We start from the raw sequence: 72,089 nt of genomic DNA, 5'->3' as shown, positions 1-72,089 counted from the left end.
TCGTGCTCTCTCACCGTCTTGCCGCTTCACCGTCTTGCCGCTTTCACCTATGCAACATCTCACGCATCAGACCATTCCTCTCCACTGACGCGACCAAAATTCTCATTCACTCTCTTGTCATCTCCCGCCTTGACTACTGCAACATCCTTCTCTCTGGGCTACCTCTCACCCGCCTCGCACCTCTCCAATCCATTCTTAACGCTGCTGTTAGGCTCATCTTCCTCTCCCGCCGCTCTACCTCCGCCTCCCCCCTCTGTCTATCTCTTCACTGGCTCCCCATTCCTTTCCGAGTTTGTCTTTAAACTCCTCACCACCACTTACAAGGCTCTCCTCCACCGCTCCTTACCTCTCTTCACTGATCTCTATCCACACTCCCTCCCGTCCTCTTCGCTCCATCGCTGACCGCCGACTGACCTCTCACCTAATCACCTCCTCCCACTCCCGTGTCCAAGACTTCTCTCGCGCTGCCCCCCACCTCCCGCAACTCATCAGGCTTTCTAATTCCCTTACCTCCTTCAAGCGCTCCCTCAAAACCCACTTTTTTCGACTAGCCTATCCCTCCTCCTAACCTCTTTTGAGCCTCCTATCCTGCCTCCGTTCCTACTTATCCTATTGTTTTTCGTTCGTCCACCCACCTATTTTTAGTATGTTCACTCTTATGCGTAGGGTCCTTCTTCCTCACGTACTCACCCTACCTCTTTACCTCACCTGTGCTCCTGTCCTGTTCTTCCCTTCCTCTACTTCATCTTCAGTCTCCTCGACAATTTTGACACCTACTTCTGAACTGATGCTGATTTTAGTTCTACCAGCTATACCCCTATTTATACTGTATTTTTCAACACACCCTGTATGTTACCTTGTAATTTTTTTTTTGTTTGCTATGTACGGCGCTGCGGCCACTTTGCGGCGCCTTATAAATAAACGTACTACTACATGTTTGCCTATCTCAGCTAAATACTGTATACAGCAGTATTCTGCACTTAGTCGTTACAAGCCATCATTCTGCTCTGCTTGCCCCCTGCATGCCAGCATTCTCCTCTACACGCCCTTTGTGTAAACTCACACATGCCATCAGACTGCACATCAGGGGCTGACAGGCAACTTTTATCCTGGGGGTCAAGTGCAGAGGACCAACCCATAAGCATAGATGCGCGCAGCCCATTTTCTTAGGGGGTGCACCATTGTAGAGGCATAACCATCACTGCCAAATGGGCGTGTCCATTACAGTCTACTGGGCATGTCTATCAATACCTATTGGGCATCAATGCAAACCAAATAGAAGGTGACTTATTTATGTATATACATTTCAGAATGAGTCATTCCCCCCTCCCCCACACTAGAAGCAGGGACAGTGCGCGCCGTAGGTGCACTGCAAAGATTTACACTGTAATGTCCATTACACATACTGCCACATACTGTAATGCCCATTACACATAATGCCACACACAGTAATGCCAATTACGCATAATGCCACACACCACAATGCCCACCACACATAATTCCCATTCCACATAATACTATACACCGCAATGCCCATTACACTTTATGCCAGGTCTTAAAAATTTTTTGTAAAATATGAACAACAGGGACAGTGTGTGCCAAAGGCGTGCCCTGTAATTTACATGTCATAATGCTCATTACATGTTATGCCATACAACATGCACTGTTTACCCCCGGCACCCCCCTGTGCACACGCCTTTGCCCATAAGTAACAGCAAATCCTTATTATTATACTGTACTTATGTGAAGCCACAAGGGATCCGCAGTGCTTAGTTACAGAGTACAAATATGAATAAGCAAAACAGGAAACAGTGACTTACACTCAGGGCCGCCAAGAGAAATCCTGGGCCCCGGTACAAGAACTTCCTGGGGCCCCCATGGACGGAGCTCCCCGCACACTCTGCGGACCCGTTGTTACGCCACTGCTTCCAAGGTGGATACAGGGACAAAAATTTACACTGTAATGTCTATTACACATGTCACACACCCATTACATATTATACCACATGCCATAATGCTAATTACACGTTATGCCACACACCGTAATGATCATTGCATATTAGGGGGTTAACATGCTCATTGCCATGGGATTAACCTGCTCTGCCAGAGGTTAACATTCTCTGCCAGGGGTTAACATGCGCTTTGCCATGGGATTAACATGCTCTGCCAGGGGTTAACATGCTCTGCCAGGGGTTAACATTCTCTGCCAGGGAATATTATGCTCTTTGCCATGGGATTAACCTGCTCTGCCAGGGGTTACATGCTCTTTGCAAATGATTTACACATACCCTCCAACATGGCCCATTCCATTAGGTACAAAATGCTCTGTTCCTGGACTTCTCTGCTGGTGGCAGTTGCAGAGGTGGGGCTGCAACACAGTCCAAAATTCTAAAAGGGGAGCCACATATACTGCCACCCCAAACATCACTGTCCTGGACTCACTGGCAGTTGATGTGACCTCCCTCTTTGAAATTTTTACTGTGCTGGAGTCCAACCTCTGTAACTGCCACTGGCAGGGAAGTCCAGGAATAGAGTATTTTGAACCTAATGGAATTGTGCATGCTATTAACACAGCATGCACATTAATTCACAAGGTGGGATTTCACTATAGTGGAGGGGCTTTCACCTGATTAAATCATACTGTATATTTAAGACATACAAATATAGACATATAAATATAGTGTTCACTCTAGGATTTTTTAGGGTAGGGTGCTGCCCACCAAGATCCGCTCTCATACACTCGCAGCTGCAGCGGCAGAGGCGCTGGGGAACACCGGAGGGCTGAGAGGGGCAGGCCATTCAGCGCAGCAGGCAGCAGGAAGAGCTGCAGATAACAAAGTCCTGTCAGCGATGTGGTGGGTTCTGGAAAGGCGCATATTACAGCACAAAGTAAGGGCATATCACCTGAAGGTGTATATCACCTGAAGAAATTGCCGTAATAAAGGCAATGAAACGTTGTCACAAGATGCTGCATTAAGTGATTTTTTTTGGACAAGCTGCTAGGAGTGCCGCTCCTCCCCCATCTATTGTACAATTTTTATGCACCCAGCACAGCAGCTTCAAAACAGAGAGAGCCAGACCCCCCTCCCCTAACAAAGATATATATATATATATATATATATATATATATATATATATATATATATATATATATATATATATATATATATATATATATATATATATATATATATATATATATATATATATATATATATATACATACATACATACATACAGTCTGTATTGTCTGGCACTCTGAAGATGAGGTATACTGCCTGGTTGCCTTCCTAAGAAATATATATATATATATATATATATATATATATATATATATATATATATATATATATATATATATATATATATATATATATATATATATATACACACACACATACACACACACACACATATAGATTCTGATTCTCCGGCACTCTGGACCCCTCCCTGGGCAACTTGCTGGGGTGCCTTCCTCTGGGAGAACTAGTCCCTTACAGATAGCGGGCTGGTGAGGCGGCACTCACAGACTGCACATTAGGACTTGAAACGGTGTAACAATATATATATATATATATAGTCCAAACCGACTGCACACAAGGGTTATCCACAAATAAACTGCTCCTTTTCACGCCATCATAGCAGCTATGATGCGTGAAAAGGAGCAGTTTATTTGTGGATAACCCTTGTGTGCAGTCGGTTTGGACATTGTATATCCAGGACACGCTGGGATGATATGCAACGGGTGCAAGCTGTGGATGCAAGCTTAGAGTGCCGGTTAACTGTCTTCTAAATATATACATATATATATATATATATATATATATATATATATATATATATATATATATATATATATATATATATATATATATATATATATATATATATATATATATATATATATATATATATAAATATATTTTATATATGTGTGTTTGTGTACATAAAATATTAATATTATATAGTCATTTATTTATGCAAATAAATCATAGCTACTAAGCCAGCCCAGGCAGAGGAGACAAATGCACTTACAATTGGCAGTTTATAGTGAGCTCAGCTGTAAGCTCCTTCGGGCCGGCTCCACTGTGACTGCACCTTCGCCTTCCTCCTGGTGCACGACTCCGGAGTCCCACCACAACAAGCAGGCTGCAGCATCCGGTCACACGCACAGGAGACCTGCAAGATGATGTAATCATCATCTTGCCAGAGTCTCTACACGGAAGCTCCGCAGCGGTGGAGCGCCGCGTCTGTACACTGACTGCACGCACTTACAATGAAGTGAAGTGACAGTCAGCAAACAGTAAGCACCCGCTCCCCTCTCCTGCTTCGATCTACTGCCGCCCGCGCTCCCTCTACACAGAATCGCGCTGTGCAGCGGCAGCCATTGCTAAAATAACAAAAAAAATAAAAGTGGTTTTTTTTGTGTGTCCTCGGACCCGGGCCCCCTGATAGGCCCGGGCCCAGGTAAAATGTACCCGCCCCCCTCCCCTCTCGGCGGCCCTGCTTACACTTCAAGACAGTATAGGACAAGTACAGGGTACATAAACATAGTTGTATCAGCCAACGATATTGCAATAAGTACTAAAGTGGCAGAAAACTTCAGGGTTTGGTGCCGTTTTAGTTTCAGCAGCAAAAAAAAATAAAAAAATAATATACTAAACATACACAAACCTCTATTTTTTTTGTAACTGTTTATCTCTGATATTCTCACTCTTATTTTCTTTTTCCTTTACTAAAGGATTGTTCTTTCCATGTGCTCTTCCCCTACTTATTTTCTTCTCCACTTCCTTTCACATTTAGTATGGGCCTAATGACAGGTGCTACCATGTAACCTTGACACTCCAGCTGTTGTTGAACTACACATCCAAGCATGTCCTGCATCAGTTTTAGCATGGCCAAATAGTAAATCTTTAGCAGGGCATGCTGGGATGTGTAGTTCAACAACAGCTGAAGTGTCAAGGTTAGCCATCACTGATGTAGGCTACCAGGAGTGGGCAATAATAATAAACTGCCCTCCAATTGCTGTTGAACTTCATATTCCAGCATGCACTGATAGAAAAACTGTGGCAAAGCATGCTGGGATTTTTAGTCCCAACACTTGGAGGGCCACTTATTTTGTAATTTTTTTAAAAATAATTATGGGAGCCTCCTATTAAGAGAGAGGGTTCCATTTATACCACCACTTCTCATTTATTGATTAATTTTTGTTAAGGGATTAATTAACCCCTTCCGTGCTATTCCCGAGAATTTTCCGGGCTATGCCTTAGTGACAAGCCCGGAAAATGCTCGGGAATGCCAGTGGCTAGAGCCGGGCAGCGCTGCTGAGCTGATTGCTGAACTCAGCTTCAGTGCTACCCGGCTCCGTCTGCTTAGCGGGGCGTCCCCTTCCCCTCCAGTCTCCCCACCCCATGGCTGTGTGACAGTTCATGACAGACGTCACGCCAGTTGCCGGGGGCAGGGCCGGGCAGTAGCTGATACACAGTTCAGCGGCACTGCCCGGACCTGGGCCCTTATTCTGATCGGTGCGGATATTCCCGAATTCTTACGGTGCGGGCCGCACGCCACGCTGTGCGGCGGCGTGCGTGCATCGCCTGTAGAAACGCCCACGTGTCCTCCGCATTCGGACGGACTCACTCTTTAAGAACAGGGCGTGTGTACGGACGACATACAAACCGTGCGTGTGCGGTGGAAACGTACAGATTCTTGCACGGTCTTCCCGCACAAGCACGGTCTTACCGCGTCAGAACGTACGGGAAGCTGTCCGTACGCCCCGATGCGGAGTATTTACGCACAATCCAACACTTTTGTACTGAGTACACACAGCAATCACATGACCCACTTAGGCTATTAGGCAACCTCCTGAAAAAGGGATTGTTAGCAATTTCAATCAATTAAATGCTCATCTATACTGACCCACATTCCTACTACATTCATGACACACATTAACCCTTACAGCATGTGACCCTAACATACATCTAGATACACTATGTACATTTTGCTTATTTTAAACATTTTAAACAAGTTACACATATACTTTAGCATGTTAGAAAAAAACACTGACAACTTTCAACTTTAAAGAACGATTTATTAATTACAGAACGGTAAAAAAAAAAAAATCAAATTTCCCCATCAATTATTTCGTCCATTAGGACCAACATTTCCCTCATCAGGCCTCTGACTCTAAGGAGGGCCCCACGGCGACCCTCCTCTGCTTGGGCAGGCTCATCTGTGGAGGAAATTCAAAATGAAAAATGACTAATGATATTCATGCATACATTTAACATAGTCAAACCTACATTTTAAACATGCATTCTGAGAGGTGTGTGTGTGTATGTATGTATGTATGTATGTATGTATGTATATGTATATATATATATATATATATATATATATATATATATATATATATATATATATATATATATATATATATACACACATATCTACCTATATATATGAGACATACACCTATACATACATGCATACATACTACATGGAAAGCCTGATTTTGGCCCTCTACCCTTTACTCTGTAGAACACCTCACAGTCATACTGCTCCTTCTCAATCCAAACCCACTCATGACTAAGCTCTGAGAAGCATGCCACGCGCTGCACCAATCACAATTCTGCAAACAAAGTTCAGTGTCGGTTATATGATGGAGCCTGGCAGGGGAGTTACACAACTCTCCGGAATGCTCAGTACATTTGTGCAATCAAGCATGGCTTGGCTGCTGATGGTCTGCTCCAGAAATCATTGTCAGAATGCCAGTTAGGGGAAGCTGCAGCACTAACCCACTCCCATGCTCAAAAGCATTACTAAGACCAAATACACACACAATTATGATGAAAAACATACATGCAGACCGCAGGGGGTGGTTAGCTAGAGGAGGGCCCAGGGGCACTCACCACTTGTTACTCTAGTCTAAGCCACGCCTGGCCATACTCCATTTATGCCATACTAAATCTAGTTTACAAAGATCATTCACCAGTAAACTCTACTCACCTATATGAGCCTACAGATTGTATGCAACCAGCAGGGACATGTAACCCTTACATGAGCAAGTCATCACTTTCTTCCTGGATACAGATTAACTACACAGGTTCAGTGGCACTTCAATTCGACCTGAAAGCCATCCGCACAACCTGTGTCATTAATATGTGTCCAGGATGAAAGGGATGGTTTGGGCACCCTATCTAACCCCAAAGTGTGTCTGTTGCTACCCAATTTGTTGTTTGCCTTTATAGTATTTTCAAACACATTTGAATCAACAGTGCTACATATCAAATAGTGGATGACAAAAGGAATAACGAATCTTTATGTATACATACCACTTTCGGCCGCCTGCTCCACCTCACAGGCCTCCTCATCCTCCCCCTCTTCCTGGGCCTCCTTGGCCGGCACGACCTCCTCCTCGGCTACCACCTCTGCCTCCACTGGCCACTCAGCCTCCTCCACTCCATCACTTTCCTCTGCCACCCCCTCTTCATTCTCTTCCTCCTCGCCCATCGCTGGCTCCGCCTCCTCCTGGGTCTGGGGCGCCTCTGCCTCCTCCTGGGCCTGGCCCGCCTCTGCCTCCTCCCGGGCCTGCCTTGCTCGTGCACGTGCTGTGTTTAGGAAAAATCAAAAAAGTGCCAATTAGTGGTAATTTGTATTAAGCCTTATCAACCTATAAATGCAAAGGTTAGAGGTACTGATACTTGTACATGCAAACAGCTCCTCAGTGGCCTTTACAAAACACAGCCTGTAACATGGCAGGTATGCTGTGACATTTGGGCCATTGTAAGCATCACAAGCATTAATCCTCCCCAATAACATATTTTATGACCATTACAGGGTGTCAATCAGGAAGTAGCACTAATATATTGTATGCCATGTTTAACTCATGATCAGGCTGCTGACCTTAGTGGATTAAATAATGTCAGGTAAGCAATCATGTACAAATCCACATTTACTGTTGAAATACTCACATCTAGCAATGCTGGCCCTTATGGTTTGAAGCCTCTCTGGCTCCCTGCGCCGGAGGTCGGACCACCGCCGCTCAAGCTGAGCGATGGCCCGCCGCACATGGGTGCGGGCGTATATCCGCCGGCGGGCCACCGCATAGGCAGAGCGTTTCTGCCTATTCGTTATGAATGGGCCCGCACGACCCAGCCTGGTCTCCATAACGGAGACCAGTGTCCTCAGCTCGGCTGCAGAAAAGGGTGCTGCTCTGCCATAAGCCGCCATCTTAGCAATGGCACAAATCAAACAATCATATGCTGTCATTGGTTGATCAGAGTGATATTTGGTATTAACTTTATTGTTCATTTGTACACTTAACAGCGTGTATGCGCCCGAACAGACAGCTAACCCATTGCATCGCACACCCATCCTAAACAGTGTAAAATAAGATGGAAACACATTATATCTAATCTATAACATTCACCAAACATGGGTCTAAGCAACTGGTGAAATAGTGTGCATCTCTAGACACTTACACCTTGTGAGGTTATCAAACTGACCGTAAGACTGTAATTATGATATTTTATTAGGTGTAGTAAGTAATGTACTATTTTAGTCCGTCTGTACCCTCTTATTCTCCATAGATGTTTCTATCCCCCAAATCTGTGTGTATTTCCAGATCAGATCGCTCTTGCCCAAATATGGTCTGACAGGAAATACCCAGGAAAGAATTCACCAAAAGGTTATGTCCAATTACCATACTTTTGTTCCTGCTATCACAGGAGGGTGGTAGCTGAGGGACAATCTTCACAGGGGGTGATCCAATTCCCCTGCTATCAACAGGAAATGTTCACAGGGGGTAATCAGGACATAATGTAATCAGACTGTGTTTTGTATCTTGTGTTGACACTGCTCTGCATATCTCTGGCCCCTTCCAGACTTTCTGGGGCCTGACCCAGCAGGGGGGGGGCAGCAGCAGTACCTGGGAGGGGGGATAAACCTGACTTGAATCCACCAATAGAGATTGAGTGCAAGCCCACTGATGGTATGGAGACGCGTGGGAATTTAGAAGTTTTTAAAATGACTGGCACACAAGCCAGAGAGAGATTTTGATGGACTGTCCTGGACTAAGAGGTTATGCTCTGTCTAGGTATTGTGTGGACTTATCTGCTATCACTGCTGTGTGGAGGAGTGATAGTTTTGTGCTTTGGAACTGCTGCTACAAGGTATCGTGTGGACTTATCTGCTATCACTGCTGTGTGGAGGAGTGATAGTTTTGTGCTTTGGAACGGCTGCTACAAGGACTGCCATTTTTGGACTGCTACCCGATAACGTTTATATGCTACATTTGCCTCTTGTTCCTGTCTTTATCTACATGTGTGTGCTGTGATAAAAATAAACCATATTTTGGTTTCATCTGCTCGGTGTCTGAGTGATTGAGGAACCCCGTATCTTCACATTTGGTGGCAGCGACAGTGGGAGCATTCAGACACCAACCATCGAGCACAGAAAGCACAGAGGACAGAGAATCAGACCATATGTAAGGAAACGGAAAATGCAATAAGGTGAAGTTCTGCAAGTGAGCAGGTGTCATTCCTGTGGAAAGGGAAAATGTTTCCAAGGAAAGAAAATCGATGCCTCAAGACCCCTGTAGCAGAGGAGCTCAGGGATGGAGGTTCTTCAGTGTATCGGCAGGCTGGGAAGCTGGATCTGTTATTTATTGTCAGAAAAATGCAGTATATCTGGGAGTACTGGGAAGAAGCTCAGCAGATGATCAGCGGGTGGAGAGTATCCAGCATACAGGACAAGTTGTGTTACCTGGGGGATGCATTCCTGCACTGTAAAGGTGAGGCCACCTCGTGGAATCTGCTGGGGGAGCCAGAGTTTGTAGAATTTACAGAGGAAGTGATTGCTACAGTTACCCAGATGCTACAAAGAGGACAATATTCTGAGGCTGAAGGACAAGTCCAGAATAAATTGATGCCCCAGATAGAACCAGAGGAAAGGTCTAGAAGGGGGCTACTGCAATCTGGGCAGACAACCGAGGGGTCTGCCACAGAATTAATGGTTACCGCAAGAGAAGGGTCGTTGTCAGGGGGGCCCCTAACTGCCCTTGAAGAAATGAGTATGGAGGAGCTAATAGCAGAAGGTCAGCTGCGAGGTATACCCATCAAATCCTGCACTCGCGGGGAAATCCTTCAGCAGATCCTTCACGATAAGGGAGATCCTACAAATGCATTTGCTGATTATCGGGCATGGATCCTCCATTTCGGTGCACAGTTGAGTGTGTGGGAACAATTGCAGTGTCTGGAGGAGTGCTTCGTGGTGGCAGAGGAAGAGGCGATTGATCGCAGGCTCCTGGATACCCCAGCGTGGCAAGATCAGTGTCGCAGGGGGCGTGATGAAAGGCACCGCCTGCAACAGCTTCTCCCACAGCCTAGGGGAGAAGCTGCTCAGTGTTCTATACAGGGGAAGGTTATCCCCAAAATGAAGGAAGTGGGGCCTGTGAGCCAGGCACCCCGGGAGGAGCTGCACTACTGCTTCCCTTTTGCTGAGGTGGGAGATGCAGAATTTTTAACCTGCTGCCAGGGGATCTATGAGGACTGCGTCCAGGAGGAGATCACAGTGGTTAGAGGAGTATCCGACAACATCCAGGCCACAAGCATACCAGTCGCAGATGATGTCGTGCTTCAGGCTGCCCAGCATATTCAGCTGGGGAAGGTGGTTATCCTGGAGACTGAGGACTGCGCAGAGGAAGCGGCAGGTGAGACCCAGGCTTTTGAGGGGGTAGGACTGGCCTTGGACCAGCCTGCCCTGCAGCCACCAGCGGAATTGTTCCTGATGGAGGGTCCCTTCTCAGCCCTGGGCATTGAGACCAAATGCTGTACTGAAATTTGCCATGCCCCTAGTTTGGGTTTGAGGGAGGAAGGACTTGACAGAGTGGCGGAAGTGCCAGGGCCAGGGCTCCGATATTGGGCTGCCGTTTGGCAGATGTTCCTTGGGCAAGAGGGGGAGGTGGAAACTGCTCCCTGCCCCCTTGGGCCAGAGACAAAAGTATTAGCACACCCTATAGGTGTGCCCGGTGTGAAAGTTTACGATGTTGCAGAGAGGGGGTACCCAGCATTTGAGGACGGGGGATTGCTAACTCACTTGTTAGTTAACATGCATAACTTATATTGTGATATTGCCCTTGCTGATTCTGCAAACCAGCCGCCTCTTCCAAGATGGGTTTGGTATGATGTCACTCTGTGGGACTCAGGTGGTCCATCCAAACCTCAGACTCTCTGCTCTGCATCCCACTACAGGTTGTTATTGGTTCCAGAACAACTTGGTACAAGAACTAAAATAGTAGGGGAAGGAATGTGAGGTTATCAAACTGACCGTAAGACTGTAATTATGATATTTTATTAGGTGTAGTAAGTAATGTACTATTTTAGTCCGTCTGTACCCTCTTATTCTCCATAGATGTTTCTATCCCCCAAATCTGTGTGTATTTCCAGATCAGATCGCTCTTGCCCAAATATGGTCTGACAGGAAATACCCAGGAAAGAATTCACCAAAAGGTTATGTCCAATTACCATACTTTTGTTCTTCCTGCTATCACAGGAGGGTGGTAGCTGAGGGACAATCTTCACAGGGGGTGATCCAATTCCCCTGCTATCAACAGGAAATGTTAACAGGGGGTAATCAGGACATAATGTAATCAGACTGTGTTTTGTATCTTGTGTTGACACTGCTCTGCATATCTCTGGCCCCTTCCAGACTTTCTGGGGCCTGACCCAGCAGGGGATGGGGCAGCAGCAGTACCTGGGAGGGGGGATAAACCTGACTTGAATCCACCAATAGAGATTGAGTGCAAGCCCACTGATGGTATGGAGACGCGTGGGAATTTAGAAGTTTTTAAAATGACTGGCACACAAGCCAGAGACAGATTTTGATGGACTGTCCTGGACTAAGAGGTTATGCTCTGTCTAGGTATCGTGTGGACTTATCTGCTATCACTGCTGTGTGGAGGAGTGATAGTTTTGTGCTTTGGAACGGCTGCTACAAGGACTGCCATTTTTGGACTGCTACCCGATAATGTTTATATGCTACATTTGCCTCTTGTTCCTGTCTTTATCTACATGTGTGTGCTGTGATAAAAATAAACCATATTTTGGTTTCATCTGCTCGGTGTCTGAGTGATTGAGGAACCCCGTATCTTCACACACCTAACTCCACATGCTGCCATGTGTACACTTACCTTCTACTGGCCCCTACTACAGAGGTGGAATGAAAAGTAGCTAGCATCTAACCTGAATGTGGAGTGCTTTCACATGTGATTTGGATGCTAGCACCGATTACTTGTGGCTAAGTGGTGGACTGGATTGACATATGGAATGAGTAGTGTCAGTTGTACTACATAGCAAACAAGTGCACAGTACAGAAGTACATTCAAATATACATTGCATGTCTGACCTCAGTTGTATTTGGTCATTGGTGTTGGAATCTGCATTTAGCAAATAAATCAGACTTACTGAGTTTGCCATGTTTTTGGGAAATATTTTTCAACACCAAGGTGCGGGACGTATGCGCCGCACGGTTGACGCTGGCGTACGGGACGCGGCCGTACGGAACGCAGGTTGCAGCTGATTAACGCCAATTACAGAAATAGTATTTAAAGTTGTCCTAGAAAGGCAAACAGTTGTTGCAAACATACCAGGCTCAGAGTCAGAGGAAGACCAGGTGGTGCAGAATCTCTTGGCACGCATGGAGGCCAACACCACCTATGTCCCCCTCAACCCAGAGGACCCAGATGGCCAATCAACATCAGGCCAATCAGCAGCTGGGCCATCCTCAGCTTCAGCAGAATCATTGGGAACACAGCAGGTGGCTTCCCAACAGAGTAGCCAGCCCAGCACTTCAGGTACAGCAACCGGTGGCCGTGGCCGTGGCAGTGCCCGTGCCCGCAGTGGGGCAACACGGGAACCAACAACACGAAACATGGCATATGAACCGCGGGAGCTTGACATCCTGGTGACCCGGGCACGTGATTTAATTGAGTGTCCAGCGGTGAAGTTGACACACACAAGGAGATGGAAGATCTGGGAGGAGATAACGGCGGAGATTAATGCAGTGGCTCCACAAGTTCGTCAGACGGAGCATGTTAAGAAGAGGCAAGTACATGTGTGTAACATTAGAGTAGTACAAGTCCAGTAATGTTTACATTCAATATTAGATGGAGTTGGGCAATGGGTGTTCACGTTGCTTGGAGGCACAGACATGTTGGCCATGACATTGAATTGATAGTTATTGGAGGGTGACTGTTTTTGTATCTTCTAAGGGTTGGTATGAAAAATGAATATAATGTAAGTTTGGTGTCAGTAGGCACATGTTGTATTATGTTTCAGATTGCAATGGGTGCTACAGCAAACATGAGGAGTTACATGTATTAATATGTACACTTTGATTGCAGGTGGCACGACTTCAAAGGCAACCTCAAAAAGAAATTGACCGAGCGGTGGCAACACAGCCAGACCTCTGGGGCTGGCCCCATGCCATCCAAGCTGGAGCTCACCACCCTGGAAGAGATGGCCCAGTGCTGTATTGCAGTGGAGGAGGTCCGGAGGGTGAGCACTATAGACAGCGAGTCCCCAGCGGAAGTGATGGCTTCTACTCTTGAAGGTAATTATTTGCCAGGCCATAAGTAGATGTTTTAAATTTGGCATGGAATGTGTGGTAATTGGTAATTTCTCGTTCAACAGCATCGCCACCGCTTGGTCAAGATTCTCTTGAGGAGGTTGTGGAGTCTGTGCCACCTGGCCCCAGTAGCAGGCCCGTGCAGCAGCAGCCGGGATTGTCCCCGGCTGAATTGTCCATGTGGGGCCGTGTGCTGGATAGTATTGTGCAGCAGGGAGAGTCGGCATTCGAGCGGGTGCGTAGGGCCGAGGAGGTGCTGCAGGGTTTGACCACCAGCCAGCAGAGTATTGCTGAGAGCCTGCAGGCTATGAGTGCCAGCCAGCAAGCTATGGCTGCCAGCCACCAAGCTATTGCTGGTAGCCTGCAGGTGCTGGCTGATCAAGCCCTGCGGCAAAACGACCTCCTCCTCCGCCATAATGAACTTATGGTGGAGCTAGTTAACAGCAATAGGGCCCTAATGTCACCCGCTTCGGGTGCATTACCAACCTCATCACTCCCTGCTGCCAGAGGGGGAAGAAGATCCACCCCCTCACCAGCATGTGCTCCACATGAGCCACCATCGGACTCTGGCCGTGGACGAGGCAGAAGAGCTGCTGCACGTGGCAAGGAGCCTGCCAGGGGCAAACGTGCTCGCAAATGAACTTGTGTCCCCATTAATCTCCTCCGTTATGTCTTCCCAAATCTTCCATTGTGCTGTGTGTGTCAGCATCCTGTGTCCAAATCCGTGCCCAGGGTCACCACTTTTGCCCGCGGTTCAAATGTCATGTTTGGTTCACCTGTTGCCCTGTTTCGGCTACCATTACTGTGTGCTGTACTTGAAGTGTTGGTGCTGTACTTTTGTTGTGAAGCCACCTGATGTGTTCCCAATGATTCTGCTGTGGCTATTTATTATATATTATGTCATTTTTGTCCTGGTATGGTACCATTTGTTTTGTTATGGTTTTGAAATTTGTACCAAAGTTTCTTTAATAAATTTTATGTTGGCCCCCCAAATGTCTGTATTAATTAATACATGCACAAGTGCCATGTGTATTAGTATTATTAATATTAAGTTGTGTGCATTATTTGCAGTGTAAAAGTGTGTGACAAGTGCAGCATGTAAAGTTCCCTTTAAGCTGCAATGCTTCCAATTGTAGCAGTGAGAAGCGTGTAATTAACAAGTAATGGGTAAAGTATGTGATTGTATTGTGTTCAGGTGACATTGGTTGAGGTGCGTTCGTCCTGATTAGGCGTTCCGATTGCCTAGCGCATGACCGAGTGGTGTCCGCAAAGCAAGAGTAACCTTTTTGACACCGCACATTTCTTTCCTTTTTGCTCGCGTGCATTCGGCGTGCTGTCCGAATGCACGCCTACCAAAATGTGTGTACTCCCCCGTGTCCGCCCATGTTTCCGCCCAGTTTAGCCCACTTTGAAACTACGCCCCTGTGTCATTCCGCATGACGCCCATAACACACCCATATTGCCCGAATGATTGCGGTGCACATTTCTGTACGGTATTAGTGAGAACAAGTACGGAGACCATGCGTGGCACATGCGCGTCGCGTTCTCCACGCATGCGCAGACGGCTAAAAAACGCCATCCGAAAGAATTCGGAAAAGTCTGCACCAATCAGAATAAGGGCCCTGGTGACACAGTGGTGGGTTTTTTTAGGGAGTGCTTCCCAGAAAAAACTTGCCTAGTGGGGAACGCTCCCTAAAAAAAAAAAACAGCCACTGAAGGGGTTAATGGGTAATAAGGGCAAATAAGAAATCTGTGAGGGAGTGGTCCTAGATGACATGGTCCCTAGCAGCAGGGGCGCCGTGTCACTAAAAAATTGAGCTAGTCATACTTCAGCCCTCCATTACTTACCATCTGGCTCCAGGTCCCAACCCCCTTCTGCTGTGCTGCCTGTGCTCATGCTCCGTGTGCTAAATGAAGCCCTGATCTCAGAGCGCAGGCTTCTTCACCTCCGGGCGCCGGCGGGCAATTAAAATGCGGCACCGGCTGGTGAGCCAGTCAGAGCTTGCGTACTGTTAGCCAATTAGAGTGGCTGTCGGTATGCAAGCTCTTATTGGCTGCTGGCATCCGGAGGCGAAGAAGCCTGCACTCCAAAAGCAGGGCTTTGTCCAGCATATTGAGAGCAGGCAGCACAGCGGAGGCAGGCAGTCGGCGGGGGGGGGGGGAGCAGCCCTGGCGGTGGCCCTGATAGGACCTTTTGCTCTACAGGGTGGCGACAAAGTGGCCTGTGGGGCACAGACACCCTGCCCACGGTACAGCCCACCACACCATCACACCCATCCACGTGCATGTTATATACCATAAGACCTTTCCACATGCATCTTTTTGGCCATCAGACTAAATGTGTTTTTTTTAAGCGCCAAAAAGAAAGTCCTGCTGCTGATTAAACTCAAATGGCAGCTCAACTTTTTTACTGCCCAAAAACATGACAGTATACAATCCCAAAGGATATCTCAAAAACTTTTGACCATCAGACTACTTTATACATACCTCTGCATGCATGTTTTATGACATCAGACAATTCCAAATCCTGACTCCTGTCTGCAGATTTATTATGCCTGGTGAAGTGATAAAGTGTCCAGTGATAACATACCAGCCAGCCAGGTAGTATTAGGGCATCTGTGTGTGTGGGAGGGGGGGCTGGAATTTAGGTGCTGCGCAAAATTAGGGTAGTAAGAGAAATATGTTGTAATGCAGGGAGAAGTCAAAGGCTGGAGGGGGTTTTGAGGGTGGCATGAGGGTAGAATCTATGAGGATTGAGATCAATTTGAGCTCACCAAACAATAGCACCATATTTTAAATGAAGGAGAACTATTTTCATAAGTGCCAGGTTGGTGAGATAGAGGCACTTAAAATCTTTCCCCCATATTTTTAAAAATAGTTATTTATTTTAATAATTTAACAACAGTACTTATTTTTAGGATCAGTGGATCCTAACAAATCTAACATTTAGAGATCGAACTTTCTCTATATCACATGACAGCCTCTGTCATTTAATTCCTTGTTAGTGAAACCAGACTCCCTTTCACTGTTCTTTGACTGCCTCTCTCCATTTTCTTAGCTGTCACTGCTGTTCTCCTTTCCCATTCCCCCATATATTGCAGCTTGTCTCTATTTCTCCTGCTCCTACAACAACCTTACTCCCTTCACTTTAGATTTCTCCTTTATGTGTCTATCTAATTCTTTTCAAAATGTATTATATTTATCCCTAGCTTCATTTTCCTCTGCCCTAAATTTCCATTAAGCCCCTTACAACCCAATTTTCCTTTTGGAGAAAAAGACAGCAGCGCCCCCAAGGATGTGGTAGTGGCGCTTGGCCGGTTGGACTTCACTAAGCAGCTGCTATATGGGGGTAGTCCCCTAAAGACTGGAGCAAAACAAAAGGTGTGGAAAAGCAACGCTGGGTATACTAAGAAAAATTATACTATAAACCAATTGGACTGGTTTTAGAAATAAAGAAACACTTTAATAAACATATTGTGACCAATATACAATACAAACAATAAATGAATCACTTGAAAAAATGTGGTAGGGACAGTGGCGTAACTACGAATTGGGCACCCCCCCCCTGCCGTTAATGGGGGGGCGCCCCCCGCCGCACCCCCCGCCCGCAGCCTTACCTGTCTTGCTGGTCCCGTCCCGGCTCCCTTGCTGGCTTCATTCTTCTGCTAGTGAGGCGGACCAACACAAAATGTCCGCCCCCATACAGCAGACAGTTTCAGAGAACTGTCTGCTATATGGGGCAGACATTTTATTGTGGTCCGTCTCACTAGCAGAAGAATGAAGCCAGCAAGGGAGCCGGGACGGGACCAGTGAAGTCAGGTAAGGCTGCGGGCGGCGGATTGGCAGATGGGCGGACAGGAGGGGGCTAACTATAGCACCACAGCCCCCCAGCACCCACACATGCACAGCGCCCCCCGCGGCCGCGGGGGCTGCGGTACTATAGTTACGCCTCTGGGTAGGGAATATGTTTTTAAAAATGCTAGTGGACTACACTTAAAAAGCAGCCTTTTCAGTTCCTGGTAAACCTGAATGGGGAAACCAAAAATGATTTATATCGGGTTACAAAAGACAACTTTGACAGAAATATGCAATAAAGCACAAAGCTTTTGGTTACAAGACATCCCATCTGTAATGACGTCCGACATTTTTAATTACCATGAATCTACAATGAAAATTCTTCAGTCTTTAACCCTTCAAGAAGATAGTGCACAGAGCATATATGTCACAGAAACAACAAAGTTATTTTGTTCCAGATGAAACACATAGATGCAGGAAATGTGGTTTCCATTCTGGAACACTTTTCATAATATATGGGCCTTTGCTGAATAGTTATATGTCTTACGATGGATATAATACAATATATTCCTCCCATTCAATTTCTCAAGGTCAGAGCCGGCCTTAGGCATAGGCAAACTAGGCAATTGCCTAGGACATTTGGAATGCCTAGGGGCATCAGCAGCTTCTGCTGATTAAAATGATATGCAGCATGCCTATATTCTGTGTGTGAGTGAGGCTGTATCTGCATATGAAATAGTGTATTCATGGAAATCACTAACATATGCAGGTACAGACAGAGTCGCACACAGAATATATTCATGCCACATATCATTTTAATCATCGGAAGCTCCTTGTGTGTGCTGGTCATAACGTTAACAGAATTGGCCAGGAGATGCATGGCCTATTGAGTCAAGATGTATGAGGAAACATCTGTATCCAAGCAGAGGCAGAGGTCACAGTGTTAGCGGCTGTGCGAGTGCTGTCTGCAGGTGGGTTGGTTGTGCAATAGTGTGCAACATATGTGTAACAGGCATTATGTGTGTCATGTGTATAAGGGCATTAATAATGTGCAACATATGTATAATGGGCATTATGTGTGTCATGTGTATAAGGGCATTAATAATGTGCAACATATGTGTAAGGGGCATTATGTGTGTCATGTGTATGAAATTGGCATAATGTGTAAGGGGCATTATGGTTATAAGGACATTAATAATGTGTGTCATGTGTAAGGGGCATTACTGTGTGGTATTATCAGGGGTGCCAAGAGAAAGGGGTAAGGGGTACAAATTACCCAGGCCAAAGTCTGATGGAAGGGCCCTGTGGGGGCCCCGGGCCCCCTCCCCTTAAGTGACAGCAGCAGCTGCAGCTCTTCTCCTCTGCCCAGCACACACTGCTTTGTGCTGAGTTGCAGTGTGGCCATGGAGGTGCTTAAAATACAATATTTTCTCAGTATTTTTTTCTAAGGGTATAATGTAAATAATGTGAGGAGTAATGTACATGAGGTAAAGTGGTACTACTGTGTGATGTAACGTGAATAAGGGACACCATCACATGATATAATGTGAATGAAGTTGCACTACTATGTGGCATAATTTGAATTAGGGGTAGTATTGTGTGGCTATGCCCCTTCCCAGCAAGAACACACTCCTGTTTGGGCTGCGCACCGAATGTGTGCACTGTTTCTATTTAAAATATTTCGGGTAGGAGCACCAAAATGATGACTGCTATGATGAGGGTTGATGGTGCTGGGAAAGGGGAGCAGGGTCAGAGGCGAAACTAGTGGCGGTGCTAGGGGGCACCAGCCAAAATCTTGCCTAGGGCGTCATTTAGGCTAGGGCCGGCTCTGCTCAAGGTTTCCAAAGAAAATGGGAACCATTTATCCGGACTAAACATATAGACATTCAGAGTGTGTCCTTTGCTTCCCTTGACTCCCTTTAATCCTATTTTGTTTGATCCCCATGTTTCCCCCTCCCATCTTTTCCCTACCCTTTCTCCTTTCCACAAATACCTCCCCCTGCCCCCAACTCATCTCCTAATAATTTCAATTTAATTTGAGATATGGAGGACATGTGACTCATTAATGTTGCCCGCTGATGACAGGTTGCCAGGCCTGCTGGAAATATTGGAACTTTTAAAAATAGGCCTCCCAGAGGACTCCATCGTGGTTGCAGGACAGAAAACAAAGAGTTGTAGTAAACGGAGTACAGTCAAAGGAGGGAAAGTTTGCAAGTGGAGTACCCCAGGGATCTGTACTTAGAACAGTGCTTTTTAATATCTTTATTGGTGATATTGCAAATGGAATTGAGGGTAAAATGTGCCTTTTTGCAGATGACACAAAGGTATGCAACAGGGTAGACACACCAGGAGGGGTAAAACAAATGATTGATGATCTAGGTAAATTAGAGGAATGGTCAAGAGCATGGCAACTACAGTTTAATGCCAAAAATGCTAAATCATGCACTTGGGTCTCAAAAATCCAAAGACTAAATATAGTATAAATGGCACTATAATGGAAACTACCGAGTAAGAGAGGGATCTAGGTGTCACTATTTCAGGTAGGCAATGTAACACAGCAATGAAGAAGGCAAGTCAGATGCTTGGCTGCATACGGAGAGGTATCAGCAGTAGAAAGAAGTAACAATGCCACTGTATAGGTCATTGGTACGACCTTATCTAGAGTACTGTGTTCAGTTCTGGAGGCCATATCTCCAGAAGGATATAAATACAGTAGAGACTGTACAAAGAAGGGCAACTAATATGGTGCATGGCCTACATAACAAAACGTACCAGGAAAGACTAAAAGATCTTAATACTTTAGAGCAGAGAAGGGAAAGGGGGGACATGATAAAAACTTTCAAATCTATCAAGGTTTTTAACAAGCTACAGGTGGGAGACATTCTTCACAGGAAGAGGAGCAACAGAACACGAGGACATGCGCTGAAACTAGAGGGAGGAAGATTCAGGGGAAATTTGAGGAAGAATTACTTCACAGAAAGAGTAGTAAATAAGTGGAATAGCCTCCCATCAGAGGTGGTAGAGGCAAATACAGTAGTACAATTTAAACATGCTTGGGATAGGCATATTGATAATCCTTACAGAAAAATAAGGATCAAATATGGTTTGAGGTAACATGTTTAAAAAAGGGGCAGACTAGATGGGCCAAGTGGTTCTTATCTGCCGTCAAATTCTAACTGCCAGTGAATCAGTTTGGAATAGCAGTTCGTAGCAGTGGGTGTGGCTCCCCTATTTAAATTTTTAACCGTGCTGCAGCCCCTCCTCTGGAGCCTCCCCTGCTGCTGACCATTCACTAGTAACATACAGAAAAGTAAATACTGTATGCTATTACTGCTGACCTACAAAAGTTACATTCGGGATTTTTTCATATTACTCTATGCATCAAAGTTTCACTGCCAGCAATAAGACTGCTACATGAGATACATGGGTGGAGATGGCTATATGCGATGCTGCTAAAACCTATCACTGCCCAAATACTTTTCACCATTTCTAAACTGAAAATTTTCAAAAATGCTAAAAAAAAAATTCATTTTCTCTGATTAACAAAATAATGTTGTTTAAACATGTGTTAAAAAATAGTACAATATTTACAGTACTTACATAAAACAGAACCTCAGTTTAAGAATTTATAGTGATATTTTCTCATCTCTGTAACCTTATCTGACCTTTACCGAGGGTGTATATTATTTAAAGTGTTTGTGTTTGTCTTGGGGATAAAGCATCATACTGAGTTAATGTGTCTTTCCTCCTCAGTGCTACTTCTGTGAGCTGTTTCATGTTCTTTGCTCAGTTTACACTTCTAGCTGTTGGCTCTCAGTGGTATGATTCTTCTCAAGGGCTATATTTTACAAGTAGCTCCTGTACACAGAGCTAAAGCAGAATATATTGAAGTACTGTAGGTCTATCTATGTGTGTACATTTGAAATTGTCTAGTAGAAAATTGTGATACAAGGTTGCAATGGCATATTAATCCTATTTTCCCCATTTTAAAATACATAATTCTCATTACTTTATTAATTATTTTTACATATGATAGTACATTGCTAGACTAAAAAGGGGATTTTATGAAAAGGTTTTCTATTTATTTGCGGGTTATAAACAATTCAATATACAAATGCTAAATCTACAAATGCACAGATAGCAAAAACTGTTCGATGGTTTAGGAATTACATACAGTATGGTGGATACCAACTAGCGATTCATTTGAAATTCTCTCGCAATTCCGCACGGGACATTTTTTCTTTCTATCTGTATGGTGGCTTTTTCCTTGCACTCAGGGGCAGATTTAGGGGTCAGGCCACCCCTAGGCACAACAATTTTTGGCGCCCCGCCTAATTAAACGTGTGGCGTGATTCCTTGCCATAAGTACAGGTATATCACTGTGTAACCCTTATTCTAAGTAACCATTCCATGATGTGGTTGGTTCTGACCATGCTTTTCATAAACTGCAGATGCTATCACTTTAGACAGGAGGGCCCCCTTGCACTTGTCATTACTGGCCGCAAACTGCGTAGGAGAATATTACACTGTCAAAACACAGAGTAAAGACAGTATAAACTTTGTCAATAGGTAACTGCAGGGTATATATACAGTAAATAAAGATAGATATATATTATAGATATATATATATATTTATATATATATATATATATATATATATATATATATATATATATAGAGAGAGAGAGAGAGAGAGAGAGATGTGGTAAGTGGCACTCCTTTTGGACTTCACAAAAATGACTATGCAGACACACACACATACATACATACATACATACATACATACATACATACATACCACATGAAAAGCCTGTGTTTGTCCCAGTGCTGCCTCTGAAGAACTCCCCGTAAGGCAATAATATGGAAATATATATGTTTTGAGGGCTACTCCAATTAGGTTAGCTGTTGTTCAAATACCATTTCAAAAAGTCCTGTAACCACAACATACACAACATACATGAGTTCCAATATCACCCCCGACTTCGTGACAGTAGACCCAGGGCCCCAATTATCCTGGTTTGAAAGATATAGTTCAAAGCAATACCAGTTCTATGCGCTACAGTGTGATTTTTAATCTGAAAGAGAGTAACCTGCTCTCACTCAACAGAAGGCAATGATACGGAGATATATATGCCCTGCGGGTTACTCCAATTAAATTGAATTCGCTGTATTCAAATAGCGTTTCAGAGGTCCAGTTAACCACAACCTGCAGGGGTTCCAATATTTCCCGCGACTCCGTGGCAGTGCCCCACTGATCCTGACTTAAGGGGAGCCTATGGATATAGATCCAAGCAGTACCAGTTTTGTGCCACCAGATCTATTTCAGTTTTGTGCTCTGTGATTTTTATCTGGAGGAAAGTAACCTATTCTGCTCCACAGAAGACAGTAAAAAAGAGATATGTATGTCCTGAGGGCTACTGCTTTCAAAATAACATTTCAAAGAACCACAACCTGCAGGGGTTTCAATATCGCCCCCCGCATCTGTGGCAAACAACCCAGTGCCCCACTGAGCCTGGCTTAAAGGAGCCTCCAGATATAGTTCCAAGCAGTACCAGTTTTATGCGCTACAGTGTAGTTTTAGTCTGAGAGTTACCTGCTCTCACTCCACAAAAGACAATGATATGGAGATACATATGTCCTGGGTGCTACTCCAATTAAGTTAGCTGTTTTTAAATAGCACTTCAAAGGTCCCGTAACCACAACCTGCAGAGGTTCCAGTATTCCCCCCGGCTCCGTGGCGGTAGGCCCAGGCCCCACTTATCTTGGCAAAGGGAGCCTCTGGATATAATTAAAAAAGATACCCGTTTTACGCACTATGATGTGAGTTTAGTCTGAGAGTAACCCGCTCTCACTCCACTAAAGGCAATGATGCAACAATATATATGCCCTGAGGGCTACTCCAATTGAGTTAGCTGTTTACCAAACAGCATGCCTAATTGAGCACTGATTCCACTCAGAGTGGCCACATATGATTCGCTCACAGTGTTGCCAGCAGCAAACCTCTCTTTCAAATAGGTCAGCCACTCATTAGCCCTCCAAAAGAAGAAAACTGGGCAGCATGTGCTCAGGCAAAGTTTAAATAGTTTCTCATGCTTACTGCACACCGGTTTCTCTTATAAAGGTGCTGTTTCTCCTGTATTTTAGTAATGTTCTGCATCATATGCCAGCTAGATATTAAAAATACCTTGCTGCTGAGTCAGGCATATGCCCCAGTGTAACTGTACTCTCACTGCTGCTTTGTGGTTCCCCAAGGAGCCCTGTGGGTTCACAGTCAGGGTATGGCACAATGGTTCTTCCCCGTGTTGTCTCGGCCTCCTGCCTCTCAGCTGGAGTATCTCGCCATTCTCTGGGGGTCCCCCCTGTCCACAAGGAATCTGTGCGGCACCTGTGCGGCAAAATGTTTCTCACCCTCATCAAACGGAGCAACTCCGTATACAGGGGACGAACCGCCATCTCTGATGGCCGGGACACGCGCTGATCTTTCCTCGGCGCCCAATCGTGGACACCTACACAGTGTCCAGGCGGCACAGCCAACACCGCTTCTCCTTTATACCAGCACTCTCCTCAGCCGCTGCTGCTTCCCGAACACCGGGCCAGCGCGGCTCCAACAGGTGGGGGGTAAGTAGAGATGGAGGAATGGAGGCTTAGCATCCTGTTCCGCACAAGGACTCGACTCTGGGGTAACCCCGTGCTCGCTCGCCCGCGGCCGCTGTATCTGCCGCCCGCTACCTTCCTTGGTAGTCAGGGCCTCCCTGGAGCTTGACTAAAATGTGGCCAACACAAGCGCACCGCCCACCGGAAGTCGTTTTTCTGTTTAAACATTTGTTAGAAAAAATAGTACAATATTTACAATACTTACATAAAACAGGGTAGGGATCATTTGGTCTATTGCATTATGGTAGAAAGTCATTAGGTCGAATCCATTAGGTCAACATGGTAAAAGGTCGACATGATTATAGGTCGACATGGGAAAAGGTCGACATGATTCTAGGTCGAAAGGTCATTAGTTCGACAGGTCATTAGTTCGACAAGGTCATTAGTTCGACATTGTCTATGTCGACATTCACAAGGTCGACATGGGGTTTTTCACTGTTTTTTTACCTGAATGTCAACACAGTCGACATGGACACAGTTTAAAGTGCACTGCATCCCCTCGCATCGCTCGCTGCGCTCGCTATGCGTCGGGCACGGTGCCTCGCTACGCTCGGCACACTATTTTATTCTCCCACCACGCCCTAGTGGATGGTAGGGCATGAAATACCGCCTGTCGGCACATGTTGGCTCAAAAAACAGTGAAAAACTCCATGTCGACCTTGTGAATGTCGACATAGACAATGTCGAACTAATGACCTTGTCGAACTAATGACCTGTCGAACTAATGACCTTTCGAACTAGAATCATGTCGACCTTTTCCCATGTCGACCTAGAGTCATGTCGACCTTTTAGCATGTCGACCTAATGGATTCGACCTAATGACTTTCTACCATAATGCAGTAGACCAAATGACCGCATCCCATAAAACAGTACCTCACTTTAAGAATGTATAGTGATATTTTCTCAGCTCTGTAACCTTATCTGACCTTTAAGGTGCCCATACTGTACACTAGTAAGATTTATCTTCAGATCTGGCTGGTTGGAACAAAAACATGGTTATGGATGAGTGACAGTTTGTCAGGTTTCCAGCATTTCCAAGCAAATGGTCAACTGTCATTTGCTCTCATCCATAACCAGGTTTTTGTTCCAACCAGACAGATCTGCAGATAAATCTGTGTGTGTATGGCCAGCTTTACCGTGGGTGCAGTGGTCGAAGTGGAAATTTTGAAGTGGGGGTATGGAAATTTTGAAGTGGGGGTATGGAAAAGTAAAGAGTGAATATAGTGCGCACCTTCGGACACCCCCCTGTCCATCAACATCCCCTGCCAGACTGCTCCGTTGTACAGGGGTATTACAAAAGCACAATATGCGCTGCTGAGTGATCAGAGAGCATCCTGAGGGGGGAAAAAAAGTTTTTTTTTTATCTTCAGATTAAAGTGGCGGTATGGCATACCCCCGTATACCGCCCCACTTCGACCACTGCGTGGGTGTATATTATTTAAAGTGTTTGTGTTTGTCTTGGGGATATAGCATCATGCTGAGTTAATGTGTCTTTCTTCCTCAGTGCTACTTCTGTGAGCTGTTTCATGTTCTTTGCTCAGTTTACACTTCTAGCTGTTGGCTCTCAGTGGTATGATTCTTCTCAAGGGCTTTATTTTACAAGTAGCTCCTGTACACAGAATATATTGAAGTACTGTACAGTAGGTCTATGTGTGTAAATTTGAAATTGTGATACGAGGTTGCAATGGCATATTAATCCTATTTTCCCCATTTTAAAAGACATACTGTAATTCTCTTTACTTTCTTAATTATTTTTACGAATGATAGTACATTGCTAGACTAAAAAGGGGATTTTACAAAAATTATGTTTTACTATTTATTTGCGGGTTATAAACAATTCAATACACAAATGCTAAATCTACACATGCACAGATAGCAAAAACTGATGGTTTAGGAATTGCATATGGTGGATACCAACTAGCGATTCATTTGAAATTCTCTCGCAATTCCGCACGGGACATTTTTTCTGGTACTTATTTCCTAGCACGGCGCCCGTCTCATTGATTGTATGCCTTAAGTGTAAGGTACTTAAGGCATACAATCAACGCGATGGACCCGATTTTCTGTCAATCACCTGCTAATTTGGCGGTGAAAGAGAAAATCGCGTCCATTGCCGACGCGATGAACGCGATTTTCCCATAGAGAATAATGTTAAATTATTTTTCAAGTCAAAATCGGATTGATCGCATCGGTCGCGGCCCATTATAATGGGCCGCGATGCGATCAACGCGATTTTACATAGGCCAATTTCTCATTGAGTATCTTTATAAATGCACCCCCAATGTTAACGCCACCCCACTATTGACGTCAACCTGAAGCGTGGCGAGAGGTGGCGGTACGCGTCCTCCAACCTTTTCATATCCCCACTATCCACGTTGGCGTGGAGTTGATTTTAGAAAGTGTGGCGAGCGCAGCGAGCCACCGAGCCTGAAGCGTGGCGAGCAGACGCGTATACCTATGAAGTTATGAGCGTCCACTCGCCACGCTTCGGGCTCGGTGGCTCGCTGCGCTCGCCACACTTTATAAAATCAACTCCACGCCGACGTGGATAGTCAATAGTGGGGTAGCGTTAACATGGGGGGGCATTTAAAACATGAGGGGGGGTTTCTATTAAAATGGGGGGTTTTGGGACTTTTTACATTGAAATCAATGTAAAATCGGGTCTCAGGGACCATTTTACATTGATTCCAATGTAAAAATCGGATCGCGTCGATCGCATCGGATGTGATTTGGTTGGCATGCGATGCGATCGATGAGATTTTTCCGACCTGATCTATACAATCAAGATCGCGGGCGCCGTGCTAGGAAATAAGTATCTTTTTTCTTTCTATCTGTATGACGGCTTTTTCCTCGCAGTCAGGGGCAGATTTAGGGGTCAGGCCACCCCTAGGCACAACAATTTTTGGCGTCCTGCCTACTTAAACGTGTGGGGTGACTCCATGCCATAAGTATTGGTCATTGGTATGACCTCACCTAGAGTATTGTGTTCAGTTCTGGAGGCCATATCTCCAGAAGGATATAAATACATTAGAGACTGTACAAAGAAGAGCAACTAAAATGGTGCATGGCCTACATCACAAAACGTACCAGGAAAGACTAAAAGATCTTAATATGTAAACTTTAGTGCAGAGAAGGGAAAGGGGGGACATGATAGAAACTTTCAAATATATCAAGGGTTTTAACACGGTACAGGTGGGAGACATTCTTCACAGGAATAGGAGCAGCAGAACAAGAGGACATGCACTGAAACTAGAGGGAGGAAGATTCAGGGGAAATTTGAGGAAGAATTACTTCACAGAAAGAGTAGTAGATAAGTGGAATAGCCTCCCATCAGAGGTGGTAGAGGCAAATACAGTAGTACAATTTAAACATGCTTGGGATAGGCATATTGATAATCCTTACAGAAAAATAAGGATCAAATATGGTTTAAGGTAACGTTTAAAAAAGGGGCAGACTAGATGGGCCAAGTGGTTCTTATCTGCCGTCAAATTCTAACTGCCAGTGAATCAGTTTGGAATAGCAGTTTGTAGCAGTGGGTGTGGCTCCCCTATTTAAATTTTTAACTGTGCTGCAGCCCCTCCTATGGAGCCTCCCCTGATGCTGACCATTCACTAGTAACATACAGAAAAGTAAGTACTGTATGCTATTACTGCTGACCTACAAAAGTTACATACGGGATTTTTTCATATTACTCTATGCATCAAAGTTTCACTGCCAGCAATAAGACTGCTACATGAGATACATGGGTGGAGATGGCTATATGGGATGCTGCTAAAACCTAAACATGCTTGGGATAGGCATATTGATATCCTTACAAAAAAATAAGGATCAAATATGGTTTGAGGTAACATGTTTAAAAAACGGGCAGACTAGATGGGCCAAGTGGTTCTTATCTGCCGTCAAATTCTATGTTTCTATGTTTCTAAGTACAGGTATATCACTGTGTAACCCTTATTCTAAGCAACCATTGCCTGATGTGGTTGGTTCTGACCATGCTTTTCATAAACTGCAGATGCTATCTGCCAGTTGGTATGTTGAAACTGCTGTTTTGCTCTATCCCCAGTCGCTGAGCAGCGCTGCCTTGGCCTCTGGTTTTTAGCATCCTCCTCCATCTGCTCTGCCTTCTCCCGGAGGCCGAACATGTGATTTAGGTGCTCCAACCCAGGCCGTGCACAAGAGACTGGGACTCTGATCACTGGCCACTGCAGCCTCAGCTTTGTGACAGATTACTAGGCCTTGTGTACCTTTGACCTCCCCCTGTCACTGGCCACCTCCTGCACTATTCCTGCCTTCTCATACAGTACCTCCCCCGGGCTCTGGTGCGAACGCACACCCTCCATTTCTGCAAGCCCATTGTAGTGCAGCCTGGAGAGGATCATGCACATTTGCCTCCTGCAGCCCTGCAGTTTACTCAGCTGCCCACCTGAATCAAGCTGGTCCTTCCCACACCCGGGGCTGAGTGGACAGGGGGGGACTAGCTTTGGTGACCCTCAGGTCATCGTGGCCCAGGTCTTCTATCCCCTTTGATTCCCACTGTCAGGTCATTCCCTCCCATGACCCGCGAGAGGAAGGGAATGTCTTGCCACCCCTAACAGCTGCCACCCATAGGCCCCTGCCTCATAGGCCTAGTGGGAAATTCCACTGTGAATTCTCATAATAGTGATCCATGCTGACTTAACCCCACTGTTTGAGGTATCTGACCTGATGGAACACTCACAATAAAGGCAATTATTAAGAGACATTATTGACTTATGAGATCAATAAAAATGGATTTATTAAGGAGCCAATATTATATATATAAAAAAAAGTTATTATGCAGTTAATTTAAATTTAAGATTTTATTATGGAGGCAATACTTTTTGATTTATATTGAGGACAATATACATACCTCCCAACATGACCCTCTCCAGGAGGGACACAATGCTCTGTTTCTGGACATCCCTCTTAATTTATGATTGCTGCCACCTGTTTTAAACAGGTTAATTGCTCAGAAAGGTGCTCCAACACAGGTGATGGTAATCATAAATTAAGAGGAAAGTCCAGGAACTGAGCATTGTGTCCCTCGTGGAGAGGGTCATGTTGGGAGGTATGCAATAAGATGGTAATGGGGCCTAAAGACATAGCAATTTTTTGCCTATTTTCTAGGTGATTTGACTAGATCAATTAGAAATAAAGCACATATCGCTGTGTGTGTATAGGGCCACATCGTTAGCGATACGTGTCCCCGCACGTCGCTATCGATAGGCTAGATATTTCTTCATGCTTGAAATATATAGACATCACCCGTGTTCTCTCTATGGAGAACATGGGCAAAGACAGATCACTCATGAGTCATCACACATCGCTGGTGCAGTGCTGATCACTAGACCACTCTAGTGATCAGATCACTCGACACAAAGCTCCCATTACCCCATGTGTAGACCTCTATAAGTCTGTTGTATATTTCAGTGGTTCTCAACCTCAGTCCGCAAGTACCCTCAACAGTTCATGTTTTCCAGGTCACTCAGCAGGGGCACAGGTGCACTCATTACTCACTGACCCATTTTAAAAGATCCACCCGTGAAGCTAATTATTTCACTTGCAATTCTGTGTGGAGACCTGGAAAATGTGAACCGGTGTATCTTACTGAATGCCCATTAGTCTGCACTTTGCATGGTTAAAAGTAAAACTCTTTCTCATTACACGTTAAATAATTAAGTGCACTCCAAAACAAAGAGGAAAATTATACTTTAGCAAAGAGATTAATCCAATACTGACAAGTTCCATTCCCAACCTCCACCTGGAAGTTCTGCTCCTGGCTTGTATTTAGCTAGTTATGCACAAGCCATTATGGGGAACAGCTTTTACTCTCTATGAGTCACTAACAATATATAATGAGCTGAGATTAAAGCCAAGTCTACCACAGCAACTAATAATACTGAAATAAATATACCTGACACTGTATTAATTAAGAATGTAACTGTACCAGAGGTTTTAAAATCCAATTGCTACAGTAGTGCAGGGTTTAATTATACTTTGTTTTCCAACTCATTAACTCTTCTTTTTCTTCAAGAAGCAAAAGAAAATATAAAACTAGAATTTTAATGTTTTCTTTTTTTGGTTATAAAATTCACTAACAAGGCTATAGACCAGACAGTGGTTCCCAAACTCATTCCTCAAGTACCCCCAACAGTGCACATTTTCCAGGTCACCCAGCAGGTGCACAGGTGTACTTATTATTCACTGACACTTTTAAAAGCTCCACAGGTAGAGCTAATTATTTCATTTGTGATTCTGTGAGGAGACCTGGAAAACATGCACTGTTGGGGGTCCTTTGGAACCACTAATTTCCCTAAATTATAAACATATTTTACATTGTGTCCTTATTGAAACATATATTAAATGTAATAATAATGGTATTACTTATTCATCACACAAAGATGAGCATGAAAGTAAATATAAAAGAGGGTGTAGCAAGATATCCTATAAACAAAAACAACGCTTCTGATCTAAAAGGGTTGATAATTTGCACCTAAGCAATTCTTGAAACGTTTGAGTTGTCTTACTTTATTTTTTTAGTAGTTTGAGAACTTACCCAAGGAAACTACTTTGTAACTTTTAATACTTTTTTTCGGTACTCTTCACCTAGAACGACGACCATCGACCATAATGGCATGCGATGTACATGCGATGCGACCGATGCCCGCAATTTCACATAGAAATGCATGTTAAAATGTAAATAGCATTGGTCGCATCGCATGTGACCAAAAATCGCATGCGATGCGACCAACGCGATTACCGCGAATTTACATAGGGAACAATGTTAAATGGCCCAATTGACCCGATTTTACATAGGGAACAATGTTAAATGGCCCACAGAGCCCAAATAGCCACCCTCAAGTGTGAAATGGCCCCCCCAATTGTTAACGCCACTCCACGATCAACGTCAACCCGAAGCGTGGCGAGCGCAGCGGTACGCGTCCTCCGACCTTTTCATACCCCCACAATCTACGTCGGCGTGGAGTTGAGAATAGAAAGTGTGGCGAGCCCGAAGCGTGGCGAGGGGACGCGGATACCTGTGGAGCCCGCTCGCCACGCTTCGGGCTCGGTGGCTCGCTGCGCTTGCCACACTTTCTATTCTGAACTCCACGCCGACGTGGATAGTGGGGGTATGAAAAGGTCGGAGGATGCATACCGCCGCCCCTCGCGCTCGCCACACTTTGAGTTGACGTTGATCGTGGGGTGGCGTTAACAATTGAGGGGGCCATTTCACACTTGAGGGTGGCTATTTGGGCTCTGTGGGCCATTTAACATTGTTCCCTATGTAAAATTGGGTCAATTGGGCCATTTAACATTGTTCCCTATGTAAAATCGCGGCAATCACGTCGGTCGCATCGCATGCGATTTTTTGATCGCATGCGATGCGACCGACGCGATTTTTTACCTTGCGATGCCCAAGATCCAAATCTTGGGCGCCGTTCTAGGTAAAGAGTACCCTTTTTTCTTATGGGAATACAGATGCTGTTTATCAACTCTTAATCTTTTAACTATTATAGTACATTCTTGTACACTTCTAAATCTAATCTCCAATCCAGGGTATCACCAATTTGATATATTCCATAGAGTAATAAAAAAATAACTAAAAAATTATACTTTTGAACTCACTCACGCAATGGTTCTTTGACACATATTTTTACAGGTTATGAAACATTTATGAGTTGTAAGCAGGGGTTAAAGTGAGGGGGAACGAGATGGAACTGAGTTCCACCTCTAATGGTGAGGTGGAACATATTAAACTCCACATTGGCCCTGAACAGTAATTCTAACAGAAAAACATTCTAGTTTGTTTGCAGATGGATGCCAAAAACCCTACCTCTGGCACTGTCTCTGCCTAGAGGGGGAGGGGATGGGGGTTAATTAGGTGGCATAGAGAAATTAGTTCCCCCAACTCTGCATGACCACTTTAAGCCCTGGTTGTAAGAAAACCTTGTAGTGTTAATTCTTGATGCCAGGAATGGCTAGCATTGAAACAGTTCATAAAAGGCCTAACATTTTTTATAAAATAAGATCATGAGCACAGATCATTATACAGGATAGAGGTCCATATGTTACAGAATGCAAAAAAATTGCACATGATACTTCTACTTTTTTGACATAAAATATGATTTGTTTTTATAACATATTGTAATATAAATTAGTACAGTAATTAAGATAGAGATACTAACCAGGGGGTAGGTGGCTGGTACTAATTAACCAGTGGTGGCAGCCTCTCTCCCCAGCCCAACACTCTCTGCCATTTTCTGGGCTGCGGCAGGTCCAGGGTGGTCCAGTAGCATTGTCCTCTGCATGGAAGGGGAAGCATCACAATGACCATGCCCCTTGGTTTTGCACTTACAGTATCTGGGGGAGTTTTGGTACTCCACTGTGTGATGTGCGGTGCCACTTTTTTAGTACCACGTATGTAGGGATTGTGGCCACACCTGCAGATTAGGCCATTTCAGCACCCTGGCGTTGGGGATGCTGACATTTACTATACTGAAATCCTTAATGCCTGGATGACAAACATACTGTAGCTTTGCTGGAGCTAGTTAGGGTTAGGCAAGAGAGGGGGATAGGTTTAGGCTGAGTGGGAGGAAGGTTTGGGTTAGGTTGCAGGAAGGGAGGGTTAGGCAATTAGAAGGATGGTTAGGGTTAAGTGGCAGGGTACAGGGGTGAATTCCCAGCCTTGCAAATCAACCAGAATAACCCCCATTATGTTTACCATTGACTGCCAGAGGAACAAATCACTTGGTGTTAGACAAGATAAAACCCAAGCTCTGCCTAGAAGCACAAATGACAAGACTGTGCCTTTCCTACTTTGGACACATCATACAAAGAAAGGAACCTCTAGAGAAAGATACTATGCTTGGAAAAGTTGAAGGCCAACTAAAAAGGGGAACACCAGCATCAAGATGGCTTGATACCATCATAACAATTATGGACACATCACTATCAACAACGAGCCGCTTGACTGAAGATTTACATTTGTTCAGGACAGCTATCCAAAGGGTTCACATGATGACACTTTACTACTACAACATTTACTACTACAACATTTAATAAAATGTTAAACAAGTTCATCTTCTCAGAATGTTTTTAAGAAGATTAAAGGCAGGGTTTGGCCAGCCGTTCTGGGTTGTCAGCAGGTCTGACAATATGGGGATCTAGAGGACCCTTCAGGAATCTTGGGAGTACTGTTCACCACCCCAAGCACTAGTCAGGTTGATGCCACTTGCCTGTGTATCCACAGAGATGAAATAGAAAGGAATACACATCTTCCTCCTGCCCACAGGCTGGTTTCCCATGGGAGGTTAGAAGATTTCATCTCTCAGATGTTGATCTCCATAACAGAACAAGCGCGAATAGGGTAAATGGTCACTAGGTCGACACATACAGTATAAGGTCGACCACTGAAGGTTGACATCACTTAGGTTGACACATGAAATAGGTTGACATGCGTAAGGTCGACATGGTTGGAAGGTCAAAACAAGCATTAGGTTGACAATGGCTAGGTCAACAGTCAAAAGGTCAACATGGGTTTTTCACTTTTCCTTTGAGCCGACAAGCAGTGCTTCATGCCGTACCATCCACTAGGGTATGGAGGGAGAATAGAAAAGTGTGGTGAGTGTAGCGAAGCACCATCCCCAAAGAATGGCCAGGATATCAAGCCATGCGATACATGGTACACTTTGAGGGTGTCCATGTCGACATTCAGGAATTAAACCCATGTCCACCTTTTGACCGACAACCTAGCCATTGTTGACCTAATGTTTGTGTCGACATTCCAACCATGTCGACATTAGGCATGTCGACTTATTTCATGTGTTGACCTTCAGTGGTCGACCAATTAATTTCAACAAAATATTGCTCAACCCAATGACCCATACCCGTGAATAGATGGCATCCCCCTGAGCACTGGATATATTTACTGCTTGAAAAGGACTGTGGTCATGCCAAGCAGCTGTCAGAGTTTTTGGAATACATACAGTGTGCCCAAAATGACCAACTTTAAAATTCCTATCTCAAGTTAGGAGAATTGAGGATATGCAGCTTCTATTTATACTCCAACATAAAGAAAAATCAATTAGTCTTTGTTCCTGGTCTGCACTCTCCATCTGTGATTCCTTGTCTTAACACTGCTAGGATTCCTGTCTGCAATTACCAGCCTCATCTGTGCTCCCTCGTTTAATCACTGATGTATGTGAGCTTTAGCTCTCCAAGTACAGTTATTTTCTGTCACTACATTGCTAGGATACCATTTTGCTCATATCTTCAACTTCACCTATGCTTCATGCTCACAGCTGCTGTCAGTAGCACGTCACTGTTTACAGACTTTCCTGTGCTCCAAAGCACCCAACAATTGAAAGCTCTTCATGAATTCTACAGACTTGTTTGTTTGCTTACTTCCCAGTGATGCTTGAGAGCTGGGTGCACATTAGATGATTCTAACAAACGATAGGCATGATAATGATAATGTCATAGAATTGATATTTTCATGCATATTGTCTAGTGTGTACACACTATGGGGTTATTCTGGTTCACTCCTGGCAAATTCCTTCTTAGATGGACAAAACCATGTGCACTGCAGGGGGACAGATGTAAAATGTGCAGAGATAATTAGATTTACCAGAACCAGAATAACCCCCTTTATCATTAACAATGGCCATTAATAACCCCCTTTGTCATCTGTACATGCAGTAAAATCCTGACTTTATCATTAACACCAGCATTCTCATGAATGTTGACAATATCTTTAAATATATTTTTCGTGCCATCTTGCAGTTTTCACAAAATATCTCTTTTGTCAGGGAGCTCTGGGGAGTTCAAGGACATTGATAATGACATAATTAATAGACAGTGGCAGTTTTTACCTATGCCCCACCCTAGGAAATGTCATCACTTTAGTGAAGCCAGATGCCCTCTGTGAGACGGCACTGGCTTCACTGTTACTGGCAGTGACTTCCTATTGGAACTGTGACCTGTCAGTTACTCAGTACCATTAAGAGGTGCACCCAAAGCAGCCCATAGAACCTGGGGTATGTGCATGAGCAGTACCAAGGCTGATTCTGCACATGTGCTAGTCCCGGTGCCTGTCACCTGCATTGTACAGGTGCCAGGAATGTGATTTGGCTGCAACCAAAGCAGTCTATAGAAACTGGAGGTATGCGCATGAGCAGTACCAAAGCTGATACTGCGCATGTCCCGGTGCCTGTCATCAGCTCTGTTCAAGTGCCGGGACTAGTTGGGAAGCGAGAGTGGTGGGGGTGATGGCATTGCATCAGTACTGCAGCCCCCAGGTAATATCCAACACTGTGCTCAGCTCTAGTGAGGCCAGATGCAGTATGTGAGACTGCACTGACTTCACCGTGACGGTCAGTGACTTCCTATTGTCCATCCTGCCAGTCACCCGCAGTAAAGACAATCTCATTGGGAGGTGTTCACTTTCTCTGGGACTGCCGGTCTGGGCTGCCCCGCTATGCAGCTGTAGCCAGCTTCTATGGGCTGCAACTGATGCAGCCCATAAAAGCAGGAGGTATGATAATGTGTAGTACCATTGCCAATACTGTGCATGCACCAGTCCCGACTCATGTCAGTGCATTGTAATGACAACGGGTCCCTGTACAGCAACAGCAGCAGCAATATAGAATGGTACATGGCAGCAGGGAGCAGGAACTGACAACGTGGCCAGCGGCAGCTCCCCTCCTACGAAAATTATTAGCTGCCACTGGACATAGCAGTCAAGTTTTCTCTTTCAAGTAAATGCAACACATTATCAATTCCAGCCCATTTACCCTGTAACACACTAGTGGTCCCAGCTCAGGTGATGAGCCAATGGCTGACTGCCCTGTATCTACCATCTGTTCTGTTCATTTTCTATGTAAGTGTGAAGAATGCAATAAGACATAAATATTTTTCTTCTCCAATAAAAAGTTCCTTTACGTCCTAAAGTAATGTTCCTCTTCTTATTTGACATTGTGTTGTTATTGTACTTTGAAATTAAAGAATTTTTATCAGGCATTATGTACATTAATTGCATTTCTGGTTTTAATCTATTTAACTTGATGTGCACATTGTATAACCTTTAATACCATTCAACCTTGATTTGTGGTTTCAGTAACTGGAAGAGCAATGAAGATGTGTTTGCCAAAGCTTGACATACTGTAAATACAATTATCAATCCTTTATTTGAACACTAGCAGAAACTGCATTTCCTAATTTTAGCACAGCAAAACTAGAAGATCACATACAGAATTACTAACCTAAGAAATCTGTTGTTGAAATGTTATTTTTTTTTATGTATATTCTCTATTTGAATAGATTTATTAGAAAATGTTTAATCACATAAACACTTTACAGATGTGTATAGTCCTGGAAAGTGTTCTCTTCTTTGTGATAGCAAAACAAGTCTGTATACACACACCTCAAAATGTCCACAAAACTGGTCTTGTAACAAGCTACTGATCTAGTTTAAAGAATATTTTGATCTATAGGAATGGCAGTCGTTAATCATGATGATTATGATGTATTGAAGGGATCAATAGTGGATTCCATTCTGGAAAAATGTTGGGGCAGTTGTATTTCACAGAATCTCCATTACAGATATTTTTCATTCAAATGGAGGAAGTGTGGAAAGATGTTCTAGTTTATAGTGTCCACCCTCTGCTGCTCCCTTGCCACCTTTCTTGTGTTCAAGAATTTGACGCATTTGCTCTTGTGCATATGCTGGCTTCTATGCAAGGGGTCCTGGTGGGGTAGGGAAGCCTAAGATTTCGGGTGCCATATAAGGGCATAGCTATCCAACCAAGGGAGTACTACCTAGGGTGTAGTGGGTGTGCTTATGATAAAATAAAAGTCCATCCAACTTATACGGAAAGGTTTTCATTAGAACATTCGGTACTTATGTAATATGTGGGCTCCCGTTTTTCTTATGAGACCGTGTCCCCTCGCGGGGCTCGCTGCGCTCGCCACGCTTCGGGCACGGTGGCTCGCTGCGCTCGCCACACTATATAAAATCAACTCCATGCGTAGGTGGATAGTTGGGGTATGAAAAAATGGGGTGCATTTAACATGGGAGCCCAGATAATACATAAGTATCGAACATTCTGTATGGAGTCCAGAGAGCAGGGGCAATTCTGCAGTCCAATAAACTTGAATGGGTTGCGTTTGGATATATCACATAGTCCATCTTGTTCCTGGAGCTTTGATTCAAGCCAGTAAAAGTGAAAATCGATCGGGCAGTTGTACACAGGGTGCCCCATCCAACACATGACATCTAACACATGATATGTCCGAGACTCCTCATTATATATACAGTCAAGAATTGTATAATCTTCGCCACAAGCATTGTTGTTCCGGCTTCCTCCTGGTAGATGTGATGGAAACCTGTTCACACAATATCCGCTTTTAGTGTACGCTGCAGTAGAAACCCGAGATGCAACAATCAGGGAACAATTTCCAGTGGGACAAACTATAAGGAGCCAGAGATCAGCCAGGTCTGGTGGTATTTCTATCAACCACTCAGAGAGCATGAGCTGGTTAGCATAATGCCTGGGCAGCTTTTTCCCAGGATCCACATTCATGTCCTCATCTGCCTCCCCTGCTGCATCTTCTATTTGGTTTTCCTCATCTATTTTCTTCTCATAATTCTCTGTCCATGCCAGCCAACGGGCATGGTACACATAATCCAAACGTTTCCCTTTTTGCAATTCTAGCAGTTTCCTCCTGCGCTCACTCTGCTCCAGAGAACTGTATTTGCCCTTGTACTGTTCCAAACTTGGGAGGGGAGCAGAAGGACTGTTTATATGTCAAGGTATAGAGAAACTTCCAGCCAGGGATACTGTTAGTGCGTTCCATTCACTATGCCGCGCCAAGAGCTGCTTGGAGGAAGCGGAAGCAGCTGGTCGGAAATTGTTGCCATGTCCTTTTGTTGAAATGTTATTTGTGATATCTTCATGGTATAATGATAACTTAAAGTTTAAAGGGGCCAATTTAATAACATTATTTGTAATAAAATAATGTGAAAAGGGTGTTTTCATAGCCTTTTCACATTATTTTATTTCGCAAATTTTTTGAAAATATTACCTTTTATTTTTATTTAAATTTAAACAGCAAGGGGAGGGTGCCGCAGGATGGGTAGATGAACAAGGACCACTGAACAGGGATATTTAATTCCACCCACACTGGCAGGCAATACTGTATGTACCGTACAATTTTTCTATATAAAATCTTCTCTTTTTTAGTATACAGTACTAGTTACCAGCTTGTTAAAACAACCTAACAGTAATGTCAGTGCCAGCGGCTGTGCACATCCGAACAGAGCAACACTTGACATCTAGTGGACAGTGACATGCAAAACACTTATAGAGGTGAGGAGCAGCGTTAGCCATACAGATGGAGCCAGGGTTATTCATACGGCCAGCATGTCAGAGCTTTCCATCTTGGCATGCCATTCGCTGAGATGGGGACGTGGGAGAGTCTCACATGCTTGAGCGTCCCATTTTCAGCAAATGGTGCGCAGAGACAGAAATCTAAACCTGGTTCCATCTGTATCATCTATCTATCTATCTATCTATCTATCTATCTATCTATCTATCTATCTATCTATATATCTAGGACAAGTGGTTTAGGTCAACAGCGCTTAAATGTGTAGGGGTCACGGACATTTGTATAGCAGCAGCAGCAGAAGCCATTTGAATGGAGGATTTATCAAGTACTTTTTATAAAATGATAGAAGCTGATTGGTTGCAACCTTACTTGTCCTATTTAGAAGGTTTAATACATACTCTCTGAAATTCATTCCCTGCAGAGAATGTAAAATCATCATTCAAAATGAAGGTGTATCCATAAAAATGCCCAGACACCCATAAAATGCTGAGCAAGCCCCATTCCCGCTGCTGTTCGCCCCCTGGCCCACCATAATGCTTGTGTACAGCTTGGTGACTAAAGCCATTTGAAAAGGGGAGCTGCACGTGCGTATAATAGACCATGCGCAGTGCCCAAAACATCAGGACGGGGCTGAAGTCGCTATATATCCTGTCAATCAGAATCACCCCATTGATGTACTAATGAACAAAACCATGTGCACTGCAGGTGGGGACAGATGTACTATGTGCAGGGAGAGTTAGATTTGGGTGAGTGTGTACTTCAAACTGATATCTACATTGCAGTGTAAAAATAAGCAGCCAGTGTTTATCCCGCACAGAAATAAAATAACTCACCCATATCTAACTCTTTCTGTACGTTACATTTTCCCCTCCTGCAGTGCAACATGGTTTTGTCCATTAGCAAACCAAGGGGGTGATTCTGATTCGATCTGTCCATGGCGTATATGTGCTGTGTAAAAAAAATCAAAACACATTTGGGCTGGCAGGCTCTCAGGATTATGGAGTAATTTGCATATGTGCTGTTTAGTTATTAAAGCCAGTGCTGAGTACCTGCAGCACTCATCTCAGACACTGCCCGGTGTGCGGCATGATACCAGATATCACACTGCACCAGGGTTAATATCGGCACTGGCTTCCTCTTTCCCCTCTCCCCTTCAATAGACTCTCTGGGGAGGCCTGTAGAGAGTCTATTGAAGGGGAGAGGGGAAAGAGGAAGCTAGTAAAGAATTCAAATGGGTCCTGGGGTGAAACTAATCACAATATTAGAGCCATATCTAAAAATAAACATAAATTAAAATGCTTACTGGCTAATGCAAGAAGCTTAGTGAGTAAAATCGGGGAGCTTGAAACGTTGATCAGTAGGGATGACTACGACATCATTGGTATTACAGAAACATGGTGTAATGAGTCGCATGACTGGGCATTAAACATGGAGGGATATACACTCTACAGGAAAGACAGGAAAAATAGAAGGGGCGGGGGTGTGTGCCTATATGTAAATAATAACTTAACATCATGTGAGAAAAATATGAGCACAGACCTGGAAGACGACAACTCGGAGACAGTGTGGGCAGAGATAACCGACAATAATAAGAAACCAAAAAACAAATTTATAATAGGGGTATGCTATAGACCACCAAATATAAATGAAAGGAAAGAGTCTCTTCTTTTAAACCAAATCAAACAAGCATCAAATCAGGGTCAGGTATTAATTATGGGGGATTTTAATTTACCCGACATTGATTGGGAAAACGAAACAGGTAAATCAGCAAGAAGCAATGAGTTCTTAAGCTTACTTAAAGACCAGTTTATTACACAAACGGTGGAAACTCCAACTCGTGATGAGGCACTCTTGGACTTAGTATTAACAAATAACACAGACTTAGTTTCAAACACAAAAGTAATTGAACAATTAGGGAACAGTGATCACAATATGGTTTCACTGGAAATCAACTTCAGTAAATTACATCAAAAAGGATCTGCAAAAATACTAAACTTCAGAAAAGCGAACTTTGAATTATTCAGGGAAGCCCTAACAGGAATTGGGTGGGAAACGGTTATGGAGGGAAAAAATGCAGAGGAAATGTGGGATACTCTAAAAAAGGTGCTTGATTCACTAACTATTGAATACATTCCTAAAGTAACTAAAGGTAAATTCAACAAAAAAAAGCCACCATGGTTGGACAAAGAAGTAAGGTCAGCTATCAACAATAAAACCAGAGCCTTTAAATTCTATAAAAATCACTTGAATGAGGAGGCGTTCGCAAAATACAAAGAATCAAACAAAACTTGTAAAGGGGTAATCAAAGCAGCTAAAATATTATATGAAGAGTGCATAGCCACTGAAAGCAAAATCAACCCAAAGAAGTTTTTTAAATACATAGGGCCTTATTTTGGTTCATTCTTTCTGACAAAATCCTTCTTAGATGGACAAAACCATGTGCACTGCAGGGGGGGCAGATGTAACATGTGCAGAGAGAATTAGATTTGGGTGAGTAATTTTGTTTCTGTGCAGGGAAAATACTGACTGCTTTATTTTTACACTGCAATATAGATCTCACTTTGAAGTAAAACCCCACCCAAATCTAATTCTCTCTGCACAAGTAACACCTGCCCCACCTGCAGTGCACATGGTTTTGCCCATCTAAGAAGGATTTTGTCAGAAAGAATGAACCAAAATAAGGCCCATAAATAGTAAACGTTTAATTAAGGAAAACATAGGCCCACTAACTGATACTAGTGGAAAAAGTGTTACTGAGGACAGGGGAAAAGCAAAACTGTTAAATGAGTTCTTCTCATCAGTATTTACTAAGGGAGAGCAGACTGTGGAACGAACATTTACCACAAACGGGACAAATAAGCCAGATCTCATTGTGGATTTCACACCGAAAGAAATAATACTGAGGCTAAGCAAACTCAAAACAAATAAGTCACCAGGGCCAGATGGGATTCATCCGAGGGTATTAATGGAATTAAGGGATGAACTAGCTACCCCCCTACATTATATCTTTAGCAAGTCACTATTGTCAGGTATAGTACCAAAAGATTGGAGAATAGCAGAGGTAGTGCCAATATTCAAAAAAGGAAGATCCAGCTAATTACAGACCCGTTAGTTTAACATCAATTGTGGGTAAACTATTTGAAGGATTTTTAAGGGATGGTATCCAGGAATATTTAGATCATCACTGTCTACTCAGTACTAACCAACATGGGTTCGTGAAAAATCGTTCATGCCAAACTAATCTACTAGGGTTCTATGAAGAGGTTAGCAAAAACCTCGATAATGGAAATGCTGTAGATGTGATTTTCCTAGATTTTGCTAAAGCCTTTGATACTGTCCCACACAAGAGATTGATTAATAAAATGGAGAACCTAGGATTGGGTGAAAATATCTGCAGATGGGTAGGGAATTGGCTATGTAATAGAGAACAAAGAGTGGTTGTGAATGGTGCCGTATCAGATATGATACCGGTACTAAGTGGAGTGCCCCAGGGTTCGGTTTTGGGGCCCATTTTGTTTAACATTTTTATTAACGATATTGGGATAGGGTTACTCAGCAATGTATCCATCTTTGCGGACGATACAAAACTTAGCAAAGTCATCAAATCACCAGAAGATGTCACCATGCTTCAAAATGATCATGCAATTCTAGATAAGTGGGCAAAAAAATGGAAGATGAGGTTCAATGTAGATAAATGTAAGGTTATGCACCTTGGGAGACACAACCAGTGTGCAAGTTACAACCTTAGCGGAGAGGAACTGGGTAATTCCATACTTGAAAAGGATCTAGGAGTCCAAATAGACAGCAATCTAGGATGTAGTGCCCATTGTAATGTAGCTACAAAAAAGGCCAACAAAATTCTGGCATGTATTAAGAGGGGAATGGAAACTAGGGACTCAAGGGTAATTATGCCACTATATAAAGCATTGGTGAGACCTCACCTAGAGTATGGAGTACAGTTCTGGGCCCCACACTATAAAAAGGACATCATAGAATTAGAAAAAGTCCAAAGGCGAGCAACAAAGCTTATTAGGGGAATGGAGAATTTAAGCTACGGGGAGAGATTAAGCAATTTGGGACTATTTACATTAGAAAAGAGACGTTTAAGGGGGGACATGCTCAACATGTACAAGTATATCAAGGGCCAATATAAGGAACTGTCACACACCCTATTTTCTACTAGAAAGGAATCTAGGACGCAAGGGCATGAGTATAGATTAGAAGAAAAAAGATTTCATTCAGCTAGTAGAAAGAATTTCTTTACGGTCAGAACAGTCAAACTCTGGAACTCTCTTCCCAGAGAGGTGGTAACGGCTGGCTCATTAAATGCGTTCAAGGCAAAGTTGGACAAACATTTACTGGAGAAAAACATCCATGGGTACAAATAAGAAATATAATTTGTCTGTAAAATACCAGAACCTACCAAATCAGCAATGGATATCTATACCAGGTTGAACTAGATGGACGCAAGTCTTTTTTCAGCCTTACCTACTATGTAACTATGTAACGAAAATTTAGACTAAAACTATTCATTGACAAAGGTATTTTCTGTGACTAAAATTTAGTGAGGTGGGGGGGGGGGGCGCCCCAGCGCTCACCCGGTCCACGGAGGAGGAGGAGGGGGGTGAGAGTGTGCGGTGGCCCGGCTACTGTGCTACACAGTAGCCAGGGGAGGAGAGGTGTCGGGCGGCTGCTACACGGAGGGGGGGGGGGAACGGGTGCCGGGCGTGCGTCAAACCCGGCACAGTAGCCGGGAGAGGGGGGGTGTCAGGCGGCTGCTACACGGAGGGGGGGGGATGGGTGCCGGGCGTGCGTCAAACCCGGCACAGTAGCTGGGAGAGGGGGTGTGTCAGGTGGCCGCTACACGGAGGGGGAGGAGGGGGGGTGCCGGGCATGCGTCGGACCCGGCTAGTAGCCGGGGGAGGAGGGGTTGGGAATGCTCTTGCGGACTCACCCCAGCCTGGCGTGTCACTCCACGGGGGCGGCGATGGGCTATGCGGCGGCGACAGGGGTGGAGGGGGGGACAGCTGCTCCAACTTCCGCCCTCCAGTGGCCGGCGCCCTAGGCAAATGCCTAAGGCTGCCTAGTGGTGGCGCCGGCCCTGTGTTGACTAAATATTCATCCATGCTGTCATGACTAAAATTGACTAGATGAAAATGCTGTATCAGGAAACCACAGTTTTCGAATGATTGATTTTTTTGGATTCTATAATTAACAAAGCCTCACTGGCCCTACATTTACGTACTTGCACTGAAGCTGTACAACAACTCTTTGCCATGAGAATCACTCAGTCAGTTTGTATAGATAGCTAATTAGCAGGGGCGTAACTATAGCACCGCAGCCCCCGCCACCGCGGGGGGGCGCTGTGCATGTGGGGGCGCCGGGGGCTGCGGTGGTATAGTTACCCCCCCCCCCAATCCCCTGCAGACTTACGTAACTTGCTGGTCCCGTCGGCTCCGTTCTTCCGATGAGGACCACAACAAAATGGCCGCCCCCATATAGCAAACAGTTCTCTGAAACTGTCTGCTGTACGGGGGCGGCCATTTTGTGGTGGTCCTCAGCAGATGAACGGACGGAGCCGCCGGGACCAGCGCGATAGGTAAGACTGCGGGGGAGGGGGTTAGCATGGGCGACGGGGCGGCGGGGGGGTGGGGGGGTGCTCGACGGGGCGGCGGGGGGTGGGTATGGGCGCCCCCCCCCCTAACGGCGGGGGGGCGCCCAAAACGTAGCTACGCCACTGCTAATTAGTTATCTTTAGCTAAATAGTTATATATTATAATATGAATCCTTACAGCTTAATTTTATTTTGCAGTAGACTAGTACTTTACTACTTATTTGTATCAAGCAGGTTGTATTTTTCTTTTATTATTTGAATTAAAAATTTTAATAAAAAAAAGCAATTGTATTCTTAAATTGATATTTGCAGAAAATGAAGTACCTGCTGTGAAGGAAATAGCATTTTTGTTGCACTTGTTTGATACCTAGATGACTAAACACATAGACCATTATTCTGGTTTACTTGCAAAGGCAAATTTTTTCTCAAAAGGACAAAACCATGAGCACTGCAGGTGGGGCAGATGTAACTTATGCAGGGAGAATTAGATTTGGGTGGGGTTTTACTTCAAAGTTATACCCCTTTCACACTGCAGTTCTTAAACGGTAAATTGCAGTTTTTTTTAGCCTTTTAAAACGGGTAGAGTTGCAGTGTGAAAGCTCCAGGGTGCTTTAACCATTTAACAAATACCGGACATCCTTTTGCTCAATTCTGTCACTACTCTGAAAACAGTTTTCAGAGGATTGCTTCATTAGGGCTATTTAATAATGGCATAACACAGCAGATGTGCGTAGTATGGTAGTTACTGGAAACCTGTACATTAACCCCTTCCCGACAATTGACGTACATTTACGTCATGGTCGGGAAGTACTTCCCGACACATGGCGTAAATGTACGTCATGGCATTTAACTGTCACCGCGTCTATAGACGCGGTGACAGTTTCAACATGTCTGCTGTCCCTGACAGCAGACATGTCCGTGCATGCCCAGGGGGGGCTGCGATGCCGCCCCCCCGTCGGCGATCGCTGTGATTGGCTGTTCAGTGTGAACAGCCATTCACAGCGTTTTCTGTGTCACCGGCGAATAACGTTCGCCGGTGACACGCGATCGGAGGTGATTGGTGCTGTAAAGTACAGCACCAATCACCGCGGGGTGTAAGGGTGACACTGGTGTCACCCCACCTCACCCCGCCCGCCCCCAAAGGCCGTGATTGGTCCGTCGGACCGACGGATTAATCACAGCCATGGAGGGGGGTTTAAACTAACGGTGACTGCACTGCAGACGCCATTCCGGTCTGGAATTGCGTGCAGTGCGGTCACCGTGCCTAGCTGCCGCGATATACTGACCAGAACCTTGCAAAATACTTACCTGATCCTTGCAAATATCTTGCCTGCTTCATCACTGTTTGTAGTGTGCTGGATGCTTCCTGGATCCTGTTACTTGTGACTTCCTGTGTTGTGAACTTGTGCTGCTGCAGTGTAATAGCGTTAGTTAGATAGAGAGAGATAGAGAGAGATAGTGTCAGAGAGTGCTATATTTTGTGCTGCTGCAGTGTGATATAGTTATAGAGAGAGAGATAGAGAGAGATAGAGAGAGATAGAGAGAGATAGAGAGAGATAGAGAGATATAGAGAGAGATAGAGAGAGAGAGATAGAGAGGCCTAGTGACAGAGAGTGCTATATTTTGTGCTGCTGCAGTGTGATAGTTATAGATAGAGAGATAGAGAGAGATAGAGAGAGATAGAGAGAGAGAGATAGAGATAGTGACAGATTGTGCTATATATTTTTTATATAACTGACTGCTGCCCCCCCTTTTGTGCTGATCAGTATAAATTAACTGATCAGCAACTTTTTGGGGGCGCAGGTTTTTTTTTATATATATATATATACCTGTCACTGCTGCTGCTGCAGTGTCATAGAGTGTTAGATAGTGAGAGATAGAGAGATAGAGAGAGATAGTGACAGAGAGTGCTAAATTTTGTGTCTGCTGCCCCCGCCTTTTGTGCTGATCACTATATCTGAGGTGATCAGCAACTTTTTGGGGGTGCAGAGGTTTTTTTTTTTTTATATATACCTGCCAGTTGCACTGTCAGTTGCACCAAAGGTTGTGCACCTGCTGCCCCTCACTGGTAATCAGTGTCGCATCACTGATCACCTTTTTTTTTTTTGTGTGTGCTGTGGGGTCTTTTTTTAATTTTTTTTTTACACACACTGTGATTTTGTGGGTGTCCTGTGGCCGCTGTGCGCTGATCAGTGACGTACATCACTGATCATCTTTTTCGGCACAGGGTTGATCTATTTTTTTTTTTTTTTGATCAAATTCCTGTTGCCTTTGAGCGCTGTTCAGTGACGGACGTTACTGACCAACATCTGTGCTTAATTTTTGGCGCAGGACCTTTTTTTTTTTTTTTTAACCCCTTCAATTTTTTTTTTTTAACCCCTTCAATTTTTTTTTTTAACCCCTTCAATTTTTTTTTTTAACCCCTTCAATTTTTTTTTTTTGTATAAAGTATTTTTTTTTTTCTGCACTACATACACACTACACACTACATACCCCCCGGGTTGAAATAAAGTTTGTACCCCCCCCCTACACTATACACGTGTTGAAACATTTCACTACCAGTAACACAAAAATAAAAATGGCATCCCAAATGTCATCCCAAATGTCATCCCAGTCATCCAGAAGAATGTATTCAGCGGAGGAGGCATATGCCATGATTGCTTCTGACTCTGACACAGCCAGTGATGCAAGCGGGGAATTTGAAGGATTCGCCTTAAGCTCCTCTTCCTCCTCTGGTGATGAGGGACCCCCTCAAAGACGCCCCCGTAGAGCAGCTGAGACCCCCCCCCCAATAATTGATCTCGTATGGACCCCACCACCAGACAATTTTGAGCCCCAGGTTCCTGAGTTTTTGGCCATGCCAGGAATCCAATTTGATTCCACAGGTCTCAGAGAAATTGACTTTTTCAAATTATTTTTCTCTGATGATTTTATAAATTTAATGGTGGACCAAGCTAATTTATATGCCCAGCAGTTTATTGCTCAAAACCCCACGTCATCATTTGCTAGGTGGACCCCTGTAGATGCAGTAGAGATGATGACGTTTTGGGGTCTGGTGTTTCATATGGGCATAGTAAAAAAGCCAGAAATTAGGCAATATTGGAGTACAGATGTTCTGTACAGCACCCCATTTTACCGTATGGCCATGCCCCGGGCTCGATTTGAGACGATCCTTAAATTTTTGCATTACAACGATAATGCACAGTGCCCACCCAGAGATGATCCCACCTTTGACCGGCTATTCAAAGTCAGGCCGGTCATTGATCATTTCAGTGCCAAATTTGAAGACATGTACATCCCAGATAAATTCATTTGCATAGACGAGTCCCTTATACATTTTAAAGGAAGGGTTAAATTCCGCCAGTACCTTCCCAGTAAGAGGGCAAGGTATGGCATAAAAATGTATAAGCTGTGTGAAAGCACCTCAGGGTACACTCACAGGTTTAGGGTATATGAAGGGAAGGATTCAAGAATTGAACCGCCAGAATGCCCCCCCTCCCTCGTAGGTGTTAGTGGAAAAATTGTCTGGGATTTAGTGCACCCCTTCCTGGATAAAGGTTATCACCTCTATGTGGATAACTTTTACACCAGCATCCCCCTGTTTAAGGCCCTTGGTTCAAGAGGTACAGCAGCTTGCGGTACTGTGCGCAAGAACCAAAGAGGCCTCCCAAAAACGCACATTGCCCAAGTAATGAGAAGGGGTGAAAGCAGGGGAATATGCACCGAAAATATGTTGTTGGTCAAATATAAGGACAAGAGGGATGTCCTTATACTGACAACAATTCACGGAGACAGTACCACCTCCGTCCCTGTACGAGGTACCAGTACCCACACCTCAAAACCTAATTGTATCCTGGATTACAATAGGTACATGGGCGGAGTGGATCTTTCAGATCAGGTACTGAAGCCGTACAGTGCCCTGCGGAAAACAAAAATCTGGTACAAGAAGCTGGCCGTGTATATCATCCAGATGGCACTGTATAACGCTTACGTGCTATTCCGTTCTACCGGCCAGAGGGGGACATTTATGCACTTTCAAGAGGAAGTCATAAAGGGCCTAATATTTGGGAACCAGCAGGCAGAGGGCCCCAGTACTTCTAGTACTGGCCCCCGTATTGTACCAGGGCAGCATTTTCCTGATGAAATCCCCTCCACTGGAAAAAAGGGCAGGACACAAAAAAGGTGCAAAGTTTGCTATAAAAAGGGAATAAGAAAGCAAACTATTTTCCAGTGTGACACTTGCCCCGACAAACCCGGCCTATGTATAAAGGATTGTTTTAAAATATACCACACATCTATGGATTATTAGGTTCATAATTTCACCGTGCTTCGGGGGTCTTGCTAATGCCACATAGCACCCACCATTCATTCCACCAGAATCTGAGCCGCAAAATCCAAAAATCACTCCTTCCCTTCTGAGTCCTGCCATGCACCCAACTGGTATTTTTTGGTCACATGTGAGGCATTGCCGTACTCGGGAGAAATTGGGGCACAGATTTTGGGGTGCTTTTTCTCCTTCATACCTTCTGAAAATGAAAAATTTTGAGCCAGAACTGCATTTTTGTGTAAAAAAATGTAATTTTTCATTTTCACTGCCCACTTGTATCAAAATTGGTGAAACCCCTGGGGGTTTGAAATGTACACTATACCCCTAGATGAATTCCCTGAGGGGTGTAGTTTGCAAAATGGGGTCACTTGTGGGGGGGTTCCACTGTATTGGTGCTTTGGGGGTCTTGCTAATGCGACATAGCACCCACCATCATTCCACCAGAATTTGTGCTGCAAAATCCAAATATCACTCCTTCCCTTCTGAGTCCTGCCACTTTTTGGTCACACATGAGGCATTGCCGTACTCGGGAGAAATTGGGGCACAGATTTTGGGGTGCTTTGTCTCCTTCATTCCTTCTGAAAATGAAAAATTTTGAGCCAGAACTGCATTTTTGTGTAAAAAAATGTAATTTTTCATTTTCACTGCCCACTTGTATCAAAATTGGTGAAACCCCTGGGGGTTTGAAATGTACACTATACCCCTAGATGAATTCCCTGAGGGGTGTAGTTTGCAAAATGGGGTCACTTGTGGGGGGGTTCCACTGTATTGGTGCTTGGGGGGTCTTGCTAATGCGACATAGCACCCACCAAAATTCCACCAGAATCTGAGCTGCAAAATCCAAAAATCACTCCTTCCCTTCTGAGTCCTGCCATGCACCTAACTGGTATTTTTTGGTCACATGTGAGGCATTGCCGTACTCGGGAGAAATTGGGGCACATATTTTGGGGTGCTTTTTCTCCTTCATACCTTCTGAAAATGAAAAATTTTGAGCCAGAACTGCATTTTTGTGTAAAAAAATGTAATTTTTCATTTTCACTGCCCACTTGTATCAAAATTGGTGAAACCCCTGGGGGTTTGAAATGTACACTATACCCCTAGATGAATTCCCTGAGGGGTGTACTTTGCAAAATGGGGTGACTTGTGGGGGGGTTCCACTGTATTGGTGCAACATAGCACCCACCATTCATTCCACCAAAATCTGTGCTGCAAAATCCAAAAATCACTCCTTCCCTTCTGATTCCTGCCATGCACCCAACTGGTATTTTTTGGTCACATGTGAGGCATTGCCGTACTCGGGAGAAATTGGGGCACAGATTTTGGGGTGCTTTTTCTCCTTCATACCTTCTGAAAATGAAAAATTTTGAGCCAGAACTGCATCTTTGTGTAAAAAAATGTAATTTTTCATTTTCACTGCCCAGTTGTATCAAAATTGGTGAAACCCCTGGGGGTTTGAAATGTACACTATACCCCTAGATGAATTCCCTGAGGGGTGTAGTTTGCAAAATGGGGTCACTTGTGGGGGGGTTCCACTGTATTGGTGCTTGGGGGGTCTTGCTAATGCGACATAGCACCCACCAAAATTCCACCAGAATCTGAGCTGCAAAATCCAAAAATCACTCCTTCCCTTCTGAGTCCTGCCATGCACCCAAATGGTATTTTTTGGTCACATGTGAGGCATTGCCGTACTCGAGAGAAATTGGGGCACAGATTTTGGGGTGCTTTTTCTCCTTCATACCTTCTGAAAATGAAAAATTTTGAGCCAGAACTGCATTTTTGTGTAAAAAATGTAATTTTTCATTTTCACTGCCCACTTGTATCAAAATTGGTGAAACCCCTGGGGGTTTGAAATGTACACTATACCCCTAGATGAATTCCCTGAGGGGTGTAGTTTGCAAAATGGGGTCACTTGTGGGGGGGTTCCACTGTATTGGTGCTTGGGGGGTCTTGCTAATGCGACATAGCACCCACCAAAATTCCACCAGAATCTGAGCTGCAAAATCCAAAAATCACTCCTTCCCTTCTGAGTCCTGCCATGCACCCAACTGGTATTTTTTGGTCACATGTGAGGCATTGCCGTACTCGGGAGAAATTGGGGCACATATTTTGTGGTGCTTTTTCTCCTTCATACCTTCTGAAAATGAAAAATTTTGAGCCAGAACTGCATTTTTGTGTAAAAAAATGAAATTTTTCATTTTCACTGCCCACTTGTATCAAAATTGGTGAAACCCCTGGGGGTTTGAAATGTACCCTATACCCCTAGATGAATTCCCTGAGGGGTGTACTTTGCAAAATGGGGTGACTTGTGGGGGGGTTCCACTGTATTGGTGCAACATAGCACCCACCATTCATTCCACCAAAATCTGTGCTGCAAAATCCAAAAATCACTCCTTCCCTTCTGAGTCCTGCCATGCACCTAACTGGTATTTTTTGGTCACATGTGAGGCATTGCCGTACTCGGGAGAAATTGAGGCACATATTTTGGGGTGCTTTTTCTCCTTCATACCTTCTGAAAATGAAAAATTTTGAGCCAGAACTGCATTTTTGTGTAAAAAAATGTAATTTTTCATTTTCACTGCCCACTTGTATCAAAATTGGTGAAACCCCTGGGGGTTTGAAATGTACACTATACCCCTAGATGAATTCCCTGAGGGGTGTACTTTGCAAAATGGGGTGACTTGTGGGGGGGTTCCACTGTATTGGTGCAACATAGCACCCACCATTCATTCCACCAAAATCTGTGCTGCAAAATCCAAAAATCACTCCTTCCCTTCTGATTCCTGCCATGCACCCAACTGGTATTTTTTGGTCACATGTGAGGCATTGCCGTACTCGGGAGAAATTGGGGCACAGATTTTGGGGTGCTTTTTCTCCTTCATACCTTCTGAAAATGAAAAATTTTGAGCCAGAACTGCATCTTTGTGTAAAAAAATGTAATTTTTCATTTTCACTGCCCAGTTGTATCAAAATTGGTGAAACCCCTGGGGGTTTGAAATGTACACTATACCCCTAGATGAATTCCCTGAGGGGTGTAGTTTGCAAAATGGGGTCACTTGTGGGGGGGTTCCACTGTATTGGTGCTTGGGGGGTCTTGCTAATGCGACATAGCACCCACCAAAATTCCACCAGAATCTGAGCTGCAAAATCCAAAAATCACTCCTTCCCTTCTGAGTCCTGCCATGCACCCAAATGGTATTTTTTGGTCACATGTGAGGCATTGCCGTACTCGAGAGAAATTGGGGCACAGATTTTGGGGTGCTTTTTCTCCTTCATACCTTCTGAAAATGAAAAATTTTGAGCCAGAACTGCATTTTTGTGTAAAAAATGTAATTTTTCATTTTCACTGCCCACTTGTATCAAAATTGGTGAAACCCCTGGGGGTTTGAAATGTACACTATACCCCTAGATGAATTCCCTGAGGGGTGTAGTTTGCAAAATGGGGTCACTTGTGGGGGGGTTCCACTGTATTGGTGCTTGGGGGGTCTTGCTAATGCGACATAGCACCCACCAAAATTCCACCAGAATCTGAGCTGCAAAATCCAAAAATCACTCCTTCCCTTCTGAGTCCTGCCATGCACCCAACTGGTATTTTTTGGTCACATGTGAGGCATTGCCGTACTCGGGAGAAATTGGGGCACATATTTTGTGGTGCTTTTTCTCCTTCATACCTTCTGAAAATGAAAAATTTTGAGCCAGAACTGCATTTTTGTGTAAAAAAATGAAAATTTTCATTTTCACTGCCCACTTGTATCAAAATTGGTGAAACCCCTGGGGGTTTGAAATGTACACTATACCCCTAGATGAATTCCCTGAGGGGTGTACTTTGCAAAATGGGGTGACTTGTGGGGGGGTTCCACTGTATTGGTGCAACATAGCACCCACCATTCATTCCACCAAAATCTGTGCTGCAAAATCCAAAAATCACTCCTTCCCTTCTGAGTCCTGCCATGCACCCAACTGGTATTTTTTGGTCACATGTGAGGCATTGCCGTACTCGGGAGAAATTGGGGCACAGATTTTGGGGTGCTTTTTCTCCTTCATACCTTCTGAAAATGAAAAATTTTGAGCCAGAACTGCATTTTTGTGTAAAAAAATGTAATTTTTCATTTTCACTGCCCACTTGTATCAAAATTGGTGAAACCCCTGGGGGTTTGAAATGTACACTATACCCCTAGATGAATTCCCTGAGGGGTGTAGTTTGCAAAATGGGGTCACTTGTGGGGGGGTTCCACTGTATTGGTGCTTGGGGGGTCTTGCTAATGCGACATAGCACCCACCAAAATTCCACCAGAATCTGAGCTGCAAAATCCAGAAATCACTCCTTCCCTTCTGAGTCCTGCCATGCACCCAAATGGTATTTTTTGGTCACATGTGAGGCATTGCCGTACTCGGGAGAAATTGGGGCACAGATTTTGGGGTGCTTTGTCTCCTTCATACCTTCTGAAAATGACAAATTTGGAGCCAGAACTGCATTTTTGTGTAAAAAAAATAATTTTTCATTTTCACTGCCCAGTTGTACCACAATTGGTGAAACCCCTGGGGGTTTGAAATGTACACTATACCCCTAGATGAATTCCCTGAGGGGTGTAGTTTGCAAAATGGGGTCACTTGTGGGGGGGTTCCTAACTTTTAGCATCTTATGGTGCCTAGAAACCTACATGGTGCCTAAAAAATAATCTCATAAAAAGGAGGCTCCAAAATCAAGTAGGTGCTCCTTCTATTATGAAGCCTGTGGTTTGGTCAACGTGCACACTAGGGCCACATATAGGATATTTATGAAAACAAAAGAATTGGGGGAATCAATTTTTAGTCACATTTCTCTAGTAAAATGTACTGTGTTCCTTAGAAAAATGTATTAAAATTGCAAATCTGCAAAAAAAATGAAATTTTGAAATTTCACCTACACTTTGTTTTAATTCCTGTGAAACACCTAAAGGGTTAACAAACTTCCAAAATGCTGTTTTGAATACTGTGAGGGGTGCAGTTTTTGAAATGGTATCATTTATGGGGGTGTCTCACATACAAGTCCCTCAAAGTCACATCAGAACTGAACTGGTCCCTAAAAAAATCAGTGTTTGAAATTTTCTTGAAAATTTGAGAATTTGCTATTCATATTGTAAGCCTCCTAGTGTCCAAAAAAATTAAAAGGAAGTTGAAATAATGATGGAAACATAAAGTAGACATATGGTCTATGTTAGTTATTAACTATTTTGAGTGGTATGATTATTTGTCTCACAAGCAGAAAATTTAACATTTTGCAAATTGCTAAATTTTCCATTTTTTTACGACATTTTGGTATTTTTCACAAAAAAACACAGACTGTATCGACCCAAATTTACCACTAATTTGAAGTACAATGTGTCACGAAAAAACAATCTCAAAATCACTGGGATAAGTAAAAGCAAAAAAAAGTTCTCCCCACTTAAGTGAGACATGTCAGATTTGAAAAAAAGGGCTCTGTCAGGAACGCAAAAACTGGCTCTGTCAGGAAGGGGTTAAAAAAATAAATTAAAAAAAATGGATTTTTGGTACGCCTATCCTTTTGATCCTAGTAGGTCAGCCCCCTATTTAAATGAATCATACAATCATGCAGCAGATGGATTGTATGACAGATTGTGAGTGCATTGTGTGTCCAAAAGCCACCAAGGACTGCCAGCGAGTAAAAGGGAAATTGGACACAATCATGATTGTGAGACCGGTCTTTCAAATGTATGTCCACCTTAAGACTAAATTCCCTGACAAAATGAACACTGCACTGCACAGCCTATGCGTGTCCGACCCGTTAGCTGTCACTGCCCGCTTAAGGGTTAAAGGACAGAAGTTTCCAACCGAGTACCCATGTGGCATGGCATCTACAGTGTCAATATCAGGTATCTTGGGAATCCTGGGATTGAGAATTTTTTAATCCCAGTATTGAAAAAGTGCCCGGGATTGGCCTCCCTACTCAGACATTAGACTTTATTTTACATATTTTAATATTGTTTAAAACTAAAACAAAAATATATTTAAAATGAGAAAATATATTTAATAGTATAGATATGAGCAGTTACATATGGCATCACAATAAACAATAACTTTATTCACAATTTGTATGCATGTTCTTATTTTATACTATTTCAGAACATACTTCATTTTGCCCAGGGCTAATAATGTTCAATGTCATATAACTCCAAAAGAGAGACAAGCAGAAATAAGACATCTCCAGTGCATAATCAAGCAATTACTCATCGGTCCACTCAACTAGGCTGTAATACAAATGTGTCTAAACCTTAAAGCAACTGTTATCAACACAGAACAAGGCAAAAAGCCCTGGGGCTCATAAAAAGTGCATTGCCAATGTTACATCCTTCTTCAAACAAGCAACTTCAAGAGCCACAGTAGAAATCTGTTCACTCCCTAGAAACCAATTACCAGCATGTTGAGCCAGTGTAATGAAATACATTGAAAATAAGGATATCTGTGCCTATAGTTGTCAAAGACCTTTGCAAAGTAGAAATATTCACTCTTGGCGTGTTGGGAATCTTCCTGAATCCATTGTGTTAATGGATGTACTAATTATTAGAACTAGTGGACAATAGTAATACAGACTAAAGCAAAAGTCAGTACAATTAGTACATTACTGTAGGTCAGAGCACCCAACCAATCATCTACAAGTAGGTGCTATTGTGGTTCCCTGTAATATTCAGAAATGTGGTTGTTCCACATGCTGTGAAGGATCTCTTGGGTGCAATGTTTCTACAACATGATGGACATAATAGATTCCATATAATAACTCCACTGTTTCAAAGACATCCTGAGCAAGAGAGATAAGGTTATACTGTCCTTATTAAAGAGCTACAAGGGAGTGTGAAACAAATATCGCAGACTAAAGGTGCATCTTGCGGGTGCGATGCGCACTCCCGCGCACATCCCATCACACAGCTCAAAAAGTATGTGCTGTACTAGGATCGGACCGCATTGCATGCAAATCGCATGCGATCTAGTCCAAAATGCATAAAATTATTGTACCGTACATGGGCACCTCAAGGCTTTGTATGCACTAAAATGATATATTTACAGTTTGTCATATTGGAATGACAAAACATGAAGATCGTTCAGTGGGTACACATCATTGCACGCTCCTACTGGTCACTTATAAGAACTGGTTGGACATGGTGCACAGCCAATCAGAAAATATCATATATGGTGCTGTGCAATGTAATGAGTGACAGAATGAGCTATCATTCAATGGTTCACTACATCATATATTGTGTACAGGCAATCTTGCATGGTGCGGGGCAAAGGGATTGCATCCCGACCATCAGCAAGATTGCATTGTGCATTTGGGCCGGATATCGTTCTGATGTATTGTATGTCCAGCTGTAGTGTTTTTTAAGGGTTAGATCACCAGACTAAGCTGTATACAACCCGTATGGTAGCAAAATATCACATCAGAAGCCAATACACTGGAAGATTAACATCCATTGTGTGCTGAGCAAAGTTCAGATAGTAGTATATACTGTATGCCAGCCAATTCTGGAAGCACATACACAGTATGCAATATTTCAGCGGTTCTCAAACTGTGGGTCCTGACCCCAAAGTGGGTCCCTACCTTCTCATCATGGGGTTGCGACTCCATGTTGTTGGCTATCAGGCTGATGACTTTTCTAATCTCAGTCAGTGATTGAAGGAGTCTGAAATATCTGTTGAATTGTCTGTTATGTTAGGCTCCTCCCATCATTTTGTGCCTCCACATTGCTGCCATGTATGTGCTGTCTGCTGACTACACATGTGATGTGATGACCTTCTGCGGTATCTTGCTTGGGGTAATGTCATTTTTTTTATTGTCGGATGGGGTTCCAGAGGGAAATAAGGACCCCTGCAATATTTGAAACGATATTGCTAATTTAGGCCTTCTGTGTGATATAGTTTAAAATAGCGCTTTGTGTATATGCTCAATATCTTTGATGATACGCATGCAGCTCAATCTTGGCTATATGCTCAATTAATGCATGTTAGAGGAATCATTGACGATATTGCTGACTGAGTGTATCGTCTAGAGCAGGGGTGGAAGTAGGAATGAATGCAGCAGGTTTGAAAATGTGACAGTTAGTAATGACTACAACTATGCACCAACTAGGTAATATGGAAAACCTGGACCACTAGTAGATCTTGAAGACGGGTTTTGCAACCCCAGGTCTAGACTTTGGCCCTTATTCTAATCGGCTCGGTACGGCCCGCGTGCGGCCGTACCGCCGATGTTTTCTCTCTGCACATGCGCAGAGGTCACTCTGCGCATGTGCAGGGGAATTCTCCGTGTTAAAAATTTAGACGCCGCAAAGGGGGCGTATAGGGGCGTGAGGGGCTTCATCCCCTCATTTCCCTATGTGTACGCCCCGCGTTTCATGGGCGTTCCCATGCAAACGCGGGGCGTACGCATGGTAATGAGGGCATGACGCCACTCATGGGGGCGGAAAGCTGACGTCGCCGGATGTCAGCTTTCAGCCCCCATACAAGCTACCACACGGACGATTGTCCGTGTGGTCTCAGCTTGCGGGAGCTGCCGCGGCGTGCGGTCCTGCCTTCGATGGTCGTCGACCATCGAATGCAGGGGGCAGCTCCCAGCATGGTGGAGGCGTACGCCTCCACCATTTTCGTGCGGTTCGCCAGCCGTCCGTGTACGGACGGCCGTGGCGAACCGTATGGTGGGCGGGGATTCGTCTGGTGCGGTCGGAGCCGCATATGCGGCTCGACCGCACCAACCAGAATAAGGGCCTTTATGGGGCTTTAAAAGGTTGTTGGGTTGTTGGGTTTTTAATTACTTACTGCCACTTATGGGCTGTTGAGTGCTGCACTCAATACGCACTCAAACCAAGTTTAATGCAGTATTTGTCTGTGTTCTGCCTTTTATATGCCAGTGGTAGCTGTCAGCTAGAACCTCACAGGTGGCTGGTTGGTACTTGTTTCCTAGCAGGGCGCCCAGTTTTCCTACGTACGCTACCGTAGTGAAATCGCATCACATGGGCCATTTTAGTGCCATGCGATGCGATGCAATCTTTTTATGTAATTTATTCACTGCTCTGTTGGCCCCAGGGGATCGCATCGCACCTCCCGCAAAATTGGGTGCGGTGCCATGTCATTAGCTATACACTTGTGTGACATACAATGAGGTTTTAGTCAACTCCCCCACACACACGCACACTATCCACACCACCCCAAAGCATGGCGAGCGCAGCAAGCCCCGCGAGGGGTGGCAGAACGCGTCCTCCCAACCTTTCCATACCCCCACTATCGACGTCAGAGTGGAGTTGATTTTATATAGTGTGGCAAATGCAGCAAGCCACCGAGCCCGAAGTGTGGCGAGCGCAGCGAGGCCCACGAATCGCCCGCTTCATGCTTGGTGGCTCATTACAATATATAAAATGAACTCCACGCCAACGTGGATAGTGGGGGTATGAAAAGGTCAGGAGGACGCGTTCCGCCACTCCTCGCGGGGCTCGCTACGCTTCGGGTGGCATGGATAGTGGGGGGTGACTAAAACCTCATTGTATGTCATACAAGTGTATATCTAATGGCATGGCATCGCACCTCTCGATTTTGCGGGAAGTGCGATGCGATCCCCTGGGGCCAACAGAGCAGTGAATAAATTACATAAAAAAATCGCACTGCATCGCACGACAATAAAATGGCCCATACAATGCAATGCGATTTTAGTACGGAGAATAGCCCTGTACGCAAATAGAGTACTGGACGCCCTGCTAGGAAACAATTTTTTTCTTCATTTTAACTCCCCCCTCCCCCTTTTTTAAACTGTCTTAATGATTTTCATTAAAAGTGCTACCTGTACCTTACCATTGGCACATTATTGGTAATTATTATTATCTTTCAGTGTCATACCATTGCATTTTTATTCATTGTCAATTAATTGTACTTAGCGCAGTGTACTCTGTTTTCTCTTCTTTCCAGTTGGGGACTTACTACCCCCTTTTTTCCTACACTGCAGCTTGGCAGAGCAACACATATCCCCTGCGCCCCCCACACCAGTGGATAACTTGTTATCCACAATTTTCTCCAAGGAAACAAGTACCGGCTGGTTCATTGGCAGTGGGCTGCAGCAGTTGTATTGAGCTTCAAATGATACTAGATGCAGAAGGTGTAGCAGAATAAGTACAGATGATTGACAAGCTGATGACAAGTATTGAAATCCTTAATCCTTAACCTTGGTATGCTTCTCACAGTTAAATGCCTCTCAGTTTCATCAGAAGGAGTAACATGACTCAGGTCTGGATATGGTGTTTTATAACAGAATCCTCTCATCAATGAGATCATAATTGTTAATTACCTCCCATCTGTGTATGTACACAGCCAGGTAAATTCAAACTGCTACAGATTAGTATTTAATAAAAACAAGAGAATATACTGTATAATGTACATTTTTCTAAAACCTAGAACCCTGTTATCAGAAAACAAATTGTTTAAACTTTAAAATAACAGTTTTGACAGCCATGTGTTTTCTTCATGCACAATGATTCAAATATGTTTCTACCTAAATATTAACATTCTCAGAAACTTGTTACAATGTAGCAGAGTGTAGCATAGCACAGAATGAAGCCAGTGGCAGTCACAGAAGCAGTAATAGAACAATGTTAAACAGTTATTGCAACAGTAATCTCTTTATTTTCACAGTACACTTGCTATACAATGAATTTAAAGACAGACACATATGGTATGTCTGTTGTATAAATAACAATATTAGTGTGACAACTTCAGAGAACACAAATACAATGAATATCTAGACATAGGGCCTGTTTCTGGTTTTCTTGGTAAGCTACGAACCAAGCACCAGAGATGCTACAACACGAATATCCACTACCACCCTCCCCCACCCTGCCACCTATTCCTCTTGGTACCATGCAACGGGCTGTGTAACAAAGACACACCCCCTCGCAGCAGGAGAAATCATTTGATGGTCACTGCATATATATTTAACTAATAAATGAATGTAAATTGTTAAAATACAGTACTCTCCACTAATACTAATATTAACGATTATGCACCCTAATATTAATTGAGAGTAAAGGTGCGTACACACTGAAAGATATAATGAATGATATCGCTAATATCACAGAATATGTATGCAATGAATAACGACTTATGCTCCCTCCTGAGGGTCATTAATGACCCCACTCTCATCTGTACATGCAGCTCAATCTGACAATATCCCCAGTGACTGCATGTCCTGCAGGGTACCTGATGACATCACAGAACAATACTGGTCAATGATAGAGTTAAATCTATATGGTAGGTGCTACATCGTACACCCGTCGGCACCTCCAATCTAGTTATCAATATAATTTTGGCCGGAATCACCCATTGTGTACTGGGCTTAACAGTAATATATGAGTCTATATCTAATTGTAAAATTATACAACATAACCATCTAAAATGTATTCATTTACCTCAATTAGTTATATTGGGGTAGGTGTAACAACATCCATTTAATCTTTTTGAATTTTTGCTTCCTGCTTCTCCTGCCTTTTTTTTTTTTTTTACTTCCTGTTGGGGCCGGGGAAGGTCGCACCCTTGTGGAGCTCCCATTCCATTACGTGGAGCTCCCATAACCAGCCCCCCCAGATCACGCCAGGATAGACAAGCAAGCTGTGACCAAAGGGCGGGAGGATCATCACGGAGGGGAGAATGTTGAGGATCCCCATGCAGCATAGCGGTAGTCTGGCCTAGCAGAGGCCCTCGCAGGCCTTGTCCCCAGACACCGACATCCCTCAAGCGGCCTCCGGCTAGTGGACCAGTGGCGCCACTGATTGCTGCCTAGGCACTGTGCAGCTCGGTGGGAATGTATTCCTTGTGTGATAACTGTACTGTCCTTGCTTATATCTTTACCTACCTGGCTGCTGCAATGACCAGTGGCGCTGCTGATGGCTGCCTAGGCGCTGTGCAGCTCGGCGGATATGTGTTCCCTGTGTGATAACTGTACTGTTTCTGCTTAAATTGTTACCTACCTGGCTGCTGCGATGACTAGTGGTGCCGCTGATTGCTACCTATGCACTGTGCAGCTTGGTTGGAATGTGTTCCCTGTGTGATAACTGTACTGTCTCTGCTTATATCATTACCTACCTGGCTGCTGCAATGACCAGTGGCGCCGCTGATGGCTGCCCAGGCGCTTTGCTGCTCAGTGAATATATGTCACCTGTGTCTTTTATCCCCAGGGCACATCTAGCCTATACCTGTATGTGTTATGTATATCTGTACTGTCACTGTTGAACTATTACCTAAACTGGCTATTGCACAGCAATCCAAATCTAATTCCTAGTATACGCAAGTATACCTGGCCAATAAGGCTGATTCTGATTAACATGGAGAAGCGGGCACACTTTCCCCCCGAATGTATTATAGTAATCGTTATCTCTCCTCTGTTCCATATTTTCTTTTTCTTCAAGGTTTCTCATTCTACGTCCGTTTGTCCCTGCACTGTGCATGCGTTTCTTAACTCTTTGAGTACCAATTGAATTTGTCAAAATAGGTGTGAAAATTAGCAAGCAAACACTTCTAATTATCATAATGAACTGTAATGTTTACCTTACATGTTTTATTTAATATGCTGGCATTCTTAGAGGCTATTTTGTACATCTCTAACAAAGATGTTGGCACTCAAAGGGTTAAATACCCTATGTTTTCCTTGGCCCTTTTCCTCACGTGTGACTTTAGAAAGCTTTGAATTGGATGTTTCAGTCTCCTCCAACTGCACAGCATTGGAGCATGTCCTCATAGTAGCACTCTGCATCCTCCCAGTCTTTGTGGAAAAGCAGCTTGAGCACTCTTTGGCGACCGCACTGCTCTGTGGCATAGCCCAGGTACATCTCCAGGGCCCAGAACATGGCATCCAGCTCCTCCTAGCTGCCCTATCAGGATGGTGCACTGGGGTGTAACAGGATCCACATGCTTTTGGCGGGCTGCGGATATGGCAAGTGGGGGAAGCAGTGCTGCAGACGGCAGCACACCGAGCAGACCTGCTGGTGACTGTGCTCTAGGTGAGTACAACCCAGCCCAGCTGCTCTGCTCCAGGGCTGCCTTCTCCTCTCTCTGCATCCTACACAACTCTCACCAACACATATAGAGGGACTTTTCTTTAAAAAATTTTTTATAAAACAATATACACAAATGAAGAAAGAAAGAAAAATAACAATAGCACCAGCTAGGAACTGCCGAAAAGGATACATATAAATAATGACTTGGATAATTAACACAATGATGATACATTAGGGTACTAGCAAGAGGGCAGGACAGTTAATGTTAAAATATTAATGCAGAAAATTAAAGACTCTGCCTGTAAACAACCATTTCATACATTTAGAGTGGTTATATGTGGTATATACAAAAAGCACATATCCCTGCTTCCTATATCTATCCCATTGTCTCATTTATCATTTAACTGCACAGTTGCCATATTTCCGAAGGGCTGGAGCATTCGGTGCCAGCCCCCCCTGTCGTCCTATTCAACACCGCAGGGGCTCGCTGCAAATTTTTAACCACTGGGAGCTGGAGGAATGCGGCAGGCAGAGAGATGGAAGTCTCCCTGCCTGTGCCGGAATGTGTGTGTGTGGGGGGGGGGGGGGGGGGGGGGGGGGGGAGGGCTGCTGGGGACATGTAATGAGTGACTCCCCGCCCCCTGCTGGCTTATGTGTAAAAAAAAAATTTTATTCAATTTATATTTATGTGATGTAAGCACATTAATAAAAATAGCATGCCCCTTCACATAATTAAAAAAACAAAAACTTTATTTTAAAAGTTCACATTCTAGTTCACCATAAAAGATGGCGATTGCTACATGGTGAAGCACGGCAAACATAACCTTGAAATTAAGTTGCCATCTGATCATTGAATACACTCACAGCGAATCATGGCGAATGACAGTGAAAAACCCATTGAAAAACCACAGCAAATTGCGGCGACTATCAGATGGCGAATTGTCTGTCATTCACTGTTCGCCGTTGGTTAATAGTGCACCTTGAATAGGGCGAATCACTTTTTCAGTAAAAAGATTCCCCGAGCACACATTGGCCCTACATTGGCCCTAGCACACATTGGCCATAGAACATGGCAAATCAGCATAATTGAATACTGCCCATTGTGTTATGCTACATCTTTAACCACAACGGCCCTAAACAATTTAGGATTGGCAGCATGTATTTCATAGATGGCGTTAGAGAAATATCAAATTGAATTTTCTTATTGTCCAACTAACATATTGTTTGTTACAAGGACATGATAAAACATAAATAACTATCTGTTTCAACAAGGTCAGGGCCTTGGCCTGCATTTGTTAAGGATGTATTTCAAGGATGTTATCACAAGAATGCAGTCCTTTCTTCATAGGTAAAAACCATCTTCACATTTATATATCTGAGTTTTCCATCTTTCTCTGGCTACACTTTTCACACCCCAAGAAATTTGCAACTTTAACTGTCTGTGCTCTCTTCTGGTTCACTCGCAAAGGCAAATTCCTTCTCCAATGGACAAAACCATGTGCACTGCAGGGGGGGGGGGGGGGGGCAGATGTAACATGTACAGAGAGAGTTAGATTTGGGTGAGTTATTTTGTTTCTGTGCAGGGAAAATTTGCCTTTGCGAGTAAACCAGAATCAGGGCCGGCGCTACCCACTCAGCAGCTCCCATGCTGAAAAGGCGCTGTCTCCCTCCCTGCTCAGCTAAAGCTGCCTCAGCCCTCACTGTCACTGCCTCCTGCAAGCCGCCCGCAGCACCTGTCTGACAGCGGGCCGCAGTATGGAGAGGTTGAGCAGCTCCCTGCACCGCGCACACACTGTCCTCCTCCTGCGACCTGCCCCCTCTTCCTTACGGACACTTGCGCTGAGGCATGTAGCGCTGTCTGTGAATGCCTAGATGACATGTCATGTCTGGATCCACCCCATACCCATTGCTCCCTGCGCCTGTTAGCTGTCATTCAAATGACGAACAGGCTGCAGCGCCGCCTCCCCTTCGTTCCCTCTTCTCAGTGTGCTGTACCAGTGCCACTGCCAGTTCTCAACACTCCGCCCCCTCTATCTCCTCCCCTCTTCCATCTCCTCCTTCTCTCCCCTCCTTTCCCCCTCAGTCACATGCGATTCTCGCAGTGTGTATGGGCACCTTTAGTGCCTGCAACATTTTGCGGACACAGCACTGAGATGGTGTATGCATACATGTACATGCACCCGAGATCCTCCATAGGATCGCATTTTGCATACACTCCCACAATCGGGCTGCAGCTTGTTGCAATGGCAATGTGAAAGGGCGCAAAATGTATGGTATGCAGGAGGGCACCGGACACCCTAGCACCGGCCCTGACCAGAATAAGGCCCTTGTCTGTAGTGCAGAACCCCCCTTGTCAATTAGTTAGCTGAACATCCTGATGAACACATCTCTATGTCAGCTTATATAGGAGCTAATTCTGTAAGATTCGCTGATTAGCAAAAATCACTATTAGGTAACTAATCTAATGGATTCGGTATGGAATCCCGGCGGTCGGAATCCCGGCGGTCAAAATCCTAATGCCGGACTCCCAATCGACGAACTCCCGACAAGGGGGGGACGTGGATTGCCCCCCCTCCCTTGCGGGCTCTCTGCGCTTGCCACGCAGCCGGCCTGGTGCCTCGCTACGCTCGGCACGCTAATTTATTCTCCCTCTATGGGTGTCGCTGAGAGGAGAGAAAGTTTCAGGATTTCGGCGGTCGGGATTCCGGCATCTGGATTTTGACTGCTGGGAAATTGACCGCATCCCAATCTAATCAGCAAATGCGCGCACATGGTAGCCCACATGTGCAAGCCCTGAAACTGTGGAGGCAGTGATGCAGCATTGTGGGCATCAATGTGGCATTCCATGAGCACAATCAAGACAACGCATCACAGGGAGCACTGTGCTGGATCCCCACACACACACATGCTAGTGTAAGGAGTTGTAGTGTCTCCTGCATAGGCAAGTCTGCGGTGTGTGTGTAAATTTCACCATAGAGAGGATCTGGCAGCTTACCATGATGAGTTCACCATGTCTGAAATACTGTATTACATATAAAGCACTTTGTGGGAAACAATGTATTTTTCTCTTATAAATTGCAATTTGTTTGGGGGCCGACTATAACTGTTTACCAGTGGTGTAGCTAGGTGCCATGGTGCCCGGAGCAAGGGAATGTTTCGCCACCCCTACCCCTGATTTGTAGTAGGCGGGGCTCTTCTGCGGCAAAAGGGGGCACGGCCTAACATTATACTACACACCGTAATGCCCATTGCACATTTTAGCAAACTTTGTAATACCTATTACACATAAAGTCACATGCCCTAATGCCAATTACACATAAGGCCACACCTGATGCCCATTACGTACTATATAACAAGCTGTAATGCCCAATACACATCTGTGAGTGTGGGACGGAGCTGCCAGGAGGGGGAGGCTGGAGCAGAGCGGCAACATAGTAAGAGAAGCCAGAGAGGAGCCACAGTCTGCCTCCGGCTTTCACAGATCAGAGCATGATGCCAGCTACCCCCCCCCCCCCCGCAGAGCAAAGAGAGGGCGGGCAAGTGAGTGGGGGAGCGGGCTTTGGCGCCTTTTGATGTCTCGGCGCCCGGAGCTCGTGCTCCGCCGACTCCGCCCTCCCTACGCCCCTGTTACATGTTAATTATAAATCCTACATGGGCTGGTGACAATTGCTCTAAAATAAAATATTTTCTAGTTCGAGTACAGAAATTCTGCTTTTGCCCCAGATTGGAATACCTTTATGAAAAATGTAAATCGCATTTTGAATGTGTGTAAAATATTCAGGTAACAACCATATTTTTATTTAGATTTTGATAAATGGGCCTCTTAGTGCTTTAGTTTACCCCTGACATCATTTTGCTAATTAAGCAGCCAATTAATATTCTTTCAATTAATAATATATTTAAGTAGTGTAGATTTTTGTGACAAATATGTTTTAAATTAAACACCAAAAGAACAATAAACTTTCATCCATTTGTATACACTCCCAAGACAGGCAGAAACAAGCACTGTAGAAACACATTAAGCTTTGTTATTAAAACTCCATATGGTCTTTCTCTGGCTGCAAGTCTGGGTAAATTCATTGTAAGGAAATAAGTGTGCTTGTTGTATCATGTCATGAGTGCTAATTACAGCCAAAAAATTAAGTAGCTGACAAAACTTCCTTAACCCAAAATTAATGGTTCCATTTTTTTTTTAGTCGGGATCCGTGCATGCACCATTTGACAGATTATTTATTTCACATTTATTGCCATGGAACACAGTAAGATAAGATATACAAAAACAAGTTTTTATCAATAATGCAAAAATGTAACATTACAAATAACTTTACACAAACAAATTTGAATATCAAAAGAACTGTCCCTTGATATAGTAAATAATTTTTTCTCTGTATTTTGTTATTTTTGTTTCTTTACCTTTCTCCTTAAGGTGCATACACACTGGGCGATTTTGCCCAGCGTGTGTGGCCAACCATGATGGGGAAAATCGCTGGGCTGAAAAACGCTCAGTGCATATACAGTGAGCATTTTTTGCCCGTTTTAACAATTTTATGGAAAGCCATCCACTCTGTCGCTCATCTGCTTGCACAGGAGTGTGCATTAATGCCCACCGTTCTTCGCTGACCTGTACAAACTGGGCGTCTTTCAAGGTGTGGCCTCTAACGTGTGGGCTGGGTGTAGCCTCTAACGTGTTTCGCCCTCTCACAAAAGCCCTTTGTGAGGCTACACCCAGCCATTTGGTTCCTCATTTACATCAGCCCGAGATTGTTGGACTACTGCCTACAGACTACAACCAGTTATCCTATATGGCTCCCCGTTATCCTGAGCTGCTCCAGACTCAGCCTGCAGTCTTTTCTTTTGGAGAACGCTGGGAGGACGAGGAGATACGGCATACGTGTGTGAGAGACACGCAGCCATAGAGTTTGGCCACCAGTTACTGGCAGCAAGAGTGAGAGCAACGCTAGCCGCATCAAACAACTACGGTCCGCCCCGGTAATCTCCTCTCAGCGGGACACTCCATTGACCATCATCAGTTACGATCACCTTTAAAGGACCAGCATGGGTGAGAGAAGTGCTATTTGCACACCAACATACACAACACTCAGTGTTAAACGGATTGTCCTCTGGTGAGACACTTATAATTTATATAGATTCCCCACTGTGAGTGCCATAGCCCTACATCACTGTGGGTACAAGCCGGCAATTACATCATCCACATGAGGAGCAGTTAACTGTGTGGCATATTCCCGTTATTAGATCCAACATCCTGGACTGAGATTAGAAGTAACCAGGGCCGGCGCTACCCACTCAGCAGCTCCTGCAAAGCAGGGAGGCGCCATGCTGAAAAGGCGCTGTCTCCCTCCCTGCTCTGCTAAAGCTGCCTCAGACCTCACTGTCACTGCCTCCTGCACGCTGCCCACAGTGCCTGTCTGACAGCGGGCGGGCGGCAGTATAAAGAGCTGCTCCCTGCACTGCGAGTGCACACAGCCTGCACGCCGCCTGCAGTGCCTGTCTGACAGCAGGTGGCAGTTTGGACACGGACACTTGCGCTGAGGCATGTAACGCTGTCTGTGAATGGTTGGATGACATATCATGTCCGGATCCACCCCCTACCCATTGCTCCCTGCGCCTGTCAGCTGTCAATCAAATGACGAACAGGCAGCAGCGCCGACTCCCCTTCCTTCCCTCTTCTCAGTGTGCTGTGCCTGTGCCACTGCCAGTCCTCAACACTCCACCCCCTCTATCTCATCGCCTCTTCTTCCATCTCTCCCCTCCTTTCCCCCTCAGTCACGAGAGGGGTGGTCATACACGCTGCAATTGCTTTGTGCGATGCGGTGTGCACTGCAGTCGGGCATCGCATCGCACAGTACAAAAAGTATGTGCTGCACATACTTTTTGTACTGCTTTCGGATCGCATTGCACACACATTGCATGCATGCCGTGTGATGCGATCTAGCCCATAACGTATGCGATTCTCGCAGCATGTATGGACACCTTTAGTGCCTGCAACATTTTGCGGACACAGCACTGAGATGGTGTATGCATACATGTACATGCACCCGAGATCCTCCATAGGATCGCATATTGCATAGGCTCCCACAATCGGGCTGCAGCTTGTTGCAATGGCAATGTGAAAGGGTGCAAATTTTATGGTTTGCAGGAGGGCGCCGGACACCCTAGCACCGGCCCTGGAAGTAACTTTGCTGTTTAAAAAAGTTCATTATATTTTTTATATTCTTGAGCTGCATATGAATGTAATATATTTTAATTAATTGCTGTAGGTTGCTGCCTCTTTTTTTTTTTTTTTTTTTTTTTTTCATTTTTTAAACAGTAATACAATGTATAGTATTTAATACATATATATATATATTTATATATATATATATATATATATATATATATATATATATATAATTACTTTCTGGTGTGCGGCACTCGGAAATAAAGTAATGAATGCAGGGTATCAGCAACGTTTCAGTTTAATTAAAAACTGTTTTCAAGTGGCTTGAAAACAGTTTTTAATTAAACTGAAACGTTGCTGATACCCTGCGTTCATTACTTTATTTCCGAGTGCCGCACACCAGAAAGTTATTGCATTTGTTTACAAGTGAAGGCACCGGGACCCGTCGCTAAGGGCTTTGTATGGTCATTGGGAGTGCCGGACCCTGGATTGTTTATATATATATATATATATATATATATATATATATATATATACGCTGGTTGTAGAGATAAAGATCCCTCTGCCCGGCACTCACATACATCAAAGAAAGGCGACCTCACACAGGTCTAAACGGCTAGTTTTGCCGTTTAGACCTGTGTGAGGTCGCCTTTCTTTGATGTATGTGAGTGCCGGGCAGAGGGATCTTTATCTCTACAACCAGCGTGTATTTGACCAGCCAAGGCACCCCCCTTAAACTGGAATTGAGTGGAGTACCGGATCATTTGTTGCGATATATATATATATATATATATACAAACAGTCTCCATTTCTTGAGTATGTGAATTAATTCATGGTGCAACAAGAAAATGTATATTTATTAGCGCAGTCTTTCCTTGTCTTCAGACAAACATTATCTTTTTGTGTAGATTCGGGGCCAGGGATTAAACCCGTCTCCCGATCAGACACAATTTTTGTACAGGCATCAGTACAAAATAGAGAACTGCAGCTATTTTGTATATACTTATATAAACATACAAGTTTATCGTATGAGATATAGGTATATATTTTTTTTTTTAAATTGTGATTAATATATAAGCGCTTAATCCACCTCTGGTACTCCAGCGGTTGAATAAATTTAGTATTTTATGTCAGACTATTAACTTAAAGTACAGTATACTCTCTGTAGCACTTAGGTCAGCTTAAGCTCATATCAAATCTCCATATTCAGTCACATAAACTGATATCTCAAGTGAACATAAAGATAGAGCCACCCTCATCTAGTCCTTTAATAGGATAACGAGCTGTTGGACTTAATCCTATACTAATACCCTACCGTATTGTTCTATGTATTTTATTGCAGTTGAGAACTATAGGCCCCGGTGAGCCATGGCAATCCAGAGAAGGCTAGTTGAAGAAGTCTCCATCTGTAAATTAATATTGTTATAATATACAGTATGAGTCACTAAACACACTGAATAAAATAAAGACCTTGACTTCTAAACATTAAACTCCCACTTGACTGAAGCAGAGAACAGCATGTATCAGATGGCTATATGGTGATGTCTTAAAATAATAATTTGCACTCTTTACTTAAGAGAAATGTGTTTGCAACTTGTATTGAAACGTGTCCGTGTGAGTGAGAAAGGAGCTTGTTTTGCTGCAAATGGTTTATGATCTCTATATTTACCTTGAATAGCACATTAAAGCCTTAAAATGGGATCTAAATTACTATAGCAAATGTATAATATATATATATATATATATATATACTATTTATTAATACAAGTTCAGCTGTAATGCTACAATTGCTATCTATAATTTAAATTGCCATCTATATATTTGTTTCCCTACTTAAAATACAGTATGCTTTGTTACTCTGTAGGTAATATGTAATGTATGCAATATTATAAATGGTCGGAATTTGTTTTTGGAATTAAACAGCAACAAAAACAGGCAAAAACACTTTCAGTTAGTGTATACTTGCAGAGTGTTCACCCATGGGTCTCTGCTCTACATAATATGTTCATGTTTGATCATCCAATGAAACAAAAAATGTATATATTATATATATATATATATATATATATATATATATATATATATATAAAAATAAAGAAGGGTTCATAGTGAATTAATTTGTAATAAATAGGAATAGTATAAAAACTTATTTGGAATTTATTTATTTATTAACAGTTTCTTTATAAGCGCACACATATTCCGCAGCGCATTACAGAGAATATTTGAACCTTCACATCAGTCCCTGCCCCATTGGAGTCTACAATCTATATTCCCTACCACATGTACATGCATGTACAGAGATTCTAAGGTTAATTTTGTTGGGAGCCAATTAGCCTACCAGTATATTTTTATAGACCTGCTCGGATCTGTATTTAAAGGCATAGGTCGTTTTTAGTGTAATCTGGAATGGATGGATATTTAATTCCATTTTGTTTTAATGTGTTTGCAACAGTAAAACAAAGTGACATACTGTATTGTGCCTGGGAGTTGGCTTAAGACTAAGGCTGGGTACACACCATAGGTGTGCGCACATTGAGTGTTACGGGTGCACAGGCACCCCCTAATGCTGTGTCCCCCCACCACCCTTATTGCTGCTAGCAATACCAGCAATAACTTTTACCAAAGATTTTCACTTTTTAGAACTGTTTTCCATTAAAATAAGCTCCCATCAGTCAATTATGTGTGTTTTGCATTATTAATTGTATTACACCATTGTCATATCACCACATACCTGCATCATCCATATATGTTTATGACTGTATTTGCATGTACTGTTACACAGAGTAATTAGAAGATGAAACCTGAAATAGGCAGGAGAATTATGGTGTGGCTGAGAGACGTTTTATATTGTAGCGAGTGCACGCCTGATTGACGGTGTTACACATGCCCAACAGGTGGTGCTAGACACACTGTTTTGACAGTGCACCACCTAATAAAATGTGCTGCGCATGCCTATGGTACACACTATGCAATATGCTCAGTCAAAAATATTGCTAATGATTTCCCTTGAACTCCATGGAGCTACAAAATTAACAATATAGTTCATACACACTGAACAATTTGAAATACAATAAAAATATATTGTTTGCTTTAACACGGCATTAATTTGGCTCCGCTCCGTCTCCCCCACACCACCACCATCTGCATGCACGTATGGGTATCAAATCCGTCTCCCACAGCACGTGAGCCCTTAGCTCCAGAGACGGATTAGGGCTCCAGAGGGCCTGGATCACTTATTGTGTTTTATTACCAATGCTGGGAATGGTGCTGATGATTCAATAATAATGTTCTTTATATAGCACTTTTCTCCTAATAGGACTCAAAGTGCTTGCATTAGCCTTTTACAGCATGACTTATAAAACAAACTTAACAACTTCACAAGGGACATAAGTGAAATGCTTGGGGGAACAGGAAAGTCTTGAGTCTATTTTTGAATGTTTCCAGAGTGGAAGCTTCTTGAACTGAGCGGGGAAGTGAGTTCCATAGAGTTGGAGCCACAGCGCTGAAAGCTCGACCCCCAGATGAATTCAGGGAAATTCTGGGTACTGTTAGTAGTCCTTCATCAACTGATCGAGTAATCGAGTGGGACAATAAGGGATCAGAAGCTGCTGCAGGTACCTTGTGCCCTGGGTATGTAGAGCTTTAAAAGTCAGTAAGCCAATCTTGAAAATTATTCACCATCTTATAGGCAGCCAGTGAAGGGAGTACAGAATGGGTGATATGTGGCTGGTACAGGTCTGATTGGTTAATAGCCTGGCAGCTGTATTTTGTACCATCTGCAAGCAGTGCAATTCTTTTGCTGGGAGACCGAGGTAGAGGGCATTGCAGTAGCCAAGGCCCGATGATACAAATGCAGGTATGAATTTAGGCAGATCTTCTGATGGAATTAAGTGCTTGATTCTGGCTATATTCCTTAGATGATAGAATGAAGATTTAATTGTGGCTGATACCTGTTGTTTAAGTGTCAAGCCACTATCCAGGACAACACCAAGATTCCGCACATGTTCCGCATTTTGAAGTTCTGCACCCCCCAAGCGTTAGTCCTGTTGGTTGGCTCTTCTGTAGTCTTGTCCTGTGACCTATCATAAGCAATGAATATGTATCTCTCATTCCTTTTTTTTCCTAAAAATGTAACAGCTACATAATGTGGGCTAGGTGAAATGAGGGAGATAGCAAGACTAATCAGGGAGAGAGGGAGAATGTTGCTATTTTAGGGAGTCTCCTGCAGAATGCAGGTGGGTAGGAAACTATGACATACATATATATATATATATATATATATAACACACACACACAATAAACACAGCATACATCCAAACACGGACACATAGAAAATACATACTGTAGATACAAAATTACATTGTATGATACGGCCACTGGGAGACCGGGCAGTCTGGGTGTCCCCAGATACACAGCTGGTTGGGACGGACTGCATGGTGCACTAATGGCAGTTGCTTCTGCAAGAGACTGGTG

The 72,089-nt window shown here is 44.0% G+C and overlaps 1 pseudogene; it reads right to left on the bottom strand.

Annotated features, from left to right (window-relative positions):
* Positions 1 to 36,697: 36,697 nt before the first annotated feature.
* Positions 36,698 to 61,257, bottom strand: LOC146062949 (snurportin-1 pseudogene; annotated as a pseudogene).
* Between the last annotated feature and the right edge of the window lie 10,832 nt (positions 61,258 to 72,089).

Source organism: Crinia signifera, chromosome 3 (genome assembly GCF_055691185.1).
Source record: "Crinia signifera chromosome 3, ASM5569118v1, whole genome shotgun sequence".
Lineage (NCBI taxonomy): Eukaryota > Metazoa > Chordata > Amphibia > Anura > Myobatrachidae > Crinia > Crinia signifera.
The sequence above is the reverse complement of the archived record's forward strand: the minus strand, read 5'-3'. Positions and strand labels throughout refer to the sequence as shown.